Consider the following 72089-nt stretch of genomic DNA (forward strand, 5'->3'; position numbering starts at 1 on the left):
AAATCGAATCGTGCGCATTTCGTGCCGGAAACCTCCAAGCTTCACTTGTTCATAATTATGAAAACCACGAGCGCCACTAGTAGCACAAATAACGCCATGAGCAAGTTCAAATACAAAGTTAGCATCCGAAAATGCTCATCGAAAGGAGAAGGAGGTGGCTGATCTTGGTTGTTGGGAGCCATGGGTGCCGTGAAAATGGAAGATTTTGATGTTTTGGATAAGGTGGAGATAAGAAATAAGTGGTAAGTGGTGAATTGGATAGGGGTAATCTCCTTTTATAAAGGAGTACTCCGTATTTCGTATTGTATAATATACTTTGATTCTACCGTATAATATGTCAACACGCTAACAATAACTTAATTCAAGTTTGTTATGTGTAACGACACGCAAAAATTATGTGTCTATCCCTTATCCAATATCACTACTTAAGGTGTTTTGTGTAAATGTCTAGGGTCGTACAAATTTATATGTTACTATGAGTGTGTACCCGAAAAAGATAAAAACTCCAATTCATAGGACCCGGAATAATAACGTACCATGACCGGGTTAAAAGTTTCGCCTTAACAAACTAACAAATTTAACATTACTTACTACTAACGTAACAATACCAACATACGAGACCGACTAATTACAACAAAACAATGCAAAAATGACTTAACAAAAAAGTAAACTATTAACTAATATAAAATTAGTTACTAATTTATTAACTACCTAATTTATTAACTATCTAAACTAACCAAATTAAGATAAACCAATAAACTAACTAATAAAACAAATAGCAAAAGAAAAAAAAAAATTAAACAAACCTAATCCTAATGCCCCTAAACCAAACCCACGTACCCCCACCCCCCCCCCCCCCCAATATTAAAAAAAAAAGGAAAAAGAGAAAACAAAAGCAAAAAGACAAAAAAATAAAGAAACCTAATGTGATTGATCCCCCAAAAAAGCACGTGAACCCAAGTAAAAAAAAATCCTAAACTAAGTAACAAACTCACATTCAAAAACCAAAGTGACATACTGACATCCCCAAATGAAGACAACAAGCATTTTATAACCAAAATAAAGTTTTAATAAATTAAAACTTTATTGACACATCAATGCAATAACATGCATCAATGCATGCACAATGAAATAACTGCAATGCATCCGTCAAATCAGTTTTCTAACTGATAAATTTACTATTGCTTTCACTCCATCACTTCACCATGCAATAGTCACGAGTCATGAAACTCTCCCTTTATGATAAAACCAACTGATTGTAATGTCATTCAAACAGTCCGATACCGAAACCCAATTCTTATTTATCAGTTTTGAATAAACTTAACTGATAAAAATTCCTCATATCCAATCACGAAACTGATATTTTTACGACCACTAGTATACCTACTACTAATATGGGATGTATTAGGCGCTTTTTAAAAGAGTAGTATCCATATCGGAATATACACCATGAGAGTAATACTTCTAAAAAGTGCTTCCCGTGAATATTGTCTCTTAAAAGTACCATTACTATTAAGAGGGGGGTATAATACGTTATTGTTCAAATAATGTGACGACAACCTTGTTAATACGCAGTATTACAACGAGCCCCCGGGTAAAGAGAATAATGTATAACCAATTTTTATATGACGCCCTCTTCGTAATAATGGGCCTACATTTCTAACGCCCGACTTTCTTTAAAAAAAAAAAAACGGACGATAATCTCTTTCCAAAATGATCATCTTATTTATGGTTTATTATGCCATGAATTTTTTCTCTAAGACGAGTACCTTGTTTAGCCCGTTGAGCTCCCAGACAGTATAACTTATCAGTTTGGCAAATAAAACAAAAGCAGTTATGGGTCAATCAAGTCATGATTACTCAAATTTGCTTATTTATTCACAAAATCCTCCTAATAATCTATTTTTATTTCGTATAACCTTCAACTATTGTTTATTTGCAACTTAGTCCCTTCCACCCCTATAAATACCATCATCTTTTCTCACTTAGGGGAGGCCCAACCCCCCATCATTCTACTCTCTCTCTAAAAAAAAAGAGCTCTCATTCACTCACTTTCTCTAAAAAAATCAGTAAAAAAGGAAAAAATATAGTTCATTCAAGTCAAAAAATAGTTTTAGTTAAAGTGAAATCAGAAAAATCAAAAAAAAAAATTAAGTTTTTAGTTTAATTAATATCAATATTCAGAAAATCAAAAAAAAGAAGTTATTTAATTTTCTTGGACGATTCACTTTGCAGTCACTTTTTTTTATTTCAATTGATCATTTGGATTAATCTCTCAAACATTGCTAGTCAGAGCCAAAGGTAATATTCTTGTTCTTTTTATTTTTGTGAATTCCAATTATTTTTTCATACATTACTAACTCTTTTCTTATGTGTGCTCTATAACCTGTTAGGGCACTATACGTGCCGGTTACCTAATTTGGAAACCAACTAGAATTTGACCGACCACGGGCGAGATTCGAGAGTGAGTGTACGTGAAGTGTGTTTTTATTTATGTATGTTGATCACCAAAAAAAAAAATATATATTTTTCTCAAAATGAAGTTAAAGTGAGAAGGTGCATAAGAAAATTCAAGAGAAAGATGGTGGAACTATAGTACTAGCCAATTTCTTCATTTTCCATTTTTTTTTTTGTCAATTTGGTTGATAATTATATAAAATATCGTCACTTTTCAAAATTCACAAAATAATTTTTTTACAGAAACTTGAAGTATTTATAAGACCAAGACATTTGGAATTTTTCAAAAATAAGTTTTATAAAAATCACAATAAATCCTAAACTTCAGACTAGAAAAACTGCCTTTTTCAGGTTCCGATTTCTTATTTGGTGAAATTCGACCAGGTTAAATTATTATTTTCGAAAATCTCAAAGAATATCATAGAAAGACAAGATACTAAGCTTTCTAAATTGACCTCTCTCACCTCCACACGATTTTTATTCAATTTTACAGAATATTTTCAAAAACATAAATCTAGGAAGACAGTTTCTTGAAAATGACAGTTTCAAATAAATAAGTTTTATTTTATTAAAAATATTAAATAAACTTTAAAATCTGAGATTTTTATACACATGACTCTAAAATGTTTCTAAAGTCCATTTTAAAAATAAAAACGTGATTTTGTTTTCCAACAATTAATTTATAATTTAATTTGACTTCAAGGTCTCAAAAAGGAGCAGCTTTAAAGAAAAATTATTTATAAATTATTTACTTTTTATTTTGAATCCATTTTTTTAACACGTTAAATAAAAATCTTATATCTTTCCAAAAAAGTATTAAACGCTCAAATCCGAGTTCGGGAGGTCATGGTACCAAATTTAAAGTTCAACGAGATGTAATTTTCTCAACAGTTTTTTTTTTTTTTAAAGGAAAATTGGTTTTCTCTTATAAAATTCGATTCCCCCAAAATAAAATTCTATTTTTCTTAAATAACAGATTATGTATTTAATAATACTCCAAACCCTTTACCACTTCGTTATACTTACCTAAAATCAATTTAGGTTGAGTTAAGTAAAGTGGAAAATTCTAAATAAATCAAAATATAGGTTTTGTTTACTTAGATCCCTACTTTCCAAACATCCAAAGCGAAGAAATATGAAGACTAATCAAGGCAACATGGTTCAAGGCGAAGGGATCAAGACTTGAAGCTGCTCATTAGATAGGAATTATGATTATTGTAACATTTGTTGTACTTATGGCAATTGTAAACTAAAGTTCCACCATCAAATTAATAAAACAATAAAGGAATTATCTTATGCACACTTCTTAATAATAAATTATTCGAGTGTTTTTTATATTAAATTGGTTAAATCACTTTGCATGCTTGATCCATACATCATTTCGCATTTGCATGAGATAAACCTAGTGACTTATGGTTTATGACCTTGAATTGAATAAACGGGTCAAATTGGAAATTTAGTCATATAGGATTGTGAAGTGATTCACCCACCTATAAAACCTACGGATTTTTCATGAAATACCCCCGAGTTTTTGCAAAATTCACCAAATGCCCCTCGACTTTCAGAAATTCACCAAATACCCTCCACTTTTTAACAAATACACTATATACCCTTAGTGAGCATTTTCTGTAAATTCCGTTAGATTTCCGTCAACTTTAACCTAATTAACTCTATTAATCCATACTTATCTTAATTACCCTAACTAAATTTAAAAATAAAAAACTTTATTTTCCTTTACTTATTTCCCTCACCATCTTCCATCTTATGCCCAATCTCTCTCCCCCACCTTCATTCTTCGGTTCTTCCTCTTCTTCTCACTATTGAAATCCGCCCAATATCTCTCCTCCCCCTTAAATTTGCTTCAAAACCAAAATAAAAAGCTAATTAACACAAAAATTGCAACAATCACCCTTTTACCAGTCACACTAGTAATCCCAGACTCCCTGAACCCACGAGATATAGCCAATGCCACCAAGAACTGAGTCGCACCCACGTCCTTTCACTCAACGACGACGACAAGGGGCTCGAATCGGAACACTCACCCGGACGAGTCTGAGTTGGTCGATTCGGGCGAGTTAGCTGACTCGCCGGCGACGATTGTGGTGGTGGGTGGGAAGATGAGGTTGAGGATCGAATTCGGGTCCACCGGGTCGTGGGAGATGAAAGCCCATGTGCCTCATTTGGGGTTGTTTAGGAGGTGAGAGAAAATGGAGATGCGGCCGGAGCAAGAGGAGGTGGTTTAGTAGGAAGGGTGGTGGTTAATGGTGTTGAAAAGAGGTATGATTGGTGCGTCAATTTGTGAGGAGTATGATTGTGTGCTTCTGCTAATGCTATAGCCACTGAATTTGTGAGGCATTATTTTGATTTTTATTTTCAAATTTGAAAGGGAGAGAGGAGAAAGGTTAGTAGCAGATCGGGATTGGGAGTCCATTGAAGAAGGAGAAAGGGAAGTAGCAGATCGGTATTGGGCATCCATGGAAGAAGGAGAGAGGGAAGATAAAAGGGGTGAGTTAGGAGGAAGGTTAGTTGTGGGTTGGCAGTTAAATATTTTTTAGGGTAGTTAATTAGATTAATTAGGAGTTAATTAGTTTAGTTAAGGAAAAAGTTAACGGAAAAGTTAACGGAGCTAACGGAAAATCGTCATTAAGGGCATCTTGTGTATTAAGTTTATAAATAAGAGTATATAGTGTATTTGTTAAAAAGTGGAGGGCATTTGGTGAATTTCTGAAAGTCGAGGGGCATTTGGTGAATTTTGCAAAAATTCAGGGGTATTTCATGAAAAATCCGTAAAACCTATCATCATCAAGTCTTGTTACCTATAATGAATCACTCTCAATCTAGTATGACATGATTTCTATTATGAAACTATTATTCAATTTTAGACCATATCAAGTGTCCCAACTTATCTGGTCAATTTTATAAACCCAAACACATTACCTCAAAACCCATTCAAATAGTACACATTACTATCCATCCTCAATAGAGTGAAGTTCAACCCAAAATGAGCAAATCACCAAGTCTAAAACAACTTTCTTTTCAGAAACAAGTCAATCCAAAAGTCGTCAATCGGGACGCATTTTATTGTTGAATTGTCTTTCACAAAAGACTTTATGGTGTCACTAATCGGGGTGATTTCCACAACCTTGATGGAGCGATCTGATTCACAAAAGAAAGTCAGTTAAAGACCTATTACCAACCTTGTCTTGAGTTATTCAACACTCTTTTTCCCTTCACCTATTGGAATTGACCACATAGGAAGGGACACTTGTCAGAACTACGTAGGGTTTTGATCCGGGAGAGGATTCAAATTCCACAATGAACGGTACGTAGGGCAACTTTAATGCTCAAACCCACCATACATCACCAGATTTATCTCACCATATATTATATCATATTGCATCCGAGTGTGTTTGACTACTTGCAAATTATGTGACATTATGCATTAAATCAATAACATTGTGAATGATCATAACCAATTATTGTAGAAAAATAGGGACAACATATTAGTAGGAGCCTGTTTTAGAACAGAGGGAGAGACGAGTTCCAGACGTTCGATCTTCCTAACTTATACCCCGGACCTTAATCTTTGATTTCAAAAGACCAGATTTCATAAGAAAAAAGCCTTTTATTTTATGGAGCCATCATTGTTTTCGGAAATTTATTTTTTATTAAATAATTATTTTCCCTTGAAAATGATGATTTCAAAAATCCGGTCCCTATCGGATAAAATAGGGTGGCGACTCCGAATTTTTAAACATTACAGGCCTAACCGTAGGCTTATGTGGGATTCTGACCGTAATCTAGGACAGTCGAGAATCGGGTCCCACAACAACCAGCTCATATCCAGGGGGAAAAGCATAAAGCTCCCTTCCAACACCAGGATAATCATGTTGACGAGCTGCTTTGAGCCAGTCCGCATCCGGCGCAGCATTTAAGGGACCATATGAAACTTTAGGACTTAAATAATTTTCAGTCGAGCCAACGGGCAGATCTTCCTCGACATACAACGGAAACGGTCGGAGAAGCCCCACCTCCTCGAGAATGGGATTCTCAAGATGATGCTCTGCGTCGCCATAACCACTGCTAGGGCCACTTGCCATTGAAGAACGTCTGCGGTAAACATGCAATGACCCATCAATACCCCCAATGAAAGGCTCGTCCAGTTGATCAAAACTGTCCAACCAGGCTACTTCGGACAAAGGTTGGATATCTAATCCCACAGGGGCGTTAGGGGGAGGGTTCAGTCGAACCGCCCTGGCCAAATGCTCATGGCGCAGTTCTCTAAGACGCTGACGAAAGGCAGGAGTAGGCCCTGACACAACAGGCGTAGCCCTGCCAACAACGGGGGACCCACCCCCAGAGGAAGAACCACTGGAGATAGATATCACCGCAGGCTCAGAACGAGAAATGACATCATGCATAGACTTAGTCCTATTCTCTGCTATTGTCCTAGCCTCTTCATCAAAGGGTAAAGAGACAGAGGAAGGGGAAGAAGGAGAGTATGGCTCGGAGGAATCACTCATATACCCAGGGCTACTAGGGTTGGCACTATCAGAGGTATCAGACATGTTGACTGAAAGAAAAAGAAAAAAAAAAAAAAAAAAAAAAAAAAAAGAAGAAGAATAAACAAAGGGAAGAAGGAGGAAAGTCAAAACAAAAAAGTAGACAAGTACCACAAAATACAAAACGACAGGAAGAAGAACGCAAAACGACATAAAAATGCAGGAGAAATGGGAAGAAGAGAAAAGCTTCAGAAGTTCAGGAATGGCGAACTCAAAACCACAAAAACACCCAAAAACACACATACCACAAAAAACCATGAAAAATACCAAAACACTCAAATGGACATGCAAAACAAAAGAAAAAAGACATAATGAAGGCAAAAGGAATACCTGGAAGAGAGAAGAAGGAGTCAAAAATTCGACAATGGCGGACTAAAACCCTTGAGCAAAAGTTCGAACCCAGAAAACCTCGATAATCCCAGGAGAAAGCACCACCACCAATGGACGCGCAATCACCGGAATAACACGAAAACACAAGAAAGCAAGGAACTTGGAGTTAGAACACTCTGGAAATGGTGAAATTGAGCTCGAAGCGAAGTGAAGCTAGAAGAGAGTAAGAAGATGAAGAAGGTAAGAAAAAGGAGAGAGAAAAAGAAAATGACTGAAGCCCATATTTAAGGAAAGAAATAAACGGCCAAGATTGGAAGACCCTTCGAGTCACTTACCTGGATGAAGGACACGTGGGGCGCAATAAACCGTGACGGTTTATTTTCCTTCCAAACGCTAACTACAGTAAAACCACGACGGTTTTAAAAAAAAATTTGAAAAAAAAAAAAAAAAAAAAAAAAAGATACATACAGCCAATCGCGCAGGTTATGGCCAGAAAAAGCAGGCCTAACTCCAAGCAGTCAACCCTACTCTTGGGGACTAGTTGTACAGGACGCAGCCAAAAACACAGAAAGAGCAGGCCTAACTCCAAGCAGTCAGCCCTACTCTTGGGGACTAGTTGTACGGAGTAGAAGTAACCTAGCAGATCATCCACATCAGAGCAGACCATCGGACATCTGATAAGACCGATCAAGCAAAGCAACCGCAGGAAGTACCTATTGAAAGTACCACAAGTCCACAAGAACCGCGCAGACCCTTAGGTCTGCGGGGCAACGACCTGCTAGACGACAACATAGATACGTCGTTAAGCAAAAGGACAAACAACAAGTACATCACTAGCGTACACGCGGCAACATCTGAATAGGCCAAAGTACTGAATAGTACGCCTATAAATACTACCGTCCCCATTCATTTGCGGACACGTTCAATACAAGTACAATTCTTAACCCTCTCTACTTTCTCTCTCTAGAGCATTATCCCATTTGTTGACTTAGGTATCGGAGGGGGTTTCCTCGGTTAAACCCCCGAGGTTAGCTTACGTTCGTTCTGTCTGACAGGGCAACGTCACCAGGCAGGGCTCCCCCAGTTCCATACTCGGAACAGCTCTATAAAGTTTTAGATTAATGCAGGAAGTTTTAATATTTTACTACTATGTTTTATTTAGAATCGTATTGTATTGTTTATGCGTAGTATAATACTTTACAATTTATTTTTCTTTAAAAATGAATTATAGTAGTGCTGATGTATATTCCTTTAATAATGGGCTATAGTAGATTATTAGTGCTCATAAATTTTGGTGGAATTACGGTTAGAACTTAGAACAAAGCAACAACAGAATGAGTTATAGTAGTGCTAATATAATTAGTTTATTTTCCTTTAATAGTGGTTTATAGTAGTGGCATAAATTTTGTTTGTAGAATTACGGTTAGAACTTAAAAGCAATACAAATTGTTTAATGGTTTTAGTAGTAGCGTATAAATCTCTTGTACAATAAATCTCTAGCTATAAAGCACCGTAGTATGTATAAGAGCATTGCTACATAAACCCTAATTATATACAAATAAATCGAACATGGCACTAAGAGCTGATATGGTGCCAATGGTGGAGATGTTTGTGAAGTATAAAACCACTATCAAAACCCCCGGCATAGATGGAGTCTTGAAGATGAGCCTGGATGAATTCGAATTCGTTCCCATTGATCCCACTTCGAGTTCTCGATTCCGGTCTCCTTTTAAATCAATTCAAAGCCATAGATGCTCCAATGAAGGACCAAATAACCCTGCTTTGCTAAATTTGATCAAGAATAAAGGATGTGGTGGATATATTTTTGAATTCGAGTCATTCAGATCCAGGGATATATGTCGAGAGTTCGTCTGTAAGCATATAGGTATTCCCAAAAAGAGTTGTCAAGTATCTGCTATTGGGAAAGCGGGTCATTCTCAAGAATTGAGTCTTACAAGAAAGAGAAAGCAGCAAGTGGGATTAACAAGTTCTTTGATTTCGCACAGAATTAACCCGGTAACTGATGGTCTGACAAACAAAGTCTCATTCAAATTGACACCAGAAATCATACATCAGATCTTTGCTGAGAAACCAGCAGTTTGTCAGGCATTTCTTACCAATGTACCACACAAGATCTCAGAGAAAGACTTCTGGGCTAAGTTCTGCAGAGCTGAATATCTTCTTTGTACCAAAAATGTCCAAGTTGCTGCTGCAGAAGCAGCTGATGATGAGGAGCTTGCTATTTTCTTCAAACAGGATGATATACTTACTAATGAAGCGCTTAATAAGATCAGAAAGGTGGATGCTACAATAGACTTATATGCTGATCAAGCAGATCACGGACGTACTCGTGATGGTAACACGGAATACTATGACCATACTGACTTATACAAAAGGAATATTTTACAAGAGATCAATCGCCATGGGGCAGTTGTACTAAAAGGCACCCCTAAAGATTTAAAGGTAGGAGACACACTGAGTGTGGCGAAGGGACTTGCAAGAATTCAACAAGTGCAATTAATTGATCATGAAGCATCAGAAGAGCGGAAGAATAGAATTTCCAGAATGACAGAGATTGAGGATCTTCGAGCACATGATGAACCTCTACTAGCACTACTTGGTATTGACAACCATAGAGACTATTTCTGCCAACAACAAGCTAATGCATTCAGAACTAGTCACAGCTACACACAGGAAGCTTATTCTTGTATCAAGGAATCGATTTCTCACATTAAATCTGTAGGATTATATGATTCTATGATCAAGTCTGAACTTGCCATAAAGGTAATGCAGACAACAGAGTAATGCGGAAAATGAAATACATCAGGATTCAATGCTTGTGATACTACTAATTGTAGTTGTACTATCATGAATCTCTTTTAGTGCTATGGTTAATTTGTTCTAAATTGCATGCATATTCAATTCTATCTCGGGTTAAGAAAATTAATTCTGGTAGCAGAAGAACCATCCAACTTGATGATTTGACCATTATCTAGCCAACGCCATCTAACAGTCTAACACCAGTGAAAAATCTCCACTGCCCTTGCTATATTGAATGTTCAAATTTACCTACCAATTCAAGAATCCTCTCTGTTTTCTAACAGCCACCCAATGATTCTGTTGTCTATCAAAAGAGCATCCTCTGCCAAAACATATTTCTGAATCCTAAAGAACCTTCAATTTGTGCCAAATAAGAATGTCAAGGAGCACACACTGTACCTAATAAATATGTCAAATATCATGTAGACTTATATAGGCAACCTTCGCAATCGTCTGACAAACACAAATCAATTATTATGTGCTAACTGCAAACTCAAGGAAGTAACCAAATTAAGAGAAGTCATATCTAGGCATCACATATACAAAAGGAAAAAAAGCATGACCAGCACGAAAGGGGTGCAAGCAAGGCCAGAGGCCATCCAAATTTAACCAATAATATTCAGATGAGCTCCCGTCATTTACTGATGGCAAGATCCACTTGTATCTATCCTCGTGGAAGTAGTTGTCATTTACCCTAGACAGTAGACAGTAGACAGTAGACAGTGACTACCAAATGCAACTCTCAAGTCTCAACTATTATACATTTGTAGTTAACAATAAGGCAAAGAGATGGATCCCCAGCATAAGTGGAGTTTAAATGACCAAAGGTGTAACTATGATTGACAGGCAAATCTAACCAATCACAGCAGCAGCAGCACAAAAAAAGCCAAATTTTGTTAACATGCAGAACCCAAACAGGTTAAGAGGGAAAAAGCTAAAAATTTATGAGCACATTTCCTTTTTCCCATGAGGCTACTATAATGAATTTGCCTATCTTATGCAGTGAACCATAAGAATATTGGCATACACCTCATGCACAAGCACAAACAGGTTTTACTATATATATGTGTGTCCATGTTCACTTCCAACGCCTAAAGAATCCTACAACTCTATAAGCAAAGGAAAATGGGTGATTGAAAGTTACTCATCAAACATCATATAGGCGACATAAGTAATAGGTGAGGGATTACAAGTGAAGCATCTCTGCTCTAGACAGCAAAATTGAGGAAAGAACTTAGAAATGGAAGTAAGAGACTGAACTTACCCTGCTTTACACATAGAGAAATGCTAGTAACAATACAATCCACCCGCGTCCATCACTCCATCCATCCACACAGTAGGGATCAGTCATTCCACTTAAATCAGCCAAAAGTTACGTAACCAAAAAACAGAATACATAAATTTTCACTACCTACCATTTTTTTCTATGAGCTTTCTGTACAACATAGAATTCTCAAATTTGTAGTAAGAGTAACCCAGTCCTTCCATTTATATCCTATCCAAATATCCAATATATATCCTCACAACACAAGGGGAAATTTACAGCCTCCTGTGAGTCCTTATGAAATTTGTTGTATTCAATGCTATTGCAGCAGAGCAAGCATATACTCCAGCCAAGCACAATGAAGTGGTAACTAAACATAGAGCTTTCCACTGCCTTCCTGAAACAAGTATGGCGAATCCAGTGGATAAAAGAGCGATAACAGAGAGGACCTTTTTCCATGTTTCAAAGGCTTTAAGGACACCACTGCATTCCTTGCAATGGATCACATGTCGGAAATACCGGTTAGACCAATTCGGGGCATACATGGTCCCAAGCCCACCTTTAGCAGGAGATTGAGCCGAGAGTCCAGCAAATAGGCCTGCTGGGGCATGCTCAACAACTGCTGGAATTTCAGGGGGTGAAATAGTACTATGCCCAAAATGATAAGGCATCCCATGCCCAACTTTGTCCATCCACTTCCTGTATTCTGCAACCCAAGTATCAGAAGACTTCAAATTCAGGTAGAGTTCCTTTGTTGGGACTTTCTCTCTGATCAAAACCTCATTTTGGGACGAGAGGAAGCCCATGTCTTGCTCAAACACCTTACTAGCATTTTGGTGGAAATACCATGTGGGAAAGAATTTAGCAAGAGGCGATCTTTTAGTGGCTCCAAACCTCACAATTAGCATGGATTTCCCCTGCCCTGATGGCCTGCAAAGGAAGAGCCCGCTGAAGTAGTTTTTTTCTCCCTTTTCATCAACTATCTCTCGACTATTTGAGAGCACACATGGTGCCTCAAACCTCAGAAAATTTAACATAGATTTCTCGCTTTCTTTACCCCACCAGCCAGCAAAACCTCGGTCTGTTCTCTCTATGACTTCAAAAAGCAACGCTTGAGCGTCTTCTCGTTTTGCACTCCAATCAGTCCGATCATGGGATATTGGGACGTGGGCTGGGTCCATGAGATTCTCGAGGAGAATGGAGTGGTCGTATGGAAGTTCGTGTGTAGTTGAGATATCTTGAAACCCTGGCCTAGCAAAGTTTTCAAACCAAGGGAGTTTCTCGGCGTTTGGCGGGAATCTTTGGGACATCCACACCCACACAACTCCTTGAGAATCTCTCACTTCATAAGTCTTCACACATGCTTGTTTAGGAATTTTGGCTCCTGCTGGTAGCTGTTAGTTTAAATTCATGTAAGAACTTCATTAGAATCATGCATTTTGAGCAATGATGGAAAGTGAAAAGAGTGGAGTTCAAGGTGATTAAGAGAAGATGGTACTAGTATTGACCTGAGGTATCTTCACACATTGGCCTTCCCCTTCAAATTGCCAACCATGGTATAAACATTCCAACCTCCCATCAACTAATTGTCCTTCTGAAAGTTTGGCTAGCCTACATCAAACATCATATGATAAATAAGTCAACTTCTGTATCTTTTTGGGATTAATATCAAAATAATGAATTTAGAACTTCTTTATGATAATCGTTCTGGCAACACACCAAAAAAATATCTTTTTCACCTAAAATTTTGAGGCATTGATTTCTGAGTTAACAGATTAATTTCATAGGAGTTGGTCGATTTTGGATTATTGTTTCAAGGCTTCGTTTGGCGAAATTAGTCGACAAAAAGGTAAAAAGTTGACAAGTCGCTAGAATGCTAGTACTAACTGAAATGTGATGAAAGTTAGCTAGCTGCATTGGAGGTGCTTGATAAAACTAATTGAACTAGCTGAGACATAAAGAATGTCGTAAAATTAAATGACTCAAATTTGCGTGATTAGATAGAAATAGGATGCATAATATACGTTACTATATTATGGGTGTAAATATGCAGGAAAATTTATCATAAGCTACCTTAGATTTAAAAAAGTTAAGCTTGATTTAATTTTGAGATGCTACCTCACCAAACACTTCCAAGGTAATATGCTAGCATTTCATCTCAGCGATGCTAAAAGGCTAAAATGCCTTGAGCCCTTGACAAACAATGCCCAGGCATCCAAGCATTTAACCATACTCTCAAGTCCCAACAGTTAAGGATGCAGAGTTATAGATTACATCGATTCAGAAATCGGAGAAACCCAAATAATCAATGATGTACTATGGTACTCAGACTCTTCAATTTTCTCTAGTACAGTTAAGGATGAAGGTATGCTTAATATCAATCCTTTCCATTACTATCCTAATGTACAACTTTCTATAGCTACCTTCAAATTTAACAAGAGTAGAGCTTAAATAATATCTACCCCTAGTTTTACCAAAATCATAATTCATAAACTAGCTTAGTTGGTTAATGTCAGGGGTGGTACTCATGGCAGTAGCCATGGTAACCAAGACCCGGTATCAAACCCCGTCTATATAGTCACTCTTTGTAGCACCCTGTCAGCTACATAGCTACTTAATTCAACCTGCTACCTCATGTCATCATCAATTCAATTTGTGTATTTTAAAATTGCTCAAACTAGCAATTAATTAATTATGTAAATTGCTCAATTTAGTAATTAAATAATCATGTATAACTAATTAATTAAAAGAAGATAAACTAATTACCTGTGTGGGCAACGATCTTCATAACACCTTAACTCACCGGAACCATCACGATACAGAACAAGCTGTTTATCAAATACAGTAAGACCCAAAGGAGCATCTTCTGGAATGTTCTTAGCTAAGTAAAGAGGGTACCATTCTGTTGTCCAATCATAACCCGCCACCTCTCTAACTCCTCTGACCTCTGCTTCGCTACTGGGACCCACAAAAACTTCATCTTCTCCTCCTCCAGAAGATGATGATGATCCAACGGTAACATCTGATGCAATTGCGTCTACTTTTTTTAATGATAATTTGGGTTTTTTATTTGAATTTTTGATGAAATGATGAAGATGGAGGTGGAGGTGGGAATTTGATGGGTTTTGTGGAAAACAGAGTATTGGGGTTTTTGAGAGAGGAGTATATGGAAGAATTGCTTGCAACATTGCCATTTTTTGGGACTTTTTGAGCTCAAAACGCCCCAAATTATTTGGGAATATTACATTACGGAGAGAAGTAGGACAGTTTTTGGTTGCTTGGTGTTTTGGTGCACAGCTCGTAGCCACACGTTGCTAGTGAAGGTCCTCTTTTTTCTTTTTCTATTTTTTTTTCCGGTGAAAACACGGTATTTTTTATTTTTTTTGTGCGAATGAGGCATAGGGGCAATATAAATTACGAATGGGGGTGGGGGATTCGAACTCGAGACCTATCGTACACAAGCCCTCAGTCTTAAACACGGAATCATTAATAACCAGTTATATAACACCGGGAATGAAAATAGATCTATGACTATAGATTTAGAGAATATATAACTGTACATTTACAACAATTACTATTCTGCATCGTAAAGCACAACTCTTACTCCAACGCATCTAGCTTGACACGACCACTCATTTTCAATATTCTGGCATCTTTTTAAATAGAGCACCTCGCAATCTGCGCAAAAATTATTATGATCGACGAGTTGATACAAAACCTAAATTCGTATCAATCCAAATCACATTTTCAGTTATCAAAACCCTAGAAAACAAATTCTCATCTACGAATGAGAATCAAGAACCTGGAAAAGGTCAACAATACGTTGGAACAACCTTGAAAATTGGGAACAAAGCAATGGAAAAGGGAAAAAAAGGGAAAAACAAGAAGCATCGAAAATAATCTAATTTCCGAAGAAATTAGACTATTTATGGCAACGGCAAAAAAAAAACTGAAACCTTAAAAGATGAAGGAGAAGAGAGAAAAAAATGTTCACTCAATTTTCGTAGGAAGGTGTTGCTTTTGTTGTGATTTGACCATACATTTTGAACTTAGAACACCTTGTAAGCAATGTAGGAGGTAAATGATTTTGACGCATTAAAAGTTGATTACCTATAGTGAGAACAATATTCTCGAGATATTTAATGCATTACTTTGAACACAAATTGTTTTCCGTATTAGTAAAATTTATAAAAAAAATTATATTTAGAAAATTTACATTGAAGGCAATCCAATGAAACCCAACAAATTAATTTTGTTAATTAATTGTATTACCAACTACAGTCAAAGTTTTAAAACTTTGACCATACAAAAAGTAAATATGAGGAACATTATGAAACTGAGAAAGTATACAGTTTGATAAAATCAATTTGCATTTTAGACTTTTGAAAATTCCTAAAAGAAAATTTTTAACTTTTTCTTTCTCTGTGTTTTATTTCTATACGTTTTCCTCATCAATTATAACCAATAAAAAATTACTCCGTATATGTATTAGAAATTATAATTTTGGGGGCTTAATTAGACCTACTTAGTTCACTTTATTTCTCCTAATTTGAATGAATATAATTTTTCTGATATGACCTAATCTAATTTTCCAGAACTAATATTTAAATTAAAACCTATGATTATTATTAATATGTTAAATGATTAAATTTTTAATCAATATTACTCGTAAAATAAATTTCATTCAAATTTATAATATTATTATTGAAAGTTACATATTATTGATTTGAATTTGGTCATTATTTAACTACTTCTTATACTACCTCTGTTCCTAAATGATCTTTACGGTTACTATTTGCACGGTAATTAAGGAATTTTGGTGAACATGTGATGGTGGGGTAACAAATGGAAAATGAGTGGCTATAAATTGTCCAACAATGTGAGTGGGTGGAAACTAATATTAAAGTATTGTGAGTGGGTAAGTTATGGTGGGCCAAATAAGAGTAAAAATGGAATAAAGTAGGAGTGTAAAGAACTTTCAGGAACGGACTAAAACGGAAAGCGTAAAGAACTTTTAGGAACGGAGGTAGTATAAGATAGATATTGAGTTCTTCATCTAAACATTTTTTATAATAACTACGCACACTAATAAATGAAACGAATTAATATGAAATATTGTATCAATATTAATGAACAATATGTTTTTAAAAAAGATGAAAAATTTCCCTATTTCTGAACAATCTAACAAGAAGTTTGACATCCACTGCACTCCAATATTATTTAATGCATATTATATGCAAATTTCATTCTAATTTGGATGCGATCTGGACATATCTGCTCTAATTAATATAGATCTTGACATATGGGTCCTTATATGGATATGATCTGGACATGCCGGTTCTAATCTAAGCATGATCTCGACATATCGGTTTTGAGACATGATTTGAATAGATCGGTTTGATCTAAACATATTAGTTTAGATTTGGACATGATTTTGACATATTAGTTTTAATCTGACAAATCCGTTCAGATATGGAAATGATCTAAGCATATTGATTATGATCTTGACATATCTGAGCAGATTGGTGACGATCAAAGTATAACTCATATTAAAATACGGAGTGAGTAGATTAAGGCTTCGTTTGGTAGGGCGTAAGATATTTTCATGGAAAATTATTTTCCCATTTTCTATCATTTACGTTATTTGGTTTGACAAGGGACGTAAAACAACTTTTCATAACTCACTCAAATGTGTAAAAATATTTTTCATGTGAAAGGGAGGGAAACCGCTTTTCCACCTTTCCTCCTCGCCTCCCTCTCCCTTCTTCCCTTCAATCTTCACCATCTTATCCCATTTTCTTTTAAGAAACCAAACAAAACAAAACTAGTTTGGAATTGTGTTTTCCCTTGGAAAATGTTTTCCATGGAAAATCACACTACAAGAAAATAATACAATTATAGACGGATTTCCTTCGACGGTTTTGTAAACAGTCGCTATAATTTATGTGCGCGAATTCTTAAGTTACATATTTCGACGCTTTTCGCTGTCGAAACATATTCAGACAAATAAATAAACACGTGTTTCTCCCATGTTCTCCCATGAGGAAGTATAAGTCACAAGTGACTTGTGTCCAATATGGACACAAGTGGATTAAAATAATATAAAATGAAAAATAAAAAAAGGAAAACTAACTCTCTGAAAACGGGCTCCGTTATGGAAAAAGGGGGGAAAAGGGGGGGGAAAGAAAAGGGGGGAAACAAATTGAAGAGAGAGAAACACCTCCTTCTTCCTCCTTCTTCCTCAATTTCTGAAGAACATTCTGAATTTCTTATCTCCTCACCATTTTTGCAGAAAATCAATTATTCAAGGTAAGTCTCATCCCTATTAATTTTTTGTTGTTTTTACAATTTTAGTTAGGTGTTAACAATTAGGGCAAACAAAAATTGGAATCATAATTTTTTGAAATTGGGATGAGAATTGTGAACATTCGTAATTTATTATTATTTATTATTGAAATTAGAATCATAATTTATGCTTACACATGACCATTTGCGTATTTACGCTTATTAATTGTTGAAATTCGAATGATATTTTTAACGAATACGTAGCGTTAATTTCATTGTTTTGCAAATAAATTGTTGAAAATGGTGGCAATTGGATTTTTTAAGGAAATTTATGGTTTAGATTTTTGTAGATTGGATATGTTACTTTCCATTTATTAGAGAAAAGAAATCAGGAAGAGAATCTACCATATCACAGATAGTTGTCAAACTCGGCTCTGTTATGCTTTGCTTATGTATTGGTACTAAAATTATATGTATCGATAATATATAATCTTGTATAGGTATTGAATAATGGGAAAAACATGGACTTGATTTTGCAAAATATTGTTATTGGTTGCTTTGCTTATGTATTGGTACTTAAATGTTATGTATCAATATTATATAATGTTGTATTTGTTATTGAATAAATACGAAAAACATGAATTTGATTTTGTAAAATATTGCTAATGGTTGTTATGCTTATGGTTGGTACTTAAATGTTATGATCAGTACTATATAATGTTGTGTTGGTATTGAATAAATGCGAAAATAATTTTGTAAAACGTTGCTTGGTTGCTTTGCTTATTATTGGTATTGAAATGTTATGTGTGAGTAGTATATAATGTTGTATTGGTATTGAATATATGCGAAAAACATGGACTTGATTTTGTAAAATGTTGCTAATGGTTGTTTTTCTTATGTGTTGGTACTGAAATGTTATGTATTAGTACTATATAATGTTGTATTGGTATTAATATACGCGAAAAACATGGACTTGATTTTGTAAAATGTTGCTAATGATTGCTTTTGGTATGTGTTGGTACTGGAATGTTATGTATCAGTACTATGTAATGTTGTATTGGTATTGAATATGCGAAAAATATGAACTTGATTTTGTAAAATATTGCTAATGGATGATTGTTTTACAGCATTATGCAAGAGATAAGGAGTAATTATCTTCTAAGGATGAGAAATACGGAAGAGAATGATGGTTCCTTCTACTCCCTGGATGTCCATGATGACACCTCCACAAGAAATTTCGAAGTGGGACATGTTGGTGTTCATGACGTTTATATTATTATCACGGTGTATGGTTGGATTCATTGTTTTGTGAGGAACTTATGTTGTATTTTGCTTTTGGATTCTCCCATTTGGGGCATTTTATATTGTATTCCTATTAAGTATTATGACGTGTTCTCGCTTTTGGATTCTCCCTTTTATGGACTAATGAGTTCAAATAACTATAGGAGTAATCACATTGTGTTGTCAATTAACTTGTGAATTAGGTGACATTTACCCATAGAATATGACCCGTAACTCATTCAAGTTGGAATACTATATTGTATTGCTACTTATTTTAAAGAGAATAATGCATTTACAGGTCAAAAAGGGGCCCATTAACACTGAATTAGTACCCTTGGCCGTCATAAATGTACCAAACTATGTTGTATTGGTACATATTTTAAAGGGTTTAATAGTTTTAAATAAATGTTAGTAATATTAAATCTGTGACTTTAGAAAAGGTATATTTATATAAGAATATAATAATGAAAAACATTAATAATTAGAAGTCATAACCGTTCGATCTAGTTTTAAGGGCTTATCATTGTTTGAAATAAATATTGGTGATGTTAAATCTGTGATTTTAGAAAATGTTAACATTTGTATAATAATAAAATAATTAAAAAAACGTTAATAATTAGAAGTCATAACTGTTCTTCTAGTTTTATTTGAAGTTACACGTCAACTATTAATATTTTTGTATCTCATGTGTACATTATATGATAATAACCATAGATTACGTTTAATTTGCTTGTTACACTTAAAAAGTATAAAGTTTGGTAACCATAAGTTGCATTTAGGTTACTTGTTAGTATTTGGTTCAATCCCATATGTGTTTTATAAAATGATTTACTTCATATACTTCGTGCTAGATAAGTATTACTATTAATCGCACTCATATGTTTCTAATACTTCATACAACTTTACCTCTCAATGTGATTTTGTATTATACTTATTTTGTATTGAACACTATATTGTATTATACTTATTTTTTGAATTTCATTCTATATTGATTATACTATATTGAACACTATATTGTATTATACTTATTTTACAGAGGTGAACCATTTGGTACCAGAATTGTACCCTCCTTTGTTGTATTTGCATTCATTTTTATGAAATGACCACTTCATATACTTCGTATTTGATAAATATTACGATTAATCGCAATAATATGTCCTTTAATTATGTAATTTGACCCATTGACCATTAAAGTTAGATCACAAAATTAAGTGATTTGACCTTTAATTATGTGATTTGACCCTTTACATGTATATAATACATTTACATTTCACAAAGGGACCCAAGCATTCTAGGTTGGTACCCTTTAGTATTAGAAAGGTATCGACCTGTATTGAAACTTAGTTTTAAATTCAAAGACTTAGTTAATATTAAAATAAATACTGATAATGTTGAATCTCGCATTAGAAAAGGGATAACAATCACTTATTTGAATTTCATTATTCAATACTCGTTTTGTTGATAGCAATAGATATGATTGCGGTTGGTAATATTAAATGTGTGACATTAGAAGAGGTTGATATTGGTATAAGAATATAATAATGAATTGGTAACGTTGAATATCACATTAGAAAAGGGTAATGTTGTATAAGAATATAATAATAAAAGAACGTTAATACTCAATATTCGTAATTCATAAATGTTCGTTTTAGACATGGTTGTAGTTAACTCGTTACTCAAATCAATAAGACGAACTATTTATACTTTTGAATGTCGCATGAGCTGCTTATATATGGAACATCGTGATGTTGTTATTTGGGTTGTCAATAGTATATTCCTCAAGTCTGATGTGTATTTTAAGAATTGACTGTGTTCTTGCATGGTTAAAATAGATAAAGAATCGACTATTAACATTGTGATGTTGTTAATTAACTTGATATTCTCGTAATAATTCATTTGAATTTCCTTTTCAATCCAAACAATTAATCGCAATCATTTGTCCTTTCTGTATTGGTATAAAGTTTACAGAATATCATACTTTTACAGTTCAAAAAGGGACCCTTGCTGTCTAGGATGGTACCCTTTACTAGTATAAAGGTATCAAACGTTATTGTATTAGAACTTAGTTTTAACCCCATTCCGTTTAGTGTCGTCTTTACTAAAACCTGAAGTATATTTTACTTAGTGGGGTAAATCTCGTTCTTGAGTTCGAACTCCCTTAAATATAATTGGGTTGGGTTAATAAGTTTACACATCCGTATTACATTAATATTTCTATAATATTTTGACTTTTGCAACTTATTATTATATTAAACAAAAAATATGTTCTACATTTATAAAATTGAGGGTAAAAGAAACAAAATACCTGAATTGTAAAAAAGACAGAAAAAGTGAAAAAGAGGGAAAAAGTGAAAAGGAGGGAAAAAGTGAAAAAGAGGGAAAAGGTAAAGGGGGATTTTGGTGGGAAAAGCAAAGAGGGAACATAACCAAAAAAACCATAATCCCTCCATAGGTTTTGTTATGCAGCGCATTGAGGATATCGAGGGGTCATTAGTGAATGTAGTTAAGGTAGGATTAGTAGTAATTGTTGTTGGTATAATCCTTTATTTTAAGTAAATTAGTGCTAGTGTAACAGTACTATTTTGTTTACGTTGTGAGCTGATGCAATGTAATGGTTTGTTTGACCAAGAGAAGTTATTGCAATAATATGAGTCGTTAAGAAACAGAATATTGTCTTAATTGGTCATAAATATTTGTCATTGCAATAATATTCAGTAGACTATTACACTTTTATTTCCCTATTAAATTCTGATTACTAAACTATTACACTTTAAATATTAAACTTGTTCGCATTCAATAATAAGTTCACATAGAGGGTTGAAGTTAATTTCCAAGTGGGACTTCACCAAATACCACCAAAATTCCAGTCGTGGATTGTGGGATCATCATCGAGTCCCGCATTTGAGTACCAGTCTGATTCTTCATACTCCTCCATCTCTTCCATCACTTCCATGCCATGATCGTGCTCATCAATTTGCGGAGGTGGCGGTGGGGCGGTACCTGGTATGGCCATGGCCTCCGGTAGATTTATTGTCTGATGTTACAAAAAGTGTGAATTAGGTGATAATATATCATATGGACACAACAACTGTACCTTTAACACAAGACATGCACCACTACAACAAGTAATATTACGACAAAAACAAGTTCCATTCCATTGATTACAAGTACTATACCATAAAAACAAGTACTAATATAAAAAGGAGTGAAAATTGTACCGTTACCACAACAAAAAAGTACCATTCCAAATATAACAAGAACCATTACCCTAACAACAAGTACCATTATCAAAAGGAGTGCGATTTGTGTCAATAATTTACTGTTACACTATATATGTGTTAATGTATTTACTAAAAGTACGATTTTCACAATAACAGTACTATTACAAATATAGCTAATACCATTACCACAACAACAAGTACATTTAAACAACATAAAAAGAATTGAGTCAATAATAAGATAAACGCACCTTAAATTGGACTTGAACATGTATTCCAAGATCATAATCAGACATTTGGCCGTACACCGGTTGAACGACATTGTTAGCCCATATGAGAACTACACCACCAAATATTGCATAGTTATATGAACTTGGAAATTGTTGTTCAACCATGGCTAACTTCTCTTCGGTAATACGAGACTCCGTTATGACCAAGATTAGAGGGTTGTGTGTTACAAACAAGTTGGTCAACTGTTTCATGAATGAAAGCCTTCCAAACCCTTTGGCATTCCAACAAAACTAGCCATGTACCAGGCCACTAAAACTCCAATTAAAAGGCCTTATATCAAAATTATTCACTTACATACAGTTAATCCATCACCCTCAAGAAAGAACGAACCAAAAATACCCTCCGTGCCACGGCAAGTGGTCAAAATCAGAAACGCTCCAGAACATACCAAAAGCAAACTCAAATCCAACTCTTTTTATAGAAAAAAAACATCCAAGCATTACTACACTAGGCTACAAACATCCAAATAAAGAGCTCATAATTTGTATGATCACTCATCCACAAGCATTCAAGCAGTATATAAGTATAGTCTTTGATCACCCAACTGTACTCTTTGATTCATTCTCATTCTCCTGATTAACCTCTGCATACAATCTGTAATGTTGGATTCACGTAGTCCGCTTAGTTTTCTTTCCTATTACTCAAAACACAAATCAAATCTAGAAATACCCATAAAATGCAATCTAAACAATCAGAAAATAGCAACAATCACCTCACCTGACCAAAATCAGCCAATTTCCATATAAACAATGAACAATAACAGTAATTCTATGTCAAACAAATTCCATCTCCAATTTTTGAAATTTTAAGAAGCTCGAAAACCCCAAATTATACACAAATTTATCTCTCCTCTAAATTCATGCAACCAATTTTTTTAAAATAAAACTAGATTAAATTCACAACAACTGTAATCCATTTAGCCCTAATTTGACGGAAATTAGAAACCCCAACCCTTGCAATTTATTAGAGATGCGTCTATTTAATTCATCAAGATGTTAATCTAGTAATTAAAACAAACCCTATAAACCCTAACCCATTCGAACACCTAGAAACCCAAACTAATTAAAATCATAATCAATTATTTATAGCAAACAATAAATGGAGGAGAGAGAAGATGACCTAACCATGAACAAGAACCGGGCAGGGAAGCAAACAGCGAATGGAAGAGAGAGAATTGCGAGTGAGGAGAGAGAATTTCCGGAAGTGTTCTTCAGGAGGACAGAGAAGTTGTGGTGAGGAGAGAGAATTTCATTGCGAGTGATGAGTTGTTCCGCGGGATGACTATTCCTTTTTTTCACTTGAGTTTGAATTTGAGTGAACAGTGCCCGTAACGGAAAATAGCATAAAACGGAATATGATTCAGCAATTGTGTGGGGCAATGGAATAAACCCATTTGAAATTACTCATATACCCCCACTTGTGTCCATATTGGACACAAGTCACTTGTGGTTTAGACATCCTCGTTCTCCCATTGCACCGCGAATCTAAAAAAATTTCAGCCTAAAAATATTCTAAAATCCCGCTTAATACTCCAACAACCCACGAATCCCTTACGGTTGACAATTCAACCTCCATCAATGACTGGTAAAGAGTAGAGAGAGAATGGAAACAACAATGGTGGGCGAATTCGACTTGTCTCAAGGACTCTCCTCAATGATACCGGATCTCCTCCCATCCGACCTCAATTCCACGGCCTTCCGCCGCCCCGCCCTTTTTCGCCGCTGCTCCTAATTTTCATCCGCAATTCTCACCACCTCACTTTGAGGAACCCTAGGTATTAATTCGTCCTTTCATTTTTCAGCTCACTTATTTCCCTTCTAATTTTTCAATTGCATTCCTGCAAGTAACATATTGGGATATGCCAATACGCGGTATAATTGCTAAGGAGTCTTGACATATTGGGATATGCTTTGTCGTTGATACCGATGCATAACATTTTTTTACTTCTTATGTTTATTCACTTTTAGCTGGGATTTAATTGGGGTTTCTGGGGTTTAACATTGTAGGGATTTCTGGTATGATTTGGGGATTTACACCCCATTTGTTGTAGGTTTTGTTATAGATTGCTGTGTTTTTATAGCTTTTTGGAGGAAAAATTTGTTTGGGTTGGACAGTGTAATTTTCTGCCCCTGAGAGGTTATAATTAGAGTTTGTATGAGGGATTTGATTAATAGTGTGAGCTTTCTTAGGGAGAATGGTGAAGAACGGTGTAAATTTTGTGGAATGAAAGGAGGAATTTGTGTCTCAAGAAAGAGGCAGTCGGATTGTTCATTATGTATTGAAAGATTCTTGTGGGAAATTTGTACTTGTTGTAGTGGGCACTGAGAGGAGTCTTAGGCACATGGTTTATGTTGTTCCTGAGGAGTTTTTAAGTTATTCCGGCACTGATAATCATGTACAAGCTGGGTTTAAATGGAGATCAAGAAGGGAGGTGGTTGACTGACTTACATCTATGCTAGCTAGGCAGCAACAAGCAGGTGCCTTTGCTTAGTACTATCTTTAACAAGGATGCTATGGTACGGTGGCGCATGAGTAAAATAGTTCATCTCTTTCGTTAATGCTTTGCCTACTTTTTTGCCGTCGGTTGTTTGTGTTTAAAAACTATTAGTATTTATTGTTCGAAATACTATGATGGTTCAATTGCTTTGAATATTTATTCGATCCAACCTTTCCGGAAAAGATCTATACAACATTTCAAGAAAATTTATTTGAAGTTTGCATTTCTAGTTATCTTATCCAATGAACTGAAAAAGGTGTTTCAACCTTTATGGATTCAAATAAGATGTAGCTCACATGTATTCCTATATTTCTTTCACATGTGATTTAGGATTAGGTTTATTCATACACCACATATTTTTCTTAAAGCTCAATTTAGCAACTGATTCAGTGGAAATATGGTGGAATTCAGGTGTATTTCGCATGGTGTAGCGTCTAGAAGTAGGCCTTTAACTCATTACATCACATGATTCATTGCTCTTATTCTATAATGTTGCCTGCTACAACAGCCAAGAGGCTCATATAACACCTTCTATTCTACATATCCTTACTCTTACCTTCAGTAATTGTCAATCATGGATAATGAAAAAATACTTATCTTTTACTTCTGATTATGACAGATTTTCCAGTTGGTGATTCAACCCATTCTTTACGATCTTATGAGTTATATTAAGTGCTCGATACTTCACAGCAGATAAAATGGTAAATCCTGGAGCCTCAGTAAATTTCTTTTAACACCAATTTATGGATACAAATATTTGAAACTATTTCAGGATTGCCAGGTTCGTAACTTGAAGCAGTCCTACTCAGATATTGCCTGGATTGCAGGTTTGATTTTTTTTTTTTTTTTGACTCCTAATGTATATCCTGTAACTTTGTTTTCTACAAAATTTAATGCTTTTGAGGCAATTAAACAGATTTATATGATAGTTCAACATATTATTTTTATGTTTTTGATTTATGGTCAATTGTTATTTTCCATTGTTGTATTGTAATTGATATAGGTTTTATTTGTAGGATTCTAATCTCAACATTCGCGGATTTAACTGTTAATTTCCGATTTCCCATATGAAATTGCGATTTTTCGGTTGAACTTTGGGTTTCTTTAGTATACGTGAAGCCTTGAAGGGGTCCAAATTGGTTACCTTCTTTATTTTTTTTTCATATTCAATTCATTTTTTATTTATTGAATTATTTATAGTATTCTTGGTTGATTAAATTGATCATAGTAAGATTGAATGTGTTAGATTCTTGTCAACCTTCGTGATATTCAATTTATCCATAAAATATGATGTAGGTATATTTGGGAACTCACTGACTAGTATGTTAGTAAAAAAACATGGAGTATTCTTTTCTCTAGGTACATGTCATTGTACAATATGTTAAAGCTCGACTATGTCAGTATTTCAGGGGCGTTATCTATTTTATCGTTAACTTGACAATGGGAATTTTACAATTAGCTGGTATTCATCTTGCAGACTAAACCAGAATACGACAAGGAATGTAAGATCGGTACAAGGCCTTTTACAGTTTTCTGATGGAGACCAGGTCCAGATGCTAGGTATAAGAAAACAGAGATTTTCCAAACATGCAGTAAATTGAGAAATTTATGTCAAGTATGTCTATTTGATCTTGAGTGTCGTATGCCGGTCCAAGTTCGAGATGGTGCTCTTAGCATCCGCACTAATGATTCCATTCCCAAGAGTAATGTCAATAGGGAATATTTTGCCGAGGAACATGACTGCAAGGTATGCGTCTTTGTTTCATAACAACTGATTGCGTGGGTGTAAGTTTGGCAAGTTACTTTACTAGTTTACCTAATTAAAAGTTAATGCAATGTCTGTGCTTTCTATCCGGATTTCATCTGGTAGTCAGTGTTCATTGTTTTGCTGGTAGTCCACCTTACCGTTAGTTGCCAAACCACACAATTAGGTTAGGTTGTTCATATATTTAATTTTCCTTCAGGAAGCCAATATTTTCTGAACTTTTGTAGTGACCTCAAGGTTTGGAATACGTTGTAAGTAGTATGGTTAGCCCTCGTCTCTCGTTAGGATTATTATTCGCATTGTAAGTAGTTAAACTGGATAGAATTTTGTTTCTAAAAGAGCTTAATGGGGACCAAATCTAGCTTTAGTTCCTCAAGAGGGGGTAGCTTGTGTTCTACTCGAACTTTTTGTTTCTATAGGTTTGTGGCCGTAACGTTTTTGAAATATTATCGCTTGCTAGATGTACAAGCTTTACAATAAGTTATCCATTTGAGGTCATTAGTCATTTAGTTAATCAGTTGTGGTCAACTGGTAATTATTTTCTTCTGTTTTATGGTACAGTGAGATGCTAGAAACAACTGAAAGACATGAATTAGCAGAGTAGGACATGAATACATTAAGGAGTTCTTTTGCTGCTGCGAGTCTGTGTTGGCTACTGATGGAAATTTTTGTACTCCAGGTAACGCAAGCTCTAGTTTAGGCAGTTTAGAGTTATAGAAATTCAGTTAATTAGTTCTATTGGATAAACTATTACTGCTCTGTGCCAAATGATTCTTGTGAAGGCAGAACATATTTTACAGGTAACTAATCCATAGTAATCTCTTGCTCAATCCATATTTCCTTTATCTTCTTTCACTCAATCTATGACATAGTATAGCTCACTTCTATACGCAAAGCATTTATCCATTGTAAAGTGGTTTTAAACACCTGGAAATATAATGACTGTCAAATAATAGGTGACCGAAGTGAGTTTAATCTCAGTGCCACAAATTTAATATTGCTGGTAATTGTATGTCATTATTGTGCAATCTTTCTCTCGTTAGCAGTCTTCCTCTCGTTGTTTATGGACTGTAATGTAACCCGTGTCTTCTTTATCCTTGGAAGACACATTTTGTGATACTCGATGGGGACATAATTAACAAGACCCTCCTGAAGTGTACTGCAAATATGTACATATATTTTCTGCTAGAGCATAGTTTCTTGAGACAGGACGGCCTTCCCAATTTTATGAAAACGTTGTCCTTGGTTATTAGTTTCTCTCTGTTGGAATTGTAATGTTTTACACTAGTTAGATGCATTTGTTAGCTTTTATATGAAATAGAATTAAGGTTGAGTAAGATGTTGACGAACAAAGTATAAGGTTAAATGTCTCAAATTCTGATGTCAAAAGTAAGAAAAACACATTCAAATCTGATTACACTCCTCCCATTACAATATTGATCTTATGAATTTGTAACTGATCTATGTTTATTTTCATTGTAGGACTTGATGATGGGTGCTTTCCCTCATCAAATCGTGCCACCTGCCAATGATGGTTTGCATTCAGTAGAAGCACATGGAATATAGCATGCATAATCATGCAAATGTTGATCTACCTATCTCTAACCGACCTTAAACGAGGCCATCTCCTGGAATTCCTGGTTCTTCAGATGTTATGAATATTTCTTTAGTTGAGGCTTACCGACAACATGAAGTGGCTGCCTTGGTACGCATTTTTTTTGTTCTATTTTTGCGTAGATGAACTTGTTTTTTTCATAGATTAAGTGTCTTCGAACCCAATGCGCGTGATCACCTGCGGAGTTTAAAGATTAATGTTCAGACAGTACGTTGCCTTTACTGTAATTATTGTTTGTTTGTTTTTTTGCTTTTTGTTTTGCCATGTTTAAGATTATTTATATTATATCTTAGTTATTAGACAAAATGATAGTTTATGCACAATAACATCAGGACCTTTTTTGATAGCAGGAAGATCAATAGTCCATAAAAGAGACACATAAAATCTCAGATCAGTTAAATGTATACTCCTTCAGAATAAAACTTGTCAAATCTGGGGAAGAATATACTAACAGGCCAACAAGTTGGCCATTACATCTAAATTTGAACCAAAGCAACACATGAAAAAACAAAGCAGACTACCCATACTCTATTAATGTTATGTATTTTCTTTAAAACTCTCACTGCTCTACTCTTTCTAACTCTTTACAATATATTGTAATTCAATAATCCGATTATCCACAATTGGGACTTTCTTATCCCAATATGCTATATTTCTTTTTTTTTTTCAGATGTTACACTACTGCGGTAAGGGTTTCACAAATGATTGTTTTCCTGCAGCAGGAAAACTTGCTTCTCCTTCTCACCTATCTAATCATATCATGATTGTTTCAAAAATGATTGTTTGAGGCTATTATTGTACGACAAGCACCCAAATTAATATCGATTTATGGGAGTACTTGCTATTGCAGGACCAACTGTTGATGGAACAACTCGAGCATTCACGCATACAGGTACCTCACAGTATTTATATGACTCAATAGTTATAATTTTTGTTTGATGTTTGTTGTTGGTCTTGGTGACATGGTAGTATGTGTTTTATCTAAAATTAAAGATGCAGTTTTTACCTTTTTTTTAATAATCTAGGAGCAGAGGGCCTTGCTAGAGAATGAGACTTTACCAGACAAGTAACTATCTTTCTTTCTCCCATCATAGTGATCGGGTTTTACTGTGTGGGTGGACTAATATAGCAGTTTTAAATCTGTATTTGTATGATCTGTAGATTAACGAGCTTAGAGGATTTCATACACCATCTGAACGCCCAGAACCTATGTATCTCGAGTACTACCCCATAGCAATTGAGGTTTCTTCTGAGATGAACGAGAATTTAGGTTCCGATGGAGGCTGCAACAGTGAACTCGACAAAACAGATTCTTGTGTTACCTTGTACCTAGGGTACTCCTCTTTTCCCCAAATTTCATAAATTAGTGTTTGTTCGTTGTTTGATTTAAAATTGCTGTCTCTTACATTCAGGCTACCATGTGACAACATTCGAAAGAGGAAAGCAACCGAGAGTGAGTGCGGGAGCCTAGAAGAGTCTATCTGGTTATCCTTCTCTACCTCATTGCTAGCTGCTGCTCAAATTGACGCCAGAAATTGCACATTTAGGTAATCTAATAGCCAACATGATATGTGTGGCACTTAGTTAACAACTTGACATCATATATAAATAAGCTGTAAATATTTAGTTAACCACTCGCAGGTGTCGAATAGTCTACTGGCTCTGCATTTATTTATTACCTTATTTCTCTTAAGGATTTTAAAAAGAAAAAAAAGAAAGGTAGATGTTTTGTTTAATTTGATATTATCTGGTTTTGTAGGAAAATGAAATTATATCTTTTGAGATCGGTTACACTTGAAAAGTTAAAAGAGTAGAATCTCTCTCTTCTTCTTTTGCCAAAAATTTCAAATGATATTTAACAGGAAATTGAAAAAAGGGTTATGCTCACTATATGGAAAAAAAATGAACATTAGATTTTTATAAAGTGGTATCCTTTCACTCGACAAGTCAACCCATGCCCCTGTAAAAGGATAAATCCTCAACTATAGACACCCATGGATCTTGCAGTTGTTGGGATCTGGAAAGGAGTAAAACCTCATGTTCTATTGGTTAGTTATGCTTGAATAAGTAGTCTTGGCTTTCTTGCATCAATAATCTAATATTGTTAATGATGTATGCGTAGTTACTAGGAAGAAATATGGATTTGAGATGCCTGATCTCACAACGTATGGACAAGGCATTCAGAGAGAACCTGGAATTTTTGTTTGATCGTTTTGAGTCCCAAGATATATATGCTATCGTGGTGAGTGTCCGAATTGTTCTTTGCTTCTGTCTTCTGTGGATAATGTACCATCAAAACTTATTTTTATACAGAGTAGTAATGTAAGAAATGTTGCTGCAGTCTATCAGCCATACTATGTATTTGATTATCTGCAGAATAACTGTAGAAATGTCTGAAATGCAATTGATTAGTAAAGTAGACTTTCAAAGGTGATAGCTATAGGGAATTAGATTGCTAAACAAGTATAGGAAAAAAAGAATTGGTTAGTAAAGGCTAGGCTGCTCTAGTGAGTTGTAGTTTACAAGCAAATGATACAATGCTTGTTTTCTGTTGGAGACAAACCTTTGAGTGTAGCTCTGTCCTTTAAAACCATTTACGCTCTCAAGAACTTACAGTACCTGGTGTCTGCTGCTTCCTATGTGAATTTTGATTTTAGATTCATGATCCCCAGCTGAGGCCTCTGGCCATATACTCTCACGCATTGTTGGACATGGATTGAGGGTCATATCTTTTGTTGCCGTATTTTGTTTGGCACAACGTCACAGAAGAAAGACTTTTAAATAACGAATGAAAGTAACCGAGGCTGATGCACAATTTGTGAACTTGGATTATAACCTAGACGATATGCAACTAATCTTGTCCTATCTTCATTTTTGTTGTGAGCGCTTTAAAATCACATTTGCCCCTTAGTTTGACCAGTAGTACAGTGAAGATGTGAGTTATTCATCCTGCCTACTTTGTATTGTATCATTTGTACCACTCACAACACCCATCAGACGATTAAGGTTGTTTCTTAGCATGAGCATAATAATGTTTGTTGGACTTTAGTGCTAAATTAGCTGCAAATAGAACCTAAACTGTTTGATCAAGGCTGAGAATGGATTTTGGCGCATATGTGGTCTGAATTAAAGATGCGGGTCTGTTCTTTTGGATGTATGCTAAACGGTAAGAGAAATGTTGGGAAATGTCTTAAAGATGGTTGCAGATTAAAACAAAGTACATAGAGTAGCAATTAGAATAAGCTGATAAGATATTTCAGCTTGAAGAGAAGTTCTTTTTAGTTTTGTCCAGGTTTGGAAAATCATTTTTGAAGAGCTAACATGACGCTATGTGGGATATGATCCTCCTGCTTAACTTTAAAGCTGATAGAAAATGTTGAGAACTTTAATTGTAGATGACAAAATAAACATGAAAAGCTAATATCAACATATATAATTGAAATGCATCTGAAGTGAGATACGTTGAAATAGTGAAGGGTGAACTTGAAGAACTCGAAAGCCTTAACACCATTAGTATTGGCTGCAAATAAGCGGCCAAGGACATTCTCAACAAATTTAGCAGAAAGGTTAGAAGGAGGAATATGGTGAAAAATGGTAGGCTGAATTGGCGCATCAGGAACAGATGGTCACTTATAATTTGAGTGATTCAAATGACTATTGTTGTTAATTTTCCTTTGATTTAAAAATGTGTTCATCATGCTTTGTATATATATATTTGACATATTAAATTTTCTTTGCAGATTATTGATGATTCAAGTGGTAATGGTAAAATGTAGATCAAGATTAACAAGTTATCTTGAAGCCGCTAACATAGCAATAGGTTTACTTGGTAATTAGTTAGGTTTACTTGGTATTTAGTTTTGGACTATCTTATAGAAAAAATGATGTTAGAAAGTTGTTTTTGTTATAACATATTTCTTTTATTTCAGTTTGACTAGACTCTGTAAATTAATTTAATGTATGGATTATTGTTAATCACTTTTTCTAAATTAATCAAAGCACGACGTTACGTTGTTTTATGATAATGTAGTAAATTGATTCTTGTATTTGATTACCATCATCTATGGTCAATATATATTTTTATAGACAATTCATGATTTTAGATTAATTCACACACACACACACACACACAAGTGTGAATGCAAATTGTGACGCTCCAAAGCGTCTAAATTATTATGTATATATGAAAAATAATATGATGCAAATTGTGACGCTCCAAAGGGTCTAAATTATTTTGGAGGGAATGGGGGGACCTCGCATGAAAGTGAACATATAGTGACTCTAATAAGAGTCTATATATTTCGGGTGTCTAAAGCGTCTCTATATGGTTTATAGTGGCGAAAAAATGTGTTTATACGCGTGCAAATAGTGACGCTTTATACAGTCTAAATATTGCGACTCCCTATAGAGTCACTATATCCCAAATAGCGACGAAGAAATATGTCGATATTTTGCAAATTGTGACGCTCTAAAGCGTCGGTAAATAGCGGCAATGAAAATAGCGACCCTCTCCCAAAGCGTCGCTATGTGAAATAGCGACACTGTAGAGCGTCACAATTTGTCCCAAAAAGCGTCACAATGTGCCGCGTTTTTTTGTAGTGTCATTTTGCATTGAAAACATTTTATAGCAAACCAAATGCACCTAAGTTAACATCAATAACACCAAATATTCCCTATTGAGGTTGGCATGAGTGGTTAAGGGCCTCTTGCTCCTTAACCAAGGTCTCAGGTTCAAGCCTTGGGTATGGAAAAATCTCAACTGGGAGAAATGCTACCCACCGAGGTACCCATGCAAACTCCCGCGGGAGATTAGTCCGCTCGCCGAAGGCGATGGGGGAACTCCACGTAGTAGAACCAAAAAAAAAAAATATATATAACACCAAATACTCCCTATAACTTAGGTGTAAAAATAACAACAAAATGTCTTGAACGCACAAGGTGTACAATAAATTTATCATACACCAAAATAACTTTTTCCCAGTTTTTTAATAACATTTAACATATTTTGATTAACTTTATATTATTAAAAAAAAATCGATGGATGAACATTTTAAAGGTTCTAATAATTAACTTTATACTACGTAGTACATAATTAGTGATTTTGAAGGAATAATTTTTATTAAAATGAAAATTTTTATCACTAAAAAATAGATAACTTTTACTCCGTACTAGACCTGGTTATTGGACAGGGTAGTCCAATGGATATAGGGTTAGGGTCAAGTTAATAGGGCTTTTATTGGGCAGGGCTCTTATTGGACAGGGCCTTTATTGGACAGGGTCATTATAGGGTCAAACTTATACTACAATTAGTTTGAAAATAAAAATAGTAATGATACAAAAAATTACATGCATAGCTTCGTATTTACTTGTACTTGCACATGGCTCTTTTGTTTTTCATTTTTCATTGCTCGTTTATTGACCCGCCCAATAATGACCCGCTATTGACCCGCGACCCGCTTTTGACCCGCCCATTATCGACCCTCTAAAAATGACCCTTTCAATACCCGACCCTCTTTTGACCCGCACCGACCCTGACCCGCCCCGCCCGATAACCTGGCCTACTCCGTACATCATATGGGGTAACTTTTATGCATTTAAAGTTTTTTCCCCCCTCCAATATACAATACTAGTCTTATATGCACGCGATGCGTGCTGTATTATATAAAAACTTAAATTGTGTTGTTACAATTAATCATAACGGATATTAAGCACTAAAAAATCATTTGCAAAGGTTCATATTTTAAACCTATGAGAGCTACAATACGTAAATCTTGCAATCTAAATAGTGTAATAATGTAATATACATGTCCTTACATGACAAAACTTCAAAATTTTAGTACTAAAATAAAGTAACTAAACATATAAATTAGTTGTTTTACTTTTTTTTTTTCTCTTGCTCGCAATATATTTGTCTAACTACATGTACTCCTCCGCTCAATCGATGTGCAACACATAACTAATATTAAGAATGTTCTAAATTAATATCTCTAATTGGTGGAGGTAGCACCCATGAATAAGATTTGTTGTTGAGAATACTTTTTCCTTGACCCGATTGCGTCCGTTATGCTGCATGAACATATACAAATATATGTTAATGTTAATTACAATATGACCTGATTAATTCGGAAAATTATCACGGCACGATGGAATGAGATAAACAACTTACCTTAAATGGAATATTATTACTTAATCCATTATCCCAATTCCTTAAAATGTGGAAACCAATTAAGACAAAATATTGAAGAACCAATAATACTTGAGTCTTTCTTTTCCACACTGACCAAGTAATAACTAAAATTTTGATGAACTAATATTGACAAACAAAATTTTGTAATTAATAATAATAATAATAATAATAATAATAATAATAATAATAATAATAATAATAATAATAATAATAAAGCCCAAGGAAATATCGAAAGAAAAATATAAAAATAAAACAAAAAGGAAGAGGAAAGAAATGAACTAAAGTAGATACTCTGTGTTTTTTTTGCACGCTCACTTCATCCTCTACATATTCCTCTTTCATTTTCTCTCTCCTCTCCTCTCCTCTCCTCCCCACTTTCTCTTTCTAGGGTTTCTATCCTTCAATTTCTTTGCTTTTCTATCTTTCAATTTCTGTTCTTTTATCCATTTATTTCACTTGATTGTCGATCTACTTGCGATTTCAATTCAAGTTGTTCAGCCGAATTCATTTCATGAAGGTAAGTTTTCATTTCGTGTCACTCCCACTTTCTCTCTCCTTTCCGTGTACCTCCGCTCATCTGAGCCGGCCACTGTCACCGGAAATCTCTAGAATCATCTCGATTCTTCTAACTACGAAGTATTTCTTCAAGCTCAGAAGAGTGATATTCTGCTCTTTTTTGTTGTCGAAGAGTAGCCATGGCGATTAATCCAAGATTTTCAGTGAGTTCTTGTATTAATTTGTCCAATTCGTTAATTGTTCGTGAGAAATGATTGAGTTTTATAGCTCTTTAATTTAGGCGTTTTGTATTGAATTAAGTTTTGGAATTATGGAGGCTTTTACTGCTCCTTGATTGTAGGCATTTTGTTAAGGTCTTTATTGCTCTTTGATTTTTTATTTTAGGCGTTATAGAGTATAATCTATTAATTTGATTTATGTTGGCAATTGTAATAATTTGTAGCATTATACGTTTTTTTTTATCCTGTATTGTTGACTGACTTTGTGGAGAAAATGGGGGGAGATTAAAATTTGTGTTCTTGCTGTAGAGATTTGGTGCCGTGAGATAAGTGAGAAATTAATTTGACTGATTTTGTTTGCTAAACAGAAAATTTATGCGGAGTGGATCCCTAATTTGTGTTATTCCGTTTGACTTTTATTTGCTTGTATAATTTTTTTTTTAAATACCTTATTTTTCAATAACCAAGGGTATAATGGATTTTTCTACAGGGGACGCCAAAAGTGTAATTACCAAATTAACCTCAGGTGTTCCCTTATACCTTATATAATTTTTCTAATATGACCAAATCTAATTTTCCAGAACTAATATTTAAATTAAAACCTACGATTATTATTAATATGTTAAATGATTAAATTTTTAATCAATATTACTCGTACAATAAATTTCATTCAACTTTATAATATTATTATTGAAAATTACATATTATTGATTTGAATCTGGTCATTATTTAACTACTTCTTATATAAGATAGATATTGAGTTCTTCATCTAAATATTTTTTATAATAACTACGCACACTAAGAAATGAAACGAATTAATATGAAATATTGTATCAATATTAATGAACAATATGTTTTTAAAAAAGATGAAATATTTCCCTATTTCTGAACAATCTAACAAGAAGTTTGACATCCACTGCACTCCAATATTATTTAATGCATATTATATGCAAATTTCATTCTAATTTGGATGCGATCTGGACATATCTGCTCTAATATGGATGTGATCTTGACATGTGGGTCCTTATATGGATATGATCTGGACATGCCGGTTCTAATCTAAGCATGATCTCGACATATCGGTTTTGAGACATGATTTGAATAGATCGGTTTGATCTAAGCATATTAGTTTAGATCTGGACATGATTTTGACATATTAGTTTTAATCTGACAAATCCGTTCAGATATGGAAATGATCTAAGCATATTGATTATGATCTTGACATATCTGAGCAGATTGGTGACGATCAAAGTATAACTCATATTAAAATACGGAGTGAGTAGATTAAGGCTTCGTTTGGTAGGGCGTAAGATATTTTCATGGAAAATTATTTTCCCATTTTCTATCATTTACGTTATTTGGTTTGACAAGGGACGTAAAATAACTTTTCATAACTCACTCAAAGGTGTAAAAATATTTTTCATGTGAAAGGGAGGGAAACCTCTTTTCCACCTTTCCTCCTCGCCTCCCCCTCCCTTCTTCCCTTCAATCTTCACCATTTTCTCCTATTTTCTTTTAAGAAACCAAACAAAACAAAACTAGTTTGGAATTGTTATGTTTTCCATGGAAAATCATTTTGCATTGAAAATATTTTATACCAAACCAAATGCACCTAAGTTAACATCAATAACACCAAATATTCCCTATTGAGGTTGGCATGAGTGGTTAAGGGCCTCTTGCTCCTTAACCAAGGTCTCGGGTTCGAGCCTTGGGTGTAGAAAATCTCAACTGGGAGGGATGCTACCCACCGAGGTACCCATGAAAACTCCCGCGGGAGATTAGTCCACTTGCCGAAGGCGGTGGGGGAACTCCTTGTAGTAGAACAAAAAAAAATACAACACAAAATACTCCCTATAACTTAGGTGTAAAAATAACAACAAAATGTCTTGAACGCACAAGGTGTACAATAAATTTATTGTACACCAAAATAACTTTTTCCCAATTTTTTAATAACATTTAACATATTTTGATTAACTTTATATTATTAAAAAAAATCGATGGATGAACATTTTAAAGGGTCTAATAATTAAAAACTTTACTAGGTTAAGCTTCTTCTCTCTGCCATGGAAAGAGCGTAGGATAAGGTTCCTTGCTATCGTGCGCACCCCTTTCGAAAATGACGAGGAAGAAGAAGAATCAGAAGCATGAAGTTCGAGAAATCAATGAGGAGGCCTCCTCTCTTCTCAACACTGTAAGTTTGAGACCAAAGAACCAGCATCAACTGAGAAATGTGACACCCAGCTATGGTGGGGAAACTCGGAAATCGCCGCCGGTCATTTCTCTGTTTCCGTCGCACCCAAACACTGAGCCACCTTCTCCTGAGATGCAGGAAGCCATTGATGCCTATCACGCTGCTATTAACTACACCCCTTCTCTCCCAACGCAAACCCAGGTGGTTTCTCCAAAGATCTTGGAGCCTGTGGAAGGTGTGCAAGACAGTAGAGTTCTTAGAGGCTCTGCTTTGGAAAAGGTTAAGGAGATGATGAGGAATGTGAATGCTGTGCTTGGATTGAAGAATGGTACGGAAACCCTCGCTGATAATGGGGGTTTGCAATTTCCAGAAACAGAGCACATGGATGCTACTCAGCATAGGCCCAGTTCTTCAAAGGAGCAGTGTGAGAGTGGTGCACCTCCACCAACACCTTGGGTGAGTCTCTTTAAAGGTACTCAACTCACTTAAAGGTAATGCACTCTCTTTCATTCCCCCCACAATTTCAGATGGTTGTCATGTTGCTGTGCTTGATAGCTTAGACATTAAGAGTATGGCTGCTCAGTGGGATGCAGCTCTTATTTTGTATGTTGTAGGAGAGAAACCTTCCATTGGGGCTGTCATTAGATATATTGCTAATGAGTGGAAAAATCTTAGTAAGCCCTCTGTGTTTCTTCATGATGAGGGGTACTTTGTGATTAAATTTGCTGCTCAGAAAGATAGAGATTCAGTGTTACTCTCTGGCCCTCATTCTTTCTTTGGTAGACCTATGATTACCAAACCTTGGACTGCTAATTTTGACTTTCAGGAGGAGATTTTGAGGGTTATCCCTGTGTGGGTGAGGCTTCCAAATCTCCCTTTGAGCTGCTGGGGTACTGACTCCCTTAGCAGGATTGGAAGCTTGATAGGAGTGCCACTCTTTGCTGATGAGTGCACTTCTAAGCAGTTAAGGATCTCATTTGCTAGAATGTTGATTGAAGTAGACATCACCAAGGAGTTACCAAAAACTGTGCAGATTCAGAATAGTGAAGGTGTGGCTATTAGGCAAAAGGTTGAATATGACTGGCTTCCACCCTTCTGCAAATCCTGTAAGGCCATGGGTCATGATTGTAGCATTGAAAAGAGTAATACTACTAGATTTTAACCTACAGTGTTTGTTAAGCCCACTCAAAAGATCCAGAAAGTTTGGAGGCCTAAAGAGCCAAGGGTTAATGTGGCTTCTGTAATTGTGGAGGATGAGACTTGTGCTGAAACTGTGAAAGAGGTGGCTTCTACTGTTGTTGAGAACACTCCAGCTTCTACTGCTCCACCTAGTGATGATGGGTGGAGGGTAGTATCTAGGAGAAAAAAGGAGACTAGATTGCATACATCTGCTCTTGGTTTGGCTCAAGTTCACTCTGCTGTGGTGAGTTCTTCTGAGGATGATGATGGAGGTGGGGGAATAGGTGGGGGTGAAGGTACTGTGGAGTTCCCCCCATGATAATATGCTCATGGAATGTGAGGGGGCTTAATGCTCCTTCAAAGGTGGTGGAGGTGAGGAGATTTTTGCAGAAGAATAAAATAGATGTTGTAGCTTTGGTGGAGACTAGGGTTAGAGACAATAATATCAAGAAAATCCAGACTAAACTTGGAGGTGAGTGGAAGTGGGAAATGAATTATTCCTACTCTCCTAAAGGCAGAATTTGGGTTGGTTGGAGACATAGTTTGGTTACTTATCAGGTGGTGAATAAAACAGATCAGTTTATTCATGGAGTCATTTGCACTAAGACTGGCTTAACTACTTTTGAATTTACAGCTGTCTATGGACTTCACACTATAGATCATAGAAAACCATTGTGGGTTGATTTGGTTAACATTGCAAGCACTGTGAGTAAGCCTTGGCTGCTTATGGGGGATTTCAATTCTGTTTTATATTCCGGGGACAGGATTAATGGTAGTCAAGTTCAAGATAGTGAAACAAGGGATTTTGAGGGGTGTATTGATGCTGCTGGTTTGGCTGAACTGAAGAGTTGTGGACACTTCTTCTCCTGGAGTAATAAAGGGCAATGGGATATGAGAATCAGTTCTAGAATTGATAGAGCTTTAGGGTGTGCTGCTTGGCATACAGTGTTTGATGGTGCTGTTGTGGATTATCTTAACCCAGGAATTTCTAACCATTCTCCTCTTGTTCTCACTTGTAATGCAGAGGATCATTCTAAAGGGAGGCCTTTTAGGTTCTTCAACTATATGGCTGACCACCCTAGCTTTACTCAAATGGTCCAAGATGGCTGGAAGGTTAATATTCATGGCACTGCAATGTACCAGGTGTGGCAAAAGTTGAAATGTGTTAAGCAGGGTTTGAAAACTTTACACAAGAAGGAGTTTGCAAGGCTTGAGGAAAGAATTGACTATATTAGAACTGATCTTGATGGCATCCAACATCTGCTGGCTGCTACTCCCACTGACTCTGAGTTACAGGTGAATGAAAAGAAACAGTTAGAGTTGCTGAAAAATTTTCTAGGAATTCAGGAAAGTGCATATAGGCAAAAATCAAGAATTCAATGGCTGAAAACAGGTGACTCAAATTCTAAATTCTTCTTCAGTGCTATGAAAGAGAGATACACAAGGAATAGCATTGACTTGTTGTATGACACTGCTGGAAGGAAACTGGTCACCACAGAGGAAATCCAGAAGGAGATTTGTGATTTTTATAAGGAGCTTGTTGGGTCTGCTGCAGATAATCTTGTGGGGATTGATCTGGATGTTGTTAGGAAGGGGAATCAACTGACTGCTGATGCTGCTCAAGGTCTAGTAGTTCCTGTTACAAATGAGGAGATCGATGTTGCCTTGGCTGGTATCAATATCCACAAAGCCCCTGGCCTAGATGGTTTCAATAGCTTTTTCTTTAAAAAGGCATGGGGAATAGTTAAAGATGATGTTTATGCAGCTGTGAAGGAATTCTTTGAAACTGGCCAAATGCTGAGGCAAGTCAACAACACCTCAGTGACTTTGATTCCTAAGATTCAGAATGCTACAAGTATCAAGGATTTTAGACCTATTGCTTGTTGCTCTATAGTTTACAAGCTTATTTCTAAAATCCTAACAGCAAGAATGCAGGGAGTGATTGGTGATGTGATTAGCAATGCTCAATCAGGGTTCATCCCTGGTAGAAACATTTCAGATAATATCTTGTTGGCCTCAGAATTAGTCAAATGCTACTCCAGAAAGTACATTTCTCCTAGATGTATGATTAAAGTGGATTTAAAGAAGGCCTATGACTCTATTGAGTGGCCTTTTCTTAAACAGATGCTGCAGGAGTTGGGATTTCCTAGTAAGTTTGTTCACTGGGTTATGCAATGTCTGAGTTCAGTTTCTTATTCTATCCTAGTCAATGGAGCTCCTACTCCTCCTATTCCTGCTAAGAAAGGGTTGAGGCAAGGGGATCCTATGTCCCCTTATCTGTTTGCAATAGGAATGGAGTACTTATCAAGATGCCTGGGTAGTGTTGCAAGTAATAAGCAATTTAAGTACCATCCAAGATGCAAGAAGCTGAATATCACACATATGATGTTTGCTGATGATCTTCTGATGTTTGCAAGAGCTGATATGCCTTCTGTAACTGCTTTGTTTGGGGCTTTCACTAAATTCTCTCTTGCTTCTGGTCTGCTGGCTAATTTTCATAAAAGTGAGGTGTATACTGCTGGTGTTTCTGATAGTTTATCTGATCAGATTGCTGAGCAAATTGGCATTCCAAAGGGTTCCTTTCCCTTCAAGTATCTTGGTGTTCCTTTAACAACCAGGAAACTTAAGTTTGCAGACTGCAAACCTCTCATTGAAAAGATTGTTGCTCGAGTGAGAAGCTGGTCTGCCAAATTTTTGTCTTATGCAGGGAGATTACAATTGATCAAGTCTGTCTTATTTGGTATTCAGATGTACTGGAGTAAGATTTTTGTAATGCCAAAGAAAGTAATGAAGGAAATTCAAAGGATTTGTAGATGCTTTCTTTGGACAGGTTCTGAGTTAGGTTCAAAAAAAGCTCCTGTCTCTTGGGAACAGATGTGTTTCCCCAAGAGTTGTGGAGGGTGGAATTTGACCAATCTGATTATCTGGAACAAAGCAGCTGTTGTGAAGCATCTTTGGGCTCTTTCTATAAAGCAAGATAGACTGTGGGTTAAATGGATTCATGTTTACTATGTAAAAACCAGAATTTCTGGACTATGCCTGTTCCCAATGGTCTCACTTGGTCTCTTAGGAAGATATGGCACAGTAGGGACATGGTGATGCAAGCTGGTAACTTTGACCAGTTTACTTATGCTGGCAAGTTCAAGATCAACAAAATGTATAAATACTTGCTTGATACTGGAGGGCATGTGGCCTGGAAGAGAATCATCTGCAATAGTCATGCTACCCCTAAAGCTGCTTTCATTGTGAGGTTGGCATTGCATAAAAGACTGTTAGGTTTGAAGGAAATAATGCCCTTGGTCCAAGTATGCATTCAATGTTAAGTCTAATAAATGCGGTTCAGTATTAATTAACAAGTTAATAATTCAGTGAGATCAAGTGAGCTGAATGCCTAGCTAGAGGCCGCTTCAGTTCAAGTGGAATTAATGATATTAATCTACAGCTTACTCTTGACCGAACCCGTAGGGTCACACAAATAGTACGTAAACGGATCAAGTATTTAATGGCATTAAATACTCCATCTATGGATATTCGGAATCGACGGATCTTGGTTTCAGTGGGAGCTGAGATCGTCACAGGCAAGAAATGAATACTCCGGAAACGATGATATTGCCGGAAACGGAAATATGGATCGAATCGGAAATATTGCCGGAAACGGAAATATTGTCAGAATCGGAAATATTATCGGAATTGGAAAATAATTCCGGAAACGGAAATATTAAATATTTGTTCGAAACGGAAATTGATTCCGGAATCGGAAATATTGAATATTGTTCGTATCGGAAATGAATTCCGGAATCGGGAAATTAATCGGAAGCGTATCGTACGAATTAGCATCGGACGAGGCCTGCCAGACGAAGGCCCAGCACGAAGCCGGGCCATCGCCTAACAAGCCAGCGCGCCACAAACGCACCAGCCAAGGCTGCGCCAGGCCCACCGCAAGGCAGGCCCAGCGCGCGCCAAGGCTACGGCAGCGTGTGGGCTTGCGGCAGTGGGCTGCGAGCTCGCGGGCTGCGCGCGCGCGCATGGCGCCCCTCGTGGGCTGTTGTGCGTGCGTGTGTGTTTGTGTGCTACTCGAATCCTAAAGCTACCGGGATTTGTCATATGATTAAATCTAGTCCTAAAAGATTTAGTTTATTTAATTAGAGTCCTAGTAGGATTATAATTAAATAAATTAGTATCCTAATAGGATTCCAAATCCTTTTCCATAACTCTATAAATAGGTGCCTAGGGTCACATATTTACATCGAGCATTCAAGTATTCAAAGTGAGTTTATGAGAGCAAAATTCAGTCATACAATTGCCTATAAAGTGCCGAAAATTCTAAGTACCTTAAGGGCGATTCTAGTTGGTCAATCTTAAGGCGGATCCGGACGTGCTGTGGACTATCTACGGAGGGACGACACTTGGAGTCCTAAAGACTTGTTCTTGTTCGGTTCGGGCGCAGCTAGGGAGGGCACGCAACAAAGAGTATGCATCTAAACTATGCTAAATGATTATGTGTAAATAATATGTTTTCCTGGCTTTATGGTTTTTCCGCATGATTTATGAATTGTCATATGTATCATAACCTAACAGTGGTATCACGAGCCTCTTATTATTTTCATAATCTAAAATTGCATGAACATGGTTAAATATTACAAATTTGCAAGAATTAAAAGGGGTGATTAATTTTCGTAATTGTTAATTAATTGCAAATTGCGTTTATTTAATTATACGTACGCAATTTTTTGGCAGTTTCTTCGTTACTCATCCAAATCGAGTGATTTTTGTGTCAATTCCGCATGTAAAAGGCATTCTAAAATTTTGACAAAAATAGTATTTTTCTGCCGAACCCAGAATTCTCAAATTCGAAGCCTAACTATGACTTTTCGGAGGTTTTAGTTTTTCGAATGCAAAATTTCGTAAATTTAAGATGTTAAATTAAATATTTGCGATTCTTGTTGATAAATCTTGAATTTTTGATTGACCTACTGTATATGTTTAACAAGTTTGAATGCCTAGCCTTGTTAATTATGCAATCTAATTTGTAATTATGATTAATTTGTTGAAAATTAGAATAATTTAGAATTAATTTGATTTTCATAATTAATTATAATTTAATTAGACACCTATGATTAAAAACCACCATAAAAATTGTAAATTTATGTTAAATTTTAAATTTTTATGACCTAGACTTGAATCCATGTTAATCGGAAATCAATTGAATAATAAATTTTTGATTTTTCGCCCTAAAATTATGAAATTAATATTATTTATTAATTTGTCATTAATTTTAAATATAGATTTTTTAAATTTTATGAGATTCGCTCATATAACTTGCACGCACAAAGCAATGGACGCTACGTGTTACCCTTAAGGGGTGTTGTATAGTGCGGGCATGTGACGACGAGCAAGGGAGCTCGTCGCCCATGCGGCACGAATGCAATGAGCAAGGCCATGGTGCACGAGCACAAGGCAGCAGCCCTGCCTTGTGTCGTGGGCTGTGAGCAATGGACGAATGGGCGAGGGCGAAAGCAAGGCACAGCAGTCGCGTGTGGGCAGCAAGCGAGCTGCGCCACAGCGCGCACTGCCTCGCGCAAGCGTGCGGAGCCTCGCGCGCAGCAAGCGCAAGCTCGCGTGCCACGAGTGCTACACCCAGCGTCGATGCCTCGCGCAGCGAGCGAGGCTCGCAGGATCGAGCGCAGGCAAGCGCGCGCAGCGAGCAATGGCCCGCATAAAGCGAGCGCTGGCGAGCGCGCGCAGCGAGCGCTGGCTCGCATGAAGCGAGCGCTGGCGAGCGAGCGCAGTGAGCGATGGCTCGCGTGCATCGAGTGCTGGCGCGCGCAGCGAGCACCAATTCGCGTGATGCCTTGCGAAGGAGAGCAGCAGCAGCGATGCGACGCAGCGCATGGGCTGCGCGCACATGGCCAGCGATGGCTGTGTGCGTGTGGCCCATGGGCGTGCGTTGCGTGGGGTTGTTGCGTTGCGATTGGATCGTTTTGAAATTTTAATTTGAAATTTTCAGTTTACGTAATTTTAATTAATTTTAAAATTAATAATTTAAATTATTTTCTTGGATTTTAATTTTGAATATTGTAATTATAATAAATTTTATTTATTCTAATTATTTTACTAAAATTAAAATCATGAATTAATTTAAATACGACTGAAATTAAATTAAACTTTTTGGATTCAATTATAAATTTATATGAGCTTTAAATTTTAATTAAATTTGTATGTTTCCGGTTAGACTAGAAATACATTTTTATGTTTAAAATTAGTAAAGCATATGAATTTATTGGTTTAAGTGGGAGCCCTTTTAGTCATAAACTCTTGATTAGGTCTACAAATCCTAAAGGTTAAAACAACTTGATTAGAATTAATAAGGACTGAATAATTGGTAGATTATTGGTGCCCTTGATTAATTGCCGCAAATGTTTACGTGATGCATAATGTGTTTTACTAACCAGCTATGTGGGCCATTCATGATAATGAATGGGTGAATGGTATATATTGTATATGTACTGTTTTGCAGGTTATGAAGTGACTAGTATGGCCCAAATAGGATAGAAAATATGGTTTGTGTACCATTAATTTGAATGTAATTGGTCTAAAGTACCAAAGTTGTTTTTCAATTCAAATATGGTCTGCGTACCATCAAATAGTTGTAATTAGTTTTAATTATAACTTATCCTATTTGAAGAAAATGGTGCCTCCCACGGAGATTTTCAAGACGGACTTTGAAGTTAAAGCTTCAAGATAAAGTCGGGCCATACTAGATCACATTTATCTTATGCATGTTTTAAGTTATTTATTGCTTTTAAATATGTCTTAAAATGCATGAGATCAAAAGCTTGATTATGTTGCATGATTAAGGATTTTAGTTCACTTAAAATCTAACCAACATAGTAAGATCCTTAAGTTCCAAACTTAAAAAAATTGAGTTAAAAAGTGTCATGCCAAAATATACACTTGCTTGGATATCCTTTACATCAATCTAGTAATAGTTTGCGCTCAGCGAGGTGTTACTTATTGGTCCTAAAGGGGCAAGGTACACAAATAATTGTGAGTACATGTTAGTTTTGGTGAAACTCAACGATATAAGTAAGGAGTCCTTTTATGTCGTGGCAAAATCGATAGGTTTACCTAATAAGTTCTTAGACGTACCTATCAACCAAGAATAGTTTCTAGACTATTAGCAAAAGGCTTTTGCTTACCTAAGATGTTTTAGGATTAAGTCGACAAACTGTGCTTAGTTCTTCAATGATTTTAGGATCTTGGAATCATTTTATTCACACCTGCCGGAACAATAAATTCGAATAAAATGCTAATAACTTGTTGAAATTGCATGATTGCTTTAATTTTCAAGTCATTACTCATGATAAATGTTTAGACTTTGCATGCTTCAATGTATGTTTTAATTATTGTTTATAATTAAATATCTTGCACTGCTGTAAATCCTTTTAGAAAGGTAACAGTAAATTTCCTCGATTGGTAGTGAATCCAAGAACGATTCACGGAAATGAGAGAAAGTGAGCAATTTAAAATGTACGTTTCTTATAGCGACTTTTATGGTTGTTTTCGAACATCAAAGTCGAATGGCAAACCAATTGGTGCTTGTGAATTCAAAATACACTGTAGTTTTGAGATCATAAAGCATTGAGTTTAATACGCTCAGCTTTACCAATGGTTAACAACCTAACATCTTTGTCCATTTAATTCTCGAATGAGTCTAGTCCCTAGACATTCGAATAGATCGATGCTTAGAGAACTTTAGAAGCTTCTGGTAAGATCATCTAGTTGAAACTTAATATTCAACATAAATGGTAAGAACCTTGTTGGGGTGACATTGGACATGTCTAACAAAGTATAAAAGTCAACACTAAAGAATTCAATTCTTAAGACTATAAGAAAGGGTACAAGAAATAGGAAAACAAAGGAACAAATGAAAGGAATTTACAATTCCGTCTCTACCTATAAGTTTATGTTTAAAGAGAAGTGACCTAGAAATCAAACTTCCTTGGTATCATATACCGCTTGAGGTTCTTACTTCGGTAATAACTCAAACAATGGAAGCTAGGATACACTAATGGCCTACAAGTGGGAAATGAAGCATGGCAATGCTACATTAGTTGTAGGGTCATCTAGTTTGTTTTAAGTCCTTTCAAAGGCTGGAACTTAATGGCTATTTTGTTCCATAATCAGCATACCTAAATTTCTGTTTTCAAACACAGGAAGACTCACATTCAAGAAAAACAAAAACAATGTTTGTTTGTTTATTTGAAAGAAATGGTCAATTACAGGTTGAGTCAATATGCTTGATTAAAACAAACAACTCTTTAACAATAAGAACTTTACTAGGTTCAAATCAATATCTTGATTTGAGTTCCACTAACCTTTAGCATTGTTGCTTAGACCATATCAACAAGTTAACATTCATAAGCTCTATTTTGATGGACTTTTGAAAGTTGATTGATTTCTAGATCAATTCAAGACAAGCTAGTCTTACTTGTTGAAAGTAACAAAGAATATGAACTATTGTTAGAACGCCTAGACGATAGAGTTCAAAGCTAAAGAAAGGTTTTATGACTTTATTATTTCACATGGATTTGAGTGAATATAGGTTTATTTACTCAAATGTGATAAAAGTTGAATCTATTTGGCTAGTTCAAAGATTCAGAAGTATAAAATCCACTTGGCAAGAAATCATAAAGATCTAGGTTAGATCATGTTGATGATTACTTGAGACCAAATATGATCATCAATGATTGTGTGTTGTAATTTCACAATCTAGGTCCATAAGATATGGCATATCTTAGTTGGAATAATCGAAGTCAATTAGTACTTGATTCGATCAATGATGAATCATAAAGACTTTTCCTATAATTTCTAAAACAAAATGCTCAACTACCACCAAACTAAACCAAATTCGTCAAAGCTATTGAAAAGTAATTTCAGGATATCTTTTCAATTATATATATCTAAAGAGTTTCTAAACTCAGTGGGAGCTTAGTGTTTGTTATTCAACAAACTAAGGCCCAAGTCTAGATATATGTTTCATTGTGATTTATTCAAATGAGACACAAGGGTATTGTTTCTACCACGAATTTTTGAGAACATAATGTTTGTTTGCTCGAAATAATGTCCTTTTGGAGATTCGTTTCCAAAATGACAAGTGGGAGAAAATAGACCTCGAAAGTCTTCGAGGCGAACAACAAACATAAACGGACATTCCGGAGGCTTTTCGAAGTGCTTCAGAAAACCCGAACTTATTCTTTAAGGACTTTAGAAGTGGCTTTAAAGAATAGACTTCTCTTAGAAGACTTTACAAGTGCTTCAAGGAGAACAGAATATTCAAAGGACTTTCAAGTGGCTATTGATATTCTGTTGTTTGATGTTCTATACCCAAGTAGGCATAGAGTTCAAATCATTGAAACTATGAGATTCTTCTATAGTGAAGAAACATGGAGTTTAGGTCACTGAAACTATGCAATTCTTCTATTAGATAGTGAAGAAACCTACAACTTGCAGTCAAACTATTATCATATAAATTAATGAGTTTGTGACTTGTAAGAAAGCTATGACGAAATATAGATTCCCTAAAATGGTTAGAGGCCATATATAGACTCAAATGTTTTAGATGGTTAAAGGCCATAAAACATAACCAATGTTTTGATGACAAAATTGAAATTTTGTTGATTTGCAAGAATAGTTTCACACCTATTGGTTGCAAGTTTGTTTTAAGGATAAAAACCATCAAACATGGAATTGTGTTCACACACAAAGCTAGATTAGTTGCTAAAGGTTACAAGCAAATTCATGGCATGGATTGTGTTGAAACCTCATGCATAATCGTAATGCTCAAGTCTATAACTCAAGCAATGATTGCATTGGTACATATGACAATTGGATGACAGAACGTATTCCTCAATCAAATGTTGGAAGAAAACTATGTACATGGCATGTCATAGGATTTGTGGATCCAAATAAATGCTTGAAAAGGAATGCTAACTTATGAAATCTAAGTACAGATTTAAGCAAGCAATTGGGAATTGGAACTGTATTTTAGTGAAGCTAATAAGCATTTTAGTTTCATAAAATATACATGATTCTTATAGATATATAAGAAGTTTAGTGGGAGTACGTAAAACTTAATTGGTCCTATGTGTATCACACACATATCTCTCTATTGTAAAATAACATTCAAATGCTAATGACTTAGATTTGAGATTATTCATCAATGATGGACCATGGCGAAACTTAGTACATACTGGGTATTAAGATCTATTTACAAAGATCTTATGATATTGTTTTGGATTAAGTAAATGGCATTTACTAAATCAAACACGAAAGTCTCCATTGGAGATATTCGACACATGTGAATAAATCTAAGTAAAGGATGTTTGAACTATGTATAAGCATTTACTAAGTTAAACATCAAATGATCTAAATAAGATTCTTAACCTATATTATATGTCAAAGAATTTAGCTGGATTTAGTATCTACTGAAACTAGATAAGCTAAAGTTACATGAATAGAATTCAATTGGGAATTATTCTGCAAAAGAATTTATCATGTATGATATAATATGAGGATCGCCAAAAACGTATCGTATGACTTTAGCCATGACGAACATATACCAATCTCTATTGATCTAAGTAAAGATCAACTAGATTGAGATCAAGAATACTTATGGTACTTGAAAAGGTCCATAGGAATAGTTCTTGATTCAAGAAAATAAAGATATGCTAAATATTGATGCTACACGCATAAACACTGGCAAAGGATCAAGCAAGACCCTTTGGAGTTAACCATTGATAAGGACGAGCTATAGAGCATCGTGTTTTGAAAATGGCAACATGGGTTGGAGACCATGAGTTGTTGCGTGGGAAATTAAAATAATAATTTCTATGTTCTAAGATATAGTTGGAGAGTCTTCCACATATCTATGAACTGCTTGGATAGGTAAATCTAAACAAAGCATCACTAGCAACCTATACAGTTGAAGTAAAAGTAATTATTGCCTAAGAAGCAATAAAACAGGGTTGTTTAAAGTTCTTCACTGAACTTGGGTAGATCACCTATTTGCTGGCTTGATGGTTCTTCATTGAAAAATGCGTAGAACCACTCTTGAAGCAAGAAAAACGTCTGCTAACTTGATGGTTCTTCATTGCAAAATGAGTAAAACCACCATCGAAGTAAGAAAGACTAGATCACATAATAAACAAACTCGAAAAGATCTTATCATCATATCTCGAAGAACATTCGATGAAAAGGATATTAAGATTGGCAAAGCATGATAACTAAACCTATGCAACAAGTGAGAAGCAACACTCACGTTGTAGCACTGGAAATCAAGCATAGCTTTGAATTCCATGAAATGTTTTAAAGATGGGTTAGAGGCCCATGGTTGTAAAACATTGGGGTTGAACATTTATCATATATGAAATGTATTTTCATATTCCATTTAATCTTGGTTTAGTATTAAATGATGAGTCCCTTCAAATTTGACGAAATATTCAAGATAGACAGTCAGAACCAGTCCTGTGACTAAGAAATTGAAGGAAATAATGCCCTTGGTCCAAGTATGCATTCTATGTTAAGTCTAATAAATGCGGTTCAGTATTAATTAACAAGTTAATAATTCAGTGAGATCAAGTGAGCTGAATGCCTAGCTAGAGGCCGCTTCAGTTCAAGTGGAATTAATGATATTAATCCACAGCTTACTCTTGACTGAACCCGTAGGGTCACACAAATAGTACGTAAACGGATCAAGTATTTAATGGCATTAAATACTCCATCTATGAATATTCGGAACTGACGGATCTTGGTTTCAGTGGGAGCTAAGATCGTCACAGGCAAGAAATGAATACTCCGGAAACGATGATATTGCCGGAAACGGAAATATGGATCGTATCGGAAATATAAATATTATCCAAGTCGTAGATGTTGCCGGAAACGGAAACATGGTACGTATCGGAAAATATTATCGGAAATGGAAATATTACCAGAATCGGAAATATTGCCGGAAACGGAAATATTGTCAGAATCGGAAATATTACCGGAATCGGAAAATAAATCCGGAAACGGAAATATTAAATATTTGTTCGAAACGGAAATTAATTCCGGAGTCGGAAATATTAAATATTGTTCGTATCGGAAATGAATTCCGGAATCGGAAAATTTAATCGGAAGCGCATCGTACGAATAAGCATCGGACGAGGCCTGCCGGACGAGGCCCAGCACGAAGCCAGGCCATCGCCCAGCAAGCCAAGCGCGCCGCACAAACAGCCACGCCAGGCCCAGCGCAAGGCCAGGCCCAGCAGGCTGCGCAGCGCGCACAGCGCGCACAGCACGCGCAGCGCGCAGCGCGCGCGGGCGCTGCATGGGCTGCTGCTCGCACGCACGCATGGGGCCCATCGTGGCTGCCGTGCGTGTGTGTGCAAGTGTTTGTGTTCGTGCACGTTTCCTAAAACATGCAGAGTTCGGTTAATGATTAAATTCCTAATTCTATTTAATAAATTAATTAAATTAGAGTTCTTGTAGGATTCTAGGTTTAATTAATTTGTATCTGAATAGGATTTCGATTCCCTTTCCATACCCCTATAAATATGAGGCTAGGGCTCACAATTTATAACGAGTTTCAAAGTATTCAAAGTGAGTTTTTGAGAGAAAAATTCAGCCACACATCTTGCTCAAAAGTGCCGAAAATTCTAGTACCTTAAGGGCGATTCTAGTTGGTCAATCTTAAGGCGGATCCGGACGTGCTGTGGACTATCTACGGAGGGACGACACTTGGAGTCCTAAAGACTTGTTCTTGTTCGGTTCGGGCGCAGCTAGGGAGGGCACGCAACAAAGAGTATGCATCTAAATTATGCTATATGATTATGTGTAAATAATATGTAATCCTGGGTTAATGGTTGTTTCCGCATGATCTATGTAATGTCATATGTATCATAACCTAACAGTGGTATCACGAGCCCCTTATTATTTTCATAATCTAAATTGCATGAACATGGTTAAATATTACAAATTTGCAAGAATTAAAAGGGGTGATTAATTTTCGTAATTGTTAATTAATTGCAAATTGCATTTATTTAATTATACGTACGCAGTTTTTCGGCAGTTTCTTCGTTACTCATCCGAATTGAGTGATTTTTGTGTCAATTTCGCATGTAAAAGGCATTCTAAAATTTTGACAAAAATAGTATTTTTCTGCCGAACCCAGAATTCTCAAATTCGAAGCCCAACTATGACTTTTCGAAGGTTTTAGTTTTTCGAATGCAAAATTTCGTAAATTTAAGATGTTAAATTAAATATTTGCGATTCTTGTTGATAAATCTTGAATTTTTGATTGACCTACTGCATATGTTTAACAAGTTTGAATGCCTAGTCTTGTTAATTATGCAATCTAATTTGTAATTATGATTAATTTGTTGAAAATTAGAATAATTTAGAATTAATTTGATTTTCATAATTAATTGTAATTTAATTAGAAACCTATGATTAAAAACCACCATAAAAATTGTAAATTTATGATAAATTTTAAATTTTTATGACCTAGACTTGAATCCATAACAATCGGAAATCAATTGGATAATAAATTTTCGATTTTTTCGCCCTAAAATTATGAAATTAATATTATTTATTAATTTGTCATTAATTTTAAATATAAATTTTAAATTTTTATGCGATTCGTTCATAAAACTTGCACGCACGAAGCAATGGACGCTTCGTGTTACCCTTAAGGGGTGTTGTATAATGCGGGCATGCGACGACGAGCAAGGGAGCTCGTCGCCCGTGCGGCACGAATGCAATGAGCAAGGGCGTAGTGCACGAGCACAAGGCAGCAGCCCTGCCTTGTGTCGTGTGCCACGAGCAATGGACGAATGGGCATGGGCGAAGGGCGAGCCAAGGCAGTCGCGTGTGGGCAGCAAGCGAGCTGCGCCACAACGCGCGCTGCCTCGCACAAGAGCGCGCAGCCTCGCGCGCAGCGAGCGCAAGCTCGCGTGCCACGAGCGCTGCGCCCAGCATTGCTCGCGCGCACAGCGAGCGATGTCGCCCGCCCAGCGAGCGATGTCGCGCGCCCAGCGAGCGATGGCTCGCGCGCACAGCGAGCGATGTCGCCCGCCCAGCGAGCGATGTCGCGCGCCCAGCGAGCGATGGCTCGCGCGCCCAGCGAGCGATGTCGCGCGCGCACTGCGAGCGATAGCTCGCGTGCGATGAGCGCTGGCGCGCGCAGCGAGCACCAATGCGTGCGGAGCCTTGCGATGGGGATGCAGCAGCTATGCGACGAGCGCATGGGCTGCGCGCACATGGCCAGCAATGGCTGTGTGCGTGCGGCCCATGGGCGTGCAACGCGTAGGGTGTTTGCGATACGATTAAAGATCGTTTTGAATGTTTAATTTGAAAATTTCAGTTCACGTAATTTTAATTAATTTTAAAATTAATAATTTAAATTATTTTCTTGGATTTTAATTTTGAATATTGTAATTATAATAAATGTTATTTATTCTAATTATTTTACTAAAATTAAAATCATGAATTAATTTAAATACGACTGAAATTAAATTAAACAATTTGGATTCAATTATAAATTTATATGAGCTTTAAATTTTAATTAAATTTGTATGTTTCCGGTTAGACTAGAAATACATTTTTATGTTTAAAATTAGTAAAGCATATGAATTTATTGGTTTAAGTGGGAGCGCTTTTTAGTCATAAACTCTTGATTAGGTCTACAAATCCTTAAGGTTAAAACAACTTGATTAGAATTAATAAGGACTGAATAATTGGTAAATTATTGGTGCCCTTGATTAATTGCTGCAAATGTTTACGTGATGCATAATGTGTTTTACTAACCAGCTATGTGGGCCATTCATGATAATGAATGGGTGAATGGTATATATTGTATATGTACTGTTTTGCAGGTTATGAAGTGACTAGTATGGCCCAAATAGGATAGAAAATATGGTCTGCGTACCATTAATTTGAATGTAATTGGTCTAAAGTACCAAAGTTATTTTTCAATTCAAATATGGTCTGCGAACCATCAAATAGTTGTAATTAGTTATAGCTTATCCTATTTGAAGAAAATGGTGCCTCCCACGGAGATTTTCAAGACGGACTTTGAAGTTAAAGCTTCAAGATGAAGTCGGGCCATACTAGATCACAAATATCTTATGCATGTTTTAAGTTATTTATTGCTTTTAAATATGTCTTAAAATGCATAAGATCAAAAGCTTGATTATGTTGCATGATTAAGGATTTTAGTTCACTTAAAATCTAACCAACATAGTAAGAGCCTTAAGTTCCAAACTTAAAAATTGAGTTAAAAGGTGCCATGCCAAAATATACACTTGCTTGGATATCCTTTACATCAATCTAGTAATAGTTTTCGCTCAGCGAGGTGTTACTTATTGGTCCTAAAGGGGCAAGGTACACAAATAATTGTGAGTACATGTTAGTTTTGGTGAAACTCAACGATATAAGTAAGGAGTCCTTTTATGTCGTGGCAAAATCGATAGGTTTACCTAACAAGTTCTTAGACGTACCTATCAACCAAGAATAGTTTCTAGACTATTAGCAAAAGGCTTTTGCTTACCTAAAATGTTTTAGAATTGAGTCGACAAACTGTGCTTAATTCTTCAATGGTTTTAGGGTCTTGGAATCATTTTATTCACACCTGCCGGAACAATAAAATCGAATAAAATGCTAATAACTTGTTTGAATTGCATGGTTGCTTTAATTTCAAGTTATTATTCATGATAAATGTTTAGACTTTGCATGCTTCAATGTATGTTTTAATTATTGTTTATAATTAAATATCTTGCACTGCAATAAATCCTTTTAGAAAGGTAACAGTAAATTTCCTCGATTGGTAGTGAATCCAAGAACGATTCACGGAAATGAGAGAAAGTAAGCAATTTAAAAATGTACGTTTCTTATAGCGACTTTTATGGTTGTTTTCGAACATCAAAATCGAATGGTAAACCAATTGGTGCTTGTGAATTCAAAATACAATGTAGTTTTGAGATCATAAAGCATTGAGTTTAAACGCTCAGTCTTACCAATGGTTAACAACCTAATATCTTTGTCCATTTAATTCTCGAATGAGTCTAGTCCCTAGACATTCGAATAGATCGATGCTTAGAGAACTTTAGAAGCTTCTGGTAAGATCATCTAGTTGAAACAAAAATATTCAACATAAATGGTAAAGAACCTTGTTGGTGACATTGGACATGTCTAACAAAGTATAAAAGTCAACACTAAAGAATTCAATTCTTAAAACTATAAGAAAGGGTACAAGAAATAGGAAAACGAGGAACAGATGAAAGGAATTTACGATTCCATTTCTACCTATAAGTTTATGTTTAAAGAGAAGTGACCTAGCAATCAAACTTCCTTGGTATCATATACCGCTTGAGGTTCTTACTTCGGTAATAACTCAAACAATGGAAGCTAGGATACACTAATGACCTACAAGTGGGAAATGAAGCATGGCAATGCTACATTAGTTGTAGGGTCATCTAGTTTGTTTTAAGTCCTTTCAAAGGCTGGAACTTAATGGCTATTTTGTTCCATAATCAGCATACCTAAATTTCTGTTTTTCAAACACAGAAAAACTCACATTCAAGAAAAACAAAAACAATGTTTGTTTGTTTATTTGAATGAAATGGTCAATTACAGGTTGAGTCAATATGCTTGATTAAAACAAACAACTCTTTAAAGAACTTTACTAGGTTCAAATCAACCCCTTGATTTGAGTTCCACTAATCTTTGGCATTGTTACTTAGACCATATCAACAAGTTAACATTCAAAAGCTCTATTTTGATGGACTTTTGAAAGTTAATTGATTTCTAGATCAATTTAAGACGACTAGTCTTACTTGTTGAAAGTAACAAAAGATATGAACTATTGTTAGAACGCCTAGACAATAGAGTTCAAAGCTAAAGAAAGATTTTATGACTTTATTATTTCACATGGATTTGAGTGAATATAGGTTTATTGACTCAAATGTGATATAAGTTGAATCTGTTTGGGTAGTTCCAAGATTCAGAAGTATAAAATCCACTTGGCAAGAAATCATAAAGATCTAGGTTAGATCATGTTGATAATTACTTGAGACCAAATATGATCATCAATGATTGTGTGTTGTAATTTCACAATCTAGGTCCATAAGATATGGCATATCTTAGTTGGAATAATCGAAGTCAATTAGTACTTGATTCGATCAATGATGGATCATAAAGACTTTTCCTATAATTTCTAAAACAAAATGCTCAACTACCACCAAACTAAACCAAATTCGTCAAAGCTATTGAAAAGTAATTTCAGAATATCTTTTCATAATATATCTAAAGAGTTCCTAAACTCAGTGGGAGCTTACTGTTTGTTATTCAACAAACTAAGGCCCAAATATAGATATATGTTTCATTGTGATTTATTCAAATGAAACACAAGGGTATTGTTTCTACCACGAATTTTTGAGAACATAATGTTTGTTTGCTCGAAATAATGTCCTTTTGGAGATTCGTTTCCAAAATGACAAGTGGGAGAAAATAGACCTCGAAAACTTTCGAGGCGAACAACAAACATAAACGGACATTCCGGAGGCTTTTCGAAGTGCTTCAGAAAATCCGAACTTATTCTTTAAAGGACTTTAGAAGTGGCTTTAAAGAATAGATATCTCTTAGAAGACTTTACAAGTGCTTCAAGGAGAACAGAATATTCAAAGGACTTTCAAGTGGCTATTGATATTCTATTGTTTGATGTTCTATACCCAAGTAGGCATAGAATTCAAGTCACTGAAACTATGAGATTCTTCTATTAGATAGTGAAGAAACATAGAGATCAGGTCAATGAAACTATGAGATTCTTCTATTAAATAGTGAAGAAACCTACAACTTGCAGTCAAACTATTATCATGTAGATTAATGAGTTTGTGACTTGTAAGAAAGCTATGACGAAACCCAGATTCCCTAAAATGGTTAGAGGCCATATATAGACTCAAATGTTTTAAATGGTTAGAGGCCATAAAACATACTCAATGTTTTGATGACAAAATTGAAATTTTGTTGATTTGCAAGAATAGTTTCACACCTATTGGTTGCAAGTTTGTTTTAAGGATAAAAACCATCAAACATGGAATTGTGTTCACACACAAAGCTAGATTAGTTGCTAAAGGTTACAAGCAAATTCATGGCATGGATTGTGTTGAAACCTCATGCAAAATCGTAATGCTTAAGTCTATAATTCAAGCAATGATTGCATATTGGTACATATGGCAATTGGATGACAAAACGTATTCCTCAATCAAATGATGGAATACAATATGTACATGGTATGTCATAGAGTTTGTGGATCCAAATAAATGCTTGAAAAGGAAATCTAGCTTATAAAATCTAAGTACAGATTTAAGCAAGCAATTGGGAATTGGAACTGTATTTTAGTGAAACTAATAAGTATTTTAGTTTCATAAAATATACATGATTCTTATAGATATATAAGAAGTTTAGTGGGAGTACTTAAAACTTAATTGGTCCTATGTGTATCACACACATATCTCTCTATTATGAAATAACATTCAAATGCTAATGACTTAGATTTGAAATTATTCATCAATAATGGACCATGGCGAAACTTAGTACATACTGGGTATTAAGATCTATTTACAAAAATCTTATGATATTGTTTTGGATTAAGTAATGGCATTTACTAAATCAAACACGAAAGTCTCCATTGGAGATATTCGACCCATGTGAATAAATCTAAGTAAAGGATGTTTGAACTATGTATAAGCATTTACTAAGTTAAACATCAAAGAGTCTAAATGAGATTCTTAACCTATATTATATGTCAAAGAATTTAGCTGGATTCAGTATCTGCTGAAATTGAATAAGCTAAAGTTACATGAATAGAATTCAATTGGGAATTATTCTGCAAAAGAATTTATCATGTATGATATAATATGAGGATCGCCAAAAACGTATCGTATGACTTTAGCCATGACGAACATATACCAATCTCTATTGATCTAAGTGAAGATCAACTAGATTGAGATCAAGAATACTTATGGTACTTGAAAAGGTACATAGGAATAGTTCTTGATTCAAGGAAATAAAGATATGCTAAATATTGATGCTACACGCATAAACACTGGCAAAGGATCAAGCAAGACCCTTTGGAGTTAACCATTGACAAGGACGAGCTAAAGAGCATCGTGTTTTGAAATGGCAACATGGATTGAAGACCATGAGTTGTTGCGTGGGAAATTAAATATGTTCTAAGATATAGCTGGAAAGTCTTCCACATATCTGTGAACTGCTTGGATAAGCAAATCCAAACAAAGCATCACTAGCAACCTAAACAGTTGAAGTAAAAGTACTTATTGCCTAAAAAGCAATAAAACAGGGTTGTTTATGTTAAAGAGTTCTTCACTGAACTTGGGTAGATCACCTATCTGCTGGCTTGATGGTTCTTCATTGAAAAATGCATAGAACCACTCTTGAAGCAAGAAAAACGTCTGCTAACTTGATGGTTCTTCATTGCAAAATGAAGTAAAACCACCATCGAAGTAAGAAAGACTAGATCACATAATAAACAAACTCGAAAAGATCTTATCATCATATCTCGAAGAACATTCGATAAAAAGGATATTAAGATTGGCAAAACATGATAACTAAACCTATGCAACAAGTGAGAAGCAACACTCACGTTGTAGCACTGGAAATCAAGCATAGCTTTGAATTCCATGAATTGTTTTATAAGATGGGTTTGAGGCCCATGGTTATAAAACATTGGGGTTGAACATTTATCATATATGAAAAGTATTTTCATATTCCATTTAATCTTGGTTTAGTATTAAATGATGAGTCCCTTCAAATTTGACGATATATTCAAGATAGACTGTCAGGACCAGTCCTGTGACTAAGAAATGTCTATCAAGTGAACTTGAATGTCAAAGGTTGAAAATGGTCCCTAGTCGGAGTTCTCTATAAAATTGGACGCATAGAAAACGTTAGACGATTAGAATGCAAGATGACTAGTAGTTCTGTTTCTTGAACTATGTGGACATGGCAATGTCATAATCATTTGCATAGATACTTACTTTGGGAAGATTAGTATCGGACAAGACCTATGAAACTTTACTGTAAGAGATGAAAATCTGTCATAAGTAAATTTCATTAAATTATTAGACACTAAATCCTCAATACCTGAGTGATTTGAGATTACTTGTTTGAGAACTGGTTGCTTTGACGTTGACCAACCGTCGCACCGTAAAAGGAGGCTATAAAGGCAACGCTCAGGTAATCACCTATCAAACGAAGTCTAATCTCAAGATCGCAAGATTGGGATTGTCCTCCCATAAATCGGGATGAGATGCTTAAAAGTTGTACAAGGCCACTCGGAGAGCTAGAAACTGTGAAATGCATGGCCGTGCTCGGATGAATCATAGGCTATGATTATCTGTTTATTTGATCAGTTGAACTCTGAAACCGAGGAACACCTCTGGACATAATAAGGATGACAACTCTTACCTTATGTTCAAGAGCAAGCATCGAGCGACAAAGGAATTAGGAAATGCACACTTGTCCCTAAGGACAAGTGGGAGACTGAAGGAAATAATGCCCTTGGTCCAAGTATGCATTCTATGTTAAGTCTAATAAATGCGGTTCAGTATTAATTAACAAGTTAATAATTCAGTGAGATCAAGTGAGCTGAATGCCTAGCTAGAGGCCGCTTCAGTTCAAGTGGAATTAATGATATTAATCCACAGCTTACTCTTGACTGAACCCGTAGGGTCACACAAATAGTACGTAAACGGATCAAGTATTTAATGGCATTAAATACTCCATCTATGAATATTCGGAACCGACGGATCTTGGTTTCAGTGGGAGCTAAGATCGTCACAGGCAAGAAATGAATACTCCGGAAACGATGATATTGCCGGAAACGGAAATATGGATCGTATCGGAAATATAAATATTATCCAAGTCGTAGATGTTGCCGGAAACGGAAACATGGTACGTATCGGAAAATATTATCGGAAATGGAAATATTACCAGAATCGGAAATATTGCCGGAAACGGAAATATTGTCAGAATCGGAAATATTACCGGAATCGGAAAATAAATCCGGAAACGGAAATATTAAATATTTGTTCGAAACGGAAATTAATTCCGGAGTCGGAAATATTAAATATTGTTCGTATCGGAAATGAATTCCGGAATCGGAAAATTTAATCGGAAGCGCATCGTACGAATAAGCATCGGACGAGGCCTGTCGGACGAGGCCCAGTACGAAGCCAGGCCATCGCCCAGCAAGCCAAGCGCGCCGCACAAACAGCCACGCCAGGCCCAGCGCAAGGCCAGGCCCAGCAGGCTGCGCAGCGCGCGCGGGCGCTGCGTGGGCTGCTGCTCGCGCGCACGCATGGGGCCCATCGTGGCTGCCGTGCGTGTGTGTGCAAGTGTTTGTGTTCGTGCACGTTTCCTAAAACATGCAGAGTTCGGTTAATGATTAAATTCCTAATTCTATTTAATAAATTAATTAAATTAGAGTTCTTGTAGGATTCTAGGTTTAATTAATTTGTATCTGAATAGGATTTCGATTCCCTTTCCATACCCCTATAAATATGAGGCTAGGGCTCACAATTTATAACGAGTTTCAAAGTATTCAAAGTGAGTTTTTGAGAGAAAAATTCAGCCACACATCTTGCTCAAAAGTGCCGAAAATTCTAGTACCTTAAGGGCGATTCTAGTTGGTCAATATTAAGGCGGATCCGGACGTGCTGTGGACTATCTACGGAGGGACGACACTTGGAGTCCTAAAGACTTGTTCTTGTTCGGTTCGGGCGCAGCTAGGGAGGGCACGCAACAAAGAGTATGCATCTAAATTATGCTATATGATTATGTGTAAATAATATGTAATCCTGGGTTAATGGTTGTTTCCGCATGATCTATGTAATGTCATATGTATCATAACCTAACAGAAATGTCTATCAAGTGAACTTGAATGTCAAAGGTTGAAAATGGTCCCTAGTCGGAGTTTTCTATAAAATTGGACAAATAGAAAACGTTAGACGACTAGAATGCAAGATGACTAGTAGTTCTGTTTCTTGAACTATGTGGACATGGCAATGTCATAATCATTTGCATAGATACTTACTTTGGGAAGACTAGTATCGGACAATACCTATGAAACTTAACTGTAAGAGATGAAAATCTGTCATAAGTAAATTTCATTAAAATTATTAGACACTAAATCCTCAATACCTGAGTGATTTGAGATTACTTGTTTGAGAACTGGTTGCTTTGACGTTGACCAACCGTCGCACCGTAAAAGGAGGCTATAAAGGCAACGCTCAGGTAATCACCTATCAAACGAAGTCTAATCTCAAGATCGCAAGATTGGGATTGTCCTCCCATAAATCGGGATGAGTTGCTTAAAAGTTGTACAAGGCCACTCGGAGAGCTAGAAACTGTGAAATGCATGGCCGTGCTCGGATGAATCATAGGCTATGATTATCTGTTTATTTGATCAGTTGAACTCTGAAACCGAGAAACACCTCTGGACATAATAAGGATGACAACTCTTACCTTATGTTCAAGAGCAAGCATCGAGCGACAAAGGAATTAGGAAATGCACACTTGTCCCTAAGGACAAGTGGGAGACTGAAGGAAATAATGCCCTTGGTCCAAGTATGCATTCAATGTTAAGTCTAATAAATGCGGTTCAGTATTAATTAACAAGTTAATAATTCAGTGAGATCAAGTGAGCTGAATGCCTAGCTAGAGGCCGCTTCAGTTCAAGTGGAATTAATGATATTAATCCACAGCTTACTCTTGACTGAACCCGTAGGGTCACACAAATAGTACGTAAACGGATCAAGTATTTAATGGCATTAAATACTCCATCTATGGATATTCGGAATCGACGGATCTTGGTTTCAGTGGGAGCTGAGATCGTCACAGGCAAGAAATGAATACTCCGGAAACGATGATGTTGCCGGAAACGGAAATATGGATCGAATCGGAAATATTGCCGGAAACGGAAATATTGTCAGAATCGGAAATATTATCGGAATTGGAAAATAATTCCGGAAACGGAAATATTAAATATTTGTTCGAAACGGAAATTGATTCCGGAATCGGAAATATTGAATATTGTTCGTATCGGAAATGAATTCCGGAATCGGGAAATTAATCGGAAGCGTATCGTACGAATTAGCATCGGACGAGGCCTGCCAGACGAAGGCCCAGCACGAAGCCGGGCCATCGCCCAACAAGCCAGCGCGCCACAAACGCACCAGCCAAGGCTGCGCCAGGCCCACCGCAAGGCAGGCCCAGCGCGCGCCAAGGCTACGGCAGCGTGTGGGCTTGCGGCAGTGGGCTGCGAGCTCGCGGGCTGCGCTCGCGCGCATGGCGCCCCTCGTGGGCTGCTGTGTGTGCGTGTGTGTTTGTGTGCTACTCGAATCCTAAAGCTACCGGGATTTGTCATATGATTAAATCTAATCCTAAAAGATTTAGTTTATTTAATTAGAGTCCTAGTAGGATTATAATTAAATAAATTAGTATCCTAATAGGATTCCAAATCCTTTTCCATAACTCTATAAATAGGTGCCTAGGGTCACATATTTACATCGAGCATTCAAGTATTCAAAGTGAGTTTTTGAGAGCAAAATTCAGTCATACAATTGCCTATAAAGTGCCGAAAATTCTAAGTACCTTAAGGGCGATCCTAGTTGGTCAAGCTTAAGGCGGATCCGGACGTGATGTGGACTATCTACGGAGGGACGACATTTGGAGTCCTAAAGACTTGTTCTTGTTCGGTTCGGGCGCAGCTAGGGAAGGCACGCAACAAAGTGTATGCATCTAAACTATGCTAAATGATTATGTGTAAATAATATGCTTTCCTGGCTTTATGGTTTTTCCGCATGATTTATGAATTGTCATATGTATCATACGTACGCAATTCCCGTACGTATGAAAAATACATATGACAATTCATAAATCATGCGGAAAAACCATAAAGCCAGGAAAGCATATTATTTACACATAATCATTTAGCATAGTTTAGATGCGTACACTTTGTTGCGTGCCTTCCCTAGCTGCGCCCGAACCGAACAAGAACAAGTCTTTAGGACTCCAAATGTCGTCCCTCCGTAGATAGTCCACAGCACGTCCGGATCCGCCTTAAGCTTGACCAACTAGGATCGCCCTTAAGGTACTTAGAATTTTCGGCTAATGTAGGCAATTATATGACTGAATTTTTGCTCTCAAAAATCACTTTGAATACTTGAATCGTGTCTACAAATAATGACCCTAGGCCCTTATTTATAGAGGTATGGAAAAGGAATTGTAATCCTACTAGGATGTGGATTTGTTAATTAGAACTTTATTAGGACTCTAAATAACAAAGCAAATCTAATAGGATTAGGATTTTAATCTTCGCACGAATCCTAATAGGATTAGGATTTCCCGCACACCCATCGTACAAGCCGTGCACCCGCGCAGGCCTTGCGGCCCACGACAAGCGCACAACCCATGTGCAGTGCTGCGCGCGCGCGCGCCCTTGGCTGGGCCTGGCCTTGCGCTGGGCCTGGTCGAGGCTTGCTTTGCTGCGTGCGGCTCGCTGGGCGATGGCCTGGCTTCGTGCTGGGCCTTCGTCTAGCAGGCCTCGTCCGATGCTAATTCGTACGATACGCTTCCGATTAAATTCACGATTCCGGAATTCATTTCCGATACGAACAACATTTAATATTTCCGATTCCGGAATTAATTTCCGTTTCGAACAAATATTTAATATTTCCGTTTCCGGAATTATTTTCCGATTCCGATAATATTTCCGATTCTGACAATATTTCCGTTTCCGACAATATTTCCGATTCCGGCAATATTTACATTTCCGATAATATTTTCCGATATGTACCATGTTTCCGTTTCCGGCAACATCTACGACTTGGATAATATTTATATTTCCGATACGATCCATATTTCCATTTCCGGCAATATCATCGTTTCCGGAGTATTCATTTCTTGCCTGTGACGATCTCAGCTCCCACTGAAACCAAGATCCGTCGCTTCCGAATATCCATAGATGGAGTATTTAATGCCATTAAATACTTGATCCGTTTACGTACTATTTGTGTGACCCTACGGGTTCAGTCAAGAGTAAGCTGTGGATTAATATCATTAATGCCACTTGAACTGAAGCGGCCTCTAGCTAGGCATTCAGCTCACTTGATCTCACTGAATTATTAACTTGTTAATTAATACTGAACCGCATTTATTAGACTTAACATAGAATGCATACTTGGACCAAGGGCACTATTTCCTTCAGTCTCCCACTTGTCCTTAGGGACAAGTGTGCATTTCCTAATTCCTTTGTCGCTCGATGCTTGCTCTTGAACATAAGGTAAGAGTTGTCATCCTTATTATGTCCAGTGGTGTTCCTCGGTTTCAGAGTTCAACTGATCAAATAAACAGATAATCATAGCCTATGATTCATCCGAGCACGGCCATGCATTTCACAGTTTCTAGCTCTCCGAGTGGCCTTGTACAACTTTTAAGCATCTCATCCCGGTTTATGGGAGGACAATCCCAATCTTGCGATCTTGAGATTAGACTTCGTTTGATAGGTGATTACCTGAGCGTTGCCTTTATAGCCTCCTTTTATGGTGCGACGGTTGGTCAACGTCAAAGCAACCAGTTCTCAAACAAGTAATCTCAAATCACTCAGGTATTGAAGATTTAGTGTCTAATAATTTTAATGAAATTTACTTATGACAGAATTTCATCTCTTACAGTAAAGTTTCATAGGTCTTGTCCGATACTAGTCTTCCCAAAGTAAGTATCTATGCAAATGATTATGACATTGCCATGTCCACATAGTTCAAGAAACAGAACTACTAGTCATCTTGCATTCTAATCGTCTAACGTTTTCTATGCGTCCAATTTTATAGAAAACTCCGACTAGGGACCATTTTCAACCTTTGACATTCAAGTTCACTTGATAGACATTTCTTAGTCACAGGACTGGTCCTGACAGTCTATCTTGAATATATCGCCAAATTGAAGGGACTCATCATTTAATAAACCACAAATTAAATGGAAAAATGAATTCTCTTCATTTATTGTGAATGATTAACCAATAATGTTTTACAAAGATTTAAACTCTAAAACTTTAAAACATTTAACAGGGATATCAAAGCCATTCTCCAATATGCTTGATTTCCATAGCTGCAGTGTGCGAGTTGTGCTTCGCCTGCGGCAGAGGTTTAGTCAATGGATCTGATATGTTGTCATCAGTTCCAATCTTGTTTATCTCGACTTCTTTTCTTTCAACGAACTCTCGTAGAAGGTGAAATCTACGAAGTACATGCTTGACTCTCTGGTGGTGTCTAGGCTCCTTTGCATGTGCAATAGCTCCGTTATTATCACAATACAGGGCTATTGGTCCTTTAATGGAGGGGACTACACCAAGTTCACCTATGAACTTCCTTAGCCATATAGCTTCCTTTGCTGCTTCATGTGCAGCAATGTACTCCGCTTCAGTTGTAGAATCCGCAATGGTGCTTTGCTTAGCACTTTTCCAGCTTACTGCACCTCCGTTGAGGCAGAAGACAAACCCAGACTGTGATCTGAAATCATCTTTGTCGGTTTGGAAACTTGCGTCCGTATAGCCTTTAACAATTAATTCATCATCTCCACCATAGACCAGGAAGTCATCTTTGTGCCTTTTCAGGTACTTCAGAATGTTCTTGGCAGCAGTCCAATGCGCCTCTCCTGGGTCTGACTGGTATCTGCTCGTAGCACTGAGTGCGTACGCAACATCCGGGCGTGTACATATCATAGCATACATTATTGAACCAATCAATGATGCATATGGAATCCCATTCATTCGTCTACGCTCATCAAGTGTTTTTGGGCACTGAGTCTTGCTTAGAGTTATTCCATGAGACATGGGTAGGTAGCCTCGCTTGGAGTCTGCCATCTTGAACCTATCAAGCACCTTATTGATATAAGTGCTTTGACTAAGTCCAATCATCTTTTTAGATCTATCTCTATAAATCTTGATGCCCAATATGTACTGTGCTTCTCCTAGATCTTTCATTGAAAAACATTTCCCAAGCCAAATCTTGACAGAGTTCAACATAGGAATGTCATTTCCGATAAGTAATATGTCGTCGACATATAATACTAGGAAAGAAATTTTGCTCCCACTGACCTTCTTGTATACACAAGATTCGTCTGCGTTCTTGATGAAACCAAAGTCACTGAATGCTTCATCAAAACGTATATTCCAGCTCCTGGATGCCTGCTTTAATCCGTAGATTGACTTCTTTAGCTTGCATACGTTTTTAGCATTCTTTGGATCCTCAAAACCTTCAGGCCGTGTCATAAACACAGTTTCTGTTAAAACGCCGTTTAAGAAAGCAGTTTTCACATCCATCTGCCATATTTCGTAATCGTAATATGCAGCGATTGCTAACATTATCCGAATAGATTTTAGCATTGCAACTGGTGAAAAGGTTTCATCGTAATCCACACCGTGGACTTGCCTGTAACCTTTTGCAACCAATCTAGCTTTGAAAACTTCAAGTTTCCCATCCTTGTCCTTTTTCAGTTTGAAAACCCATTTGCTTCCAATGGCTTGGTAGCCATCTGGAAAATCGACCAAATCCCATACTTGGTTTTCAGACATGGAGTCTAATTCAGATTGCATGGCTTCTTGCCATTGCTTGGAGCTAGGGCTCGTCATAGCTTGTTTGTAAGTCGCAGGTTCATCACTTTCAAGAAATAGAACGTCATAGCTCTCGTTCGTCAAAATACCTAAGTACCTTTCCGGTTGAGATCTATATCTTTGCGATCTACGCGGGGTAACATTTCTAGATTGACCATGATTCTCACCAGATTCTTCTAAAGATCTCTGAGTTTCATCCTGAATGTCATCTTGAGCATTCTCTAGAGTTTGTTGTTCGACTCGAATTTCTTCGAGGTCTACTTTTCTCCCACTTGTCATTTCGGAAATGTGATCTTTCTCCAAAAAGACACCATCTCGAGCAACAAACACCTTGTTCTCAGATGTATTGTAGAAGTAAGACCCCTTTGTTTCCTTTGGATAGCCCACAAGGATACATTTGTCAGATTTTGGATGAAGTTTGTCTGAAATTAATCGTTTGACGTATACTTCACATCCCCAAATCTTAAGAAAAGACACATTTGGAGGCTTTCCAAACCATAACTCATATGGAGTCTTTTCGACAGCTTTAGACGGAGCTCTATTTATAGTGAGTGCAGCTGTATTTAGTGCATGTCCCCAAAATTCTAATGGAAGTTCGGCCTGACCCATCATTGACCTGACCATGTCTAGCAAGGTTCTGTTCCTCCGTTCCGACACACCGTTCCATTGTGGTGTTCCAGGAGGAGTCAATTCTGATAGAATTCCACATTCTTTCAGATGGTCATCAAATTCATAGCTCAGATATTCACCGCCTCTATCAGACCGCAGTGCCTTAATCTTCTTGCCTAATTGATTCTCTACTTCACTCTGAAATTCCTTGAATTTGTTAAAGGATTCAGACTTATGCTTCATTAGGTAGACATAACCATATCTACTGAAGTCATCAGTGAAAGTGATAAAGTAGCTGAAACCACCTCTAGCATTTGTACTCATTGGTCCACATACATCTGTATGGATTAAACCCAATAGTTCATTTGCTCTTTCTCCAACTTTAGAGAAAGGTTGCTTTGTCATTTTGCCAAGTAAACATGATTCGCATTTACCATAATCTTCTAAGTCAAATGGTTCTAGAATTCCTTCCTTTTGAAGTCTTTCTAAGCATTTCAAGTTTATATGGCCTAATCAACAATGCCACAGATAGGTGAGATCTGAATCATCCTTTTTGGCCTTTTTGGTATTTATGTTATATACTTGTTTGTCGTGATCTAATAAATAAAGTCCATTGACTAATCTAGCAGATCCATAAAACATCTCTTTAAAATAAAACGAACAACTATTGTCTTTTATTAAAAAGGAAAATCCCTTAGCATCTAAGCAAGAAACAGAAATGATGTTTTTAGTAAGACTTGGAACATGGAAACACTCTTCCAGTTCCAAAACTAGCCCGGAGGGCAACGACAAATAATAAGTTCCTACAGCTAATGCAGCAATCCGTGCTCCATTTCCCACTCGTAGGTCGACTTCTCCCTTGCTTAACTTTCTACTTCTTCTTAGTCCCTGTGGATTGGAACATAAGTGTGAGCCACAACCTGTATCTAATACCCAAGAAGTTGAATTAGCAAGTATACAGTCTATAACGAAAATACCTGAAGATGGAACGACTGTTCCGTTCTTCTGATCTTCCTTTAGCTTCAAGCAATATCTCTTCCAATGCCCCTTCTTCTTGCAGTAGAAGCATTCGGATTCAGAAGTGGGTTGACTGACCTTCCTCTTTACAGATTTGGCGCCAGTTTGCTTAGTTGGGCTGGCCTTGTTGCCACCTTTCTTAGCATTCCTCTTCTTTCCAGATTTCTTGAACTTGCCCCCACGCACCATAAGCACATCCTGCTTATCACTTTTGAGCGTCTTTTCAGCGGTCTTCAGCATACCGTGAAGCTCAGTGAGCGTTTTGTCCAAACTATTCATACTGTAGTTCAGTTTGAACTGATCATACCCGCTATGAAGAGAATGGAGGATGGTGTCTATAGCCATTTCCTGAGAAAATTGCTGATCCAGCCGACTCATATTCTCAATGAGTCCAATCATTTTGAGAACATGTGGACTTACGGGCTCGCCTTTCTTAAGCTTGGTCTCAAGAATTTGCCTATGAGTCTCGAATCTTTCGACTTGAGCCAGATCTTGGAACATGTTCTTCAACTCACTGATGATTGTGAAAGCATCTGAGTTGATGAACGTTTTCTGCAGATCTGCACTCATGGTGGCGAGCATTAGACATTTCACATCGTTGTTGGCATCAATCCAACGATTGAGGGCTGCCTGAGTGACCCCGTCGCCTGCGGCTTCGGGCATCGCCTCTTCTAGGACATACTCCTTTTCTTCCTGCATAAGAACTATTTGCAAGTTCCTTTGCCAGTCAAGGAAGTTTTTCCCGCTCAACTTCTCTTTTTCGAGAATTGATCGAATGTTGAATGAATTGTTGTTTGCCATAATTAAAACTACAATTGAAAAGAATAAACAAATAAATAACCATTCACAGTTTCTCTTAATAAACTTAAATTCTAGCATACATGCATAATTCAATGTTCATTAAGCATTTTATTCAAGTTATGTGTTCCGGCAGGTGTGAATAAAATGATTCCAAGATCCTAAAATCATTGAAGAACTAAGCACAGTTTGTCGACTCAATTCTAAAACATCTTAGGTAAGCAAAAGCCTTTTGCTAATAGTCTAGAAACTATTCTTGGTTGATAGGTACGTCTAAGAACTTATTAGGTAAACCTATCGATTTTGCCACGACATAAAAGGACTCCTTACTTATATCGTCGAGTTTCACCAAAACTAACATGTACTCACAATTATTTGTGTACCTTGCCCCTTTAGGACCAATAAGTAACACCTCGCTGAGCGAAAACTATTACTAGATTGATGTAAAGGATATCCAAGCAAGTGTATATTTTGGCATGGCACCTTTTAACTCAATTTTTAAGTTTGGAACTTAAGGCTCTTACTATGTTGGTTAGATTTTAAGTGAACTAAAATCCTTAATCATGCAACATATTCAAGCTTTGATCTCATGCATTTTAAGACATATTTAAAAGCAATAAATAACTTAAAACATGCATAAGATAAATGTGATCTAGTATGGCCCGACTTCATCTTGAAGCTTTAACTTCAAAGTCCGTCTTGAAAATCTCCGTGGGAGGCACCATTTTCTTCAAATAGGATAAGCTATAATTAAAACTAATTACAACTATTTGATGGTACGCAGACCATATTTGAATTGAAAAACAACTTTGGTACTTTAGACCAATTACATTCAAATTAATGGTACGCAGACCATATTTTCTATCCTATTTGGGCCATACTAGTCACTTCATAACCTGCAAAACAGTACATATACAATATATACCATTCACCCATTCATTATCATGAATGGCCCACATAGCTGGTTAGTAAAACACATTATGCATCACATAAACATTTGCAGCAATTAATCAAGGGCACCAATAATCTACAAATTATTCAGTCCTTATTAATTCTAATCAAGTTGTTTTAACCTTAAGGATTTGTAGACCTAATCAAGAGTTTATGACTAAAAAGGGCTCCCACTTAAACCAATAAATTCATATGCTTTACTAATTTTAAATATAAAAATGTATTTCTAGTCTAACCGGAAACATACAAATTTAATTAAAATTTAAAGCTCATATAAATTTATAATTGAATCCAAAAAGTTTAATTTAATTTCAGTCGTATTTAAATTAATTCATGATTTTAATTTTAGTAAAATAATTAGAATAAATAAAATTTATTATAATTACAATATTCAAAATTAAAATCCAAGAAAATAATTTAAATAATTAATTTTAAAATTAATTAAAATTACGTAAACTGAAAATTTCAAATTAAAATTTCAAAACGATCTAATCGCAACGCAACAATCCCACGCAACGCACGCCCATGGGCCACACGCACACAGCCATCGCTGGCCATGTGCGCGTAGCCCATGCGCTGCGTCGCATCGCTGCTGCTCACCATCGCAAAGCATCAATCGAACACGCGAGTTGGTGCCCGCTGCGCGCGCCAACGCTCGATGCACGCGAGCCATCTCTCGCTGCGCTCGCTCGCCAGCGCTCGATCCCTGCGAGCCATCGCTCGCTGCGCGCCTGCCTTTCCCGCACGCAAGCTTGCGCTCATCGCACGAGGCAGCAGTATGCGAGCTGGCGCACGCTGCGCGCGAGCCATCGACGTTGTGCGTAGCGCTCGCTGCGCGCGAGGCTCCGCATGCTTGCGCGAGGCAGTGCGCGCTGTGGCGCAGCACGCTTGCTGCCCACACGCGACTGCTCGTGCCTTGCTCTCGTCCCTGCCCACACGCCCATGGCTCACAGCCCACGACACAAGGCAGGGCTGCTGCCTTGTGCTCTTGCACCATGCCCTTGCTCGGTGCATTCGTACCGCATGGGCGACGAGCTCCCTTGCTCGTCGTCGCATGCCCGCATTATACAACACCCCTTAAGGGTAACACGTAGCGTCCATTGCTTTGTGCGTGCAAGTTATATGAGCGAGTCGCATAAAAAATTAAAATTTTATATTCAAAATTAATGACAAATTAATAAATTATTAATTTCATAATTTTAGGGCGAAAAATCGAAAATTTATTATTTAATTGATTTCCGATTAACATGGATTCAAGTCTAGGTCATAAAATTTTAAAATTTAACATAAATTTACATTTTTTATGGTGGTTTTTAATCATAGGTATCTAATTAAATTATAACTAATTATGAAAATCAAATTAATTCTAAATTATTCCAATTTTCAACAAATTAATCATAATTACAAATTAGATTGCATAATTAACAAGGCTAGGCATTCAAACTTGTTAAACATATACAGTAGGTCAATAAAAAATTCAAGATTTATCAACAAGAATCGCAAATATTTAATTTAACATCTTAAATTTACGAAATTTTGCATTCGAAAAAACTAAAACCTCCGAAAGTCATAGTTAGGCTTCGAATTTGAGAATTCTGGGCCGAAAAATAATATTTTTGTCAAAATTTTAGAATGTCTTTTACATGCGGAATTGACACAAAAATCACTCGATTTGGATGAGTAACGAAGAAACTGCCGAAAAACTGCGTACGTATAATTAAATAAACGCAATTTGCAATTAATTAACCATTACGAAAATTAATCACCCCTTTTAATTCTTGCAAATTTGTAATATTTAACCATGTTCATGCAATTTAGATTATGAAAATAATAAGAGGCTCGTGATACCACTGTTAGGTTATGATACATATGACAATTCATAAATCATGCGGAAAAACCATAAAGCCAGGAAAGCATATTATTTACACATAATCATTTAGCATAGTTTAGATGCATACACTTTGTTGCGTGCCTTCCCTAGCTGCGCCCGAACCGAACAAGAACAAGTCTTTAGGACTCCAAATGTCGTCCCTCCGTAGATAGTCCACAGCACGTCCGGATCCGCCTTAAGCTTGACCAACTAGGATCGCCCTTAAGGTACTTAGAATTTTCGGCTAATGTAGGCAATTATATGACTGAATTTTTGCTCTCAAAAATCACTTTGAATACTTGAATCGTGTCTACAAATAATGACCCTAGGCCCTTATTTATAGAGGTATGGAAAAGGAATTGTAATCCTACTAGGATGTGTATTTGTTAATTAGAACTTTATTAGGACTCTAAATAACAAAGCAAATCTAATAGGATTAGG

General features: G+C 36.4%; 3 protein-coding genes and 2 long non-coding RNA genes across 5 annotated transcripts; 3 read left to right on the forward strand and 2 right to left on the reverse strand.

Moving 5' to 3' along the window:
- The first annotated feature begins 1405 nt into the window (after nt 1-1405).
- Nucleotides 1406-3753, forward strand: LOC130467075 (uncharacterized). The gene is made up of 2 exons (XR_008927245.1): nt 1406-2301; nt 2394-3753. It is a non-coding gene; the product is annotated as an uncharacterized lncRNA (long non-coding RNA).
- Nucleotides 3754-8918: 5165 nt separating this feature from the next.
- Nucleotides 8919-10154, forward strand: LOC110778107 (general transcription and DNA repair factor IIH subunit TFB1-1). The gene has a single exon (XM_021982665.2). It carries the CDS (start codon nt 8919-8921, stop codon nt 10152-10154), a length of 1236 nt encoding a protein of 411 aa, XP_021838357.1.
- A 1262-nt stretch (nt 10155-11416) lies between these two features.
- Nucleotides 11417-14739, reverse strand: LOC110778108 (protein TIC 55, chloroplastic). Its single transcript, XM_021982666.2, has 3 exons — nt 14200-14739; nt 12942-13044; nt 11417-12827 (listed from the first exon to the last, which is right to left on the reverse strand). Exons 1-3 carry the CDS (start codon nt 14625-14627, stop codon nt 11709-11711), a joined length of 1650 nt encoding a protein of 549 aa, XP_021838358.1. The 5' UTR covers nt 14628-14739; the 3' UTR covers nt 11417-11708.
- A 2869-nt stretch (nt 14740-17608) lies between these two features.
- On the forward strand, nt 17609-19106 carry LOC130466000 (uncharacterized). Its single transcript, XR_008926009.1, has 2 exons — nt 17609-17742; nt 18846-19106. It is a non-coding gene; the product is annotated as an uncharacterized lncRNA (long non-coding RNA).
- A 2545-nt stretch (nt 19107-21651) lies between these two features.
- Nucleotides 21652-23304, reverse strand: LOC110778722 (uncharacterized). Its single transcript, XM_021983280.2, has 2 exons — nt 22469-23304; nt 21652-22033 (listed from the first exon to the last, which is right to left on the reverse strand). Exons 1-2 carry the CDS (start codon nt 22697-22699, stop codon nt 21842-21844), a joined length of 423 nt encoding a protein of 140 aa, XP_021838972.2. The 5' UTR covers nt 22700-23304; the 3' UTR covers nt 21652-21841.
- Nucleotides 23305-72089: the final 48785 nt, after the last annotated feature.

Source organism: Spinacia oleracea, chromosome 1 (genome assembly GCF_020520425.1).
Source record: "Spinacia oleracea cultivar Varoflay chromosome 1, BTI_SOV_V1, whole genome shotgun sequence".
Taxonomy (NCBI): domain Eukaryota; kingdom Viridiplantae; phylum Streptophyta; class Magnoliopsida; order Caryophyllales; family Amaranthaceae; genus Spinacia; species Spinacia oleracea.

What these genes read in the sequence shown, in the direction of transcription:
- LOC110778107 (XM_021982665.2), top strand. Translation starts at nt 8,919, where the DNA reads ATGGCACTAAGAGCTGATATGGTGCCAATGGTGGAGATGTTTGTGAAG.
- LOC110778108 (XM_021982666.2), bottom strand. Translation starts at nt 14,627, where the DNA reads ATGGCAATGTTGCAAGCAATTCTTCCATATACTCCTCTCTCAAAAACC. An exon ending in GAAGATCGTTGCCCACACAG is followed by an intron (nt 13,045 to 14,199) that starts GTAATTAGTTTA and finishes TGTTTGATGTAG; the next exon opens with GCTAGCCAAACTTTCAGAAG. An exon ending in AATGTGTGAAGATACCTCAG is followed by an intron (nt 12,828 to 12,941) that starts GTCAATACTAGT and finishes TTAAACTAACAG; the next exon opens with CTACCAGCAGGAGCCAAAAT.
- LOC110778722 (XM_021983280.2), bottom strand. Translation starts at nt 22,699, where the DNA reads ATGAAACAGTTGACCAACTTGTTTGTAACACACAACCCTCTAATCTTG. An exon ending in ATGTTCAAGTCCAATTTAAG is followed by an intron (nt 22,034 to 22,468) that starts GTGCGTTTATCT and finishes TTGTAACATCAG; the next exon opens with ACAATAAATCTACCGGAGGC.